At 31.2% G+C, this 63,757-nt stretch overlaps 1 protein-coding gene and 1 long non-coding RNA gene across 4 annotated transcripts; one reads left to right on the forward strand and one right to left on the reverse strand.

The window, feature by feature from the left end:
- Positions 1 to 27,586: 27,586 nt before the first annotated feature.
- Positions 27,587 to 54,733, reverse strand: LOC129295381 (uncharacterized). 2 transcript variants are annotated; one of them, XR_008589566.1, is made up of 4 exons: positions 54,550 to 54,733; positions 54,359 to 54,408; positions 52,086 to 52,140; positions 27,587 to 27,949 (listed from the first exon to the last, which is right to left on the reverse strand). It is a non-coding gene; the product is annotated as an uncharacterized LOC129295381 (long non-coding RNA). The 2 variants fall into 2 exon arrangements; XR_008589565.1 differs by lacking the exon at positions 27,587 to 27,949 and having other exon boundaries at positions 51,414 to 52,140.
- LOC129295379 (uncharacterized) lies at positions 38,475 to 46,238 on the forward strand. 2 transcript variants are annotated; one of them, XM_054933891.1, is made up of 3 exons: positions 38,475 to 39,484; positions 44,725 to 44,753; positions 45,946 to 46,238. In XM_054933891.1, the coding sequence occupies exons 1-3, from the start codon at positions 39,160 to 39,162 to the stop codon at positions 45,979 to 45,981; spliced, it is 390 nt and encodes a 129-aa protein (XP_054789866.1). In that variant the 5' UTR covers positions 38,475 to 39,159; the 3' UTR covers positions 45,982 to 46,238. The 2 variants fall into 2 exon arrangements, with proteins under 2 accessions (XP_054789866.1, XP_054789867.1); XM_054933892.1 differs by lacking the exon at positions 44,725 to 44,753.
- Positions 54,734 to 63,757: the final 9,024 nt, after the last annotated feature.

Here is a 63,757-nt window from a genome sequence, read left to right on the forward strand (position 1 = left end):
CAAAGTTAGTGGTCTGATTATTTTTGTACCCATTCATGTAACATTATAGGTATTTTTGCCCTTTTCATCATTTTAGGGTATTGGGTGCTGTGGCTAACTACTTTGTAGGTATTTTTGCCCCTTTACCATTTTATTTATATATATTCAATATATATATATATATATTTGTGTGTGTGTGTGTATGATATATAAAATTTAAAATAGAATATAATATATATATATATATATTTGAAATATGTATGTATGTATGTATGTATGTATGTTCGGGTGTATATATATAATATAATTTGTATATTTGATATATATTATATCATAGTTTTAAATTTAGTTTTATATGATAACATTAAATTTAATAATTAGCATGATATAAGAAGATATCATATCAATTTTATAATTTGAATTTATGAGATAAATTTAATTTTATTTCCACTAACTCAAGATATGATTTTCAAAATAATTATGATTATCTTTAAAATTTCAAAAGAAAGATAAAACCCTAATCTATATATAATATAACGAAGGGGTAACCAAAAATAGAGAGAGTCTTTTGATTGTAAAATTTTGAGAGCCACAAAAATTCTCTAGAAAACAAAAGGAATGTTTGATTGATGGACGAATGGACACTAGATATAGAGAGTGCTAGCACGTTGTTCATTTTAGAAAGGTGTTCATGCAAATACCAGTAGAGATAGTATATCTACATTGTTAGCTCTTAAGATCCAACTACTTGAAGACAACACGTGAGAAGTTCAAAATAAAAAGTAACTCTTCTATCCACTTTAACTTAAATGAATTTGATTAGTCTACAATCATGATTGAGAGTTAAATTTTTAATTCTTAATTATGCCTTCTAATCTATCAATGGTATCAGAGCTAGGTTGAATTGTTGTTTAAGTTGGGTTATGATTGATTACATTCTTGAATTTTCATGCGATGAATTTCTTTAGATGAACGTTGCCATGATATTTTTAAAATTTATATGTGTTTGACATGTGATGATTTTGAAAAATTCACACACTTGTTTTATATTCAAAATTTATATGAATATAAATAAGTTAATTGTGATGCATATTTTCGTCCATATGATGTGCGTTTGATATGTTATCTATTCAGTTGGATTCTCAATGTGATTGATGAATCTGAAAGGCTTGAGGCAGCAACTCATTTAAGGAGAATAAGCTTTTTTAAAGCTTTGGTGGGTGCTGCCCACTAATCAGCTAGCAAGACTGTCATGGCTAATTAATCTAAGCGCAACCTAATTCACAATGTAATAACCTATAAAGTTTTGTGGGAAAAAATGATATTAAATATATAATAAGGTGTATTAATTATAGTTATATTAATTTTGGGACTATTATGACAATATGAAGTGTTAGTAGAGCAGGAGTGTGTATGATACCCATTACTAAGATCCCAAGTTCAAATTTCTTGATGCTAAATAGGATTTTATTTTTGGTTTTAGCTCCTTCAAAATTACTAAATAGCCCTCTCTTCCATTTGATTATTATTCTCTTCTCTCCTTTCCAATACATGTGTACAAAGTTAAAGAGAGACCTAGAAATTTCATCTGAAAAGCTTCTAGGTTTAGCCGAAAGACACTGCCCATCATCTCCCTTTCCTCTGTTCTGTGCTCAATACTGATACAATAGAAGTGAAGGCTTATTACTGTTTTGATACGTTCAGGTCCTTCTTCATGCTCTCTGCTTTTGTTCGTTTTCTTTTTTGTGCTGCTGTTTTATCTTGCTGTGCACATATGGGTCATTGGCTGATGGAAGAAATCAGGTTGCTAGAGTGGGTATACTGGTCATGAATTTGAATCAGCGCTGAGTTCGTTTTTCTTCTCGTGAGTGATGCTTTGTTTTCCTTCTTTTTGGTTCAGAAAAAAATCTCGTCTTCTCTTCCTATTCGGTTGATAGCCTCTTGGTTTCTTCCTCCTTTATTTTGTTCGTTTGTGGTTGGGAAATAAAGGAAGAACTGATATGGTGTTGTGGAAGGATTAATTCATAGGTTGAGGCTAAAATATTGCTATATTCTTCTTCCCCTGTTCAGTTGTAGATTCAGTTTTCTTCCTCCTACTATGTGTGTGCATTGTCGGTTAACTAAGGTGAGAAATTTTACATTCTTTCAATTATTAGTGTATTGTGCATGTGAATGGATGGCATAATAGAGTTGGATGCTAAAAATTGTTCTTCTTTATGCTACTGTCATGACTGTATATGTGGTGTATGGAAAAAAATATATATATATATATATATATACTTGAATTAAGTTGAAATATATAATAAGAAAAGGGAGATGATGATAGCGTGGATTTAATTCTCAATTGGAAATAACTAGATATCTGTAGAAGCTGAAATTTGGAAGGAAGCCTTTGTAAATTAAAAGAAGATTTATTAAATTTTGTCTACTAATATCTTTATAGGACGTGTGGAGGAAGAGAATCCTGATAGAAATTAAAGAAAGAATATTTTGGAGATTTGAAATTGCAACAGGTAAGTGAATAGCATTCCTTATAATTATTTATTGAAAATCTTTTATTGAAATATTTTATTTTTATGAATTATGTTAGTTTTAGAAATTTTGAAATAACGATAAAGGATAGTTACATTATGATTTGTGCATTTTCTCAAGAAATATATTTCTAATATTTATGAAGGCACCTTTGCTTATTGAATTTCAAAATTTCTTGGTTACATGATTAGTGCAAGTTTGTACATTTGTTATAATATATCGATTTGACAAGTTTCATAAATTTGAAGCAATTCATGCGAGTTTGATCTTAAGAATGAAAATTTGACTTCAAAAATAATTATTTCTCTTGTATGTTTGAAACGGGATTTTTAAGAGAACTCTATCCAGAACACTGCTACTAACAGCAATTCCGTTAGCCCGTAGCGCTCTAGTTAAACACTAGCTAGTTTGTTTTGTGAGTTTTATTCTCACGTTTGGTATTCTTGGGCTTTGTACCCACATCTGATTTCGTGGCTTTAAGCTGCGTTTGGTTAGCATTACCTTCGTGGGCTGTGTGTCCACATTTGTTTCGTAGCTTCGACTGTGTTTGGTTACTTACCCTCGTGGACTGGTGTGTCCACGTTCGTTTTTGTGACATAAGCTGCGTTTGGTTATTTACCTCATGGACTGAGTGTCAACGTTTGTAACATGTTCTGTTGAGTTCTCAAAATTTTAAATGTTGATTAATATGTGTTTTCAAAATTTACCTGATTTTGACTAGTAATTTGTATCACTTTGAGTTATATGAGAGCAGATTGTTTTCTTTAAGTATGATAACATAAATTATTTTCAATTTACTCTTATTTTACAAATATTATTATGACTTACATGCTTATAAATTTTTGTGAAATTACTTTCAATTATTTGACACCATTTTTAGAGATTGTTAATTTAAATTTTAAGAATTTTAATATGGGAATGCTATTCACTGAAAAATAATTTTTGCCTCTAATTTGTTAGCTGACGTCGATCCCACCAATGACCTCAAAAGGGCAGAATAGCTACAGTGGGTAAAAGTTTTTGGATTGGTATTGTTTCTTTTAATGTAAGTATATAGCTCGTATGTCTTTTTGATTTAAAAGAAAAATTAGATGCTCCACATAGATTGTTGATGGACTTTGTTTTGGTTTATATATTGGTTGCTAGTTGGAAGGAGCTACGCTCCTGATTTATACAGTTATCTAAAAAAAGTTTTTTTTGTAGAAATTTTGGGAGATCCTAGTTATAAGGAAGGTTCTACCAAAATTTTTACAAAAACGTTGACACTTTCTTATGATAATGAGTTTAAAGAAGTTATTTTAATTTTCATATGATTTGATTAAAATTTATTTATTTTTAAATGGAATAAATATTTATTTGGAGGCTTATGGAAATGTGAAAGTGGTTCACACCCGTGCCAGTCACCCTCTATTTTTGAGGCATGACACGCAATTTATAGCTTTTCATTATATATGATTTGTTTTATTAATTATGGTTTCCTTGAATTGAAGTTATTTGGATATGGTGATAAATATGGCTCTAGTTTTATAAGGGTTGTAAATTTCAAATACGATCTACATGTCATGCCTCTCTCTATAAACTTTGAATATAAATTCTCTTTTATCTCAATCCCCTCATATGCTCAAACAAGGTTTCTTTATGTAACTTATTTTCTTAAAGAGGTGCTCTCATTGGCTTGGGAGGACATAAGCTAGGTGAGCTATATTGTGTCACTTTTAATTATGCTTTTAATTTAGATCATTATAGATGAGATACAATCATGCTTTATTTTACACGATAGCTAAATTGATCAATTAAATCCTCTAATCAAAATCTTAAGTCATAGTGCCATCAATTAATGAATACTTTTTAAAATCTAGATCACTAAAATGTAGGTTCTACTAAAGTGGATGCATTTGGGTTATCATAGTGAGACAAGCGTGAGTAATGGTGTTACTCACAAAGATTCATTATTGTTTGACTTAGTTGAGATTATTAAAATGGTTTTGGATCTCAAGGCATTAGATGAGACTGAATATGCTGGATTATATGATGATTAAATACCATAAAGATCTAAGAGTTATATGTGATGTAATTGATAAATGAGTTACCTATATAAATAACTTAATTTTAAGTGTCCAGCCAAAGTGGAATTAAATTTAAATGAAATATAGGTCTTAGCCCACTAATTAATTTTGAGGATTGTTAGTTTTAGTAGGAGATATGAATTAACTTTGTGTATTTTATTATTGTAGAATCATGTTGACTAGTAATACTGCTATACTGTCGTTGCGATTAGTCATTGAAAAGGATAAACTCAATAGGACAAACTTTCTTAATTGGTTAGAAAACTTGAGAATTATTCTCAAGTAGGAAAGAAAAGCATATGTCCTAGATAAACCCCTTCTCAAGGAGCCTATGAACAATGCTCCAAGAGCTTAAAGGAATGCTTACATGAAGCACACTAATGACTCAATCGATATAGGATGTCTAATACTAGCTACTATGGTTTCAAAACCTTAAAGAGATTTGGAATGCATGGAGGGTTATGAGATGATTTTACATCTTAAGAAAATGTTCCAGTAATAAGCAAGGCAAGAGAAGTATGAGACTATAAAGACCTTACATTCTTACAAGATGGTTGATGGTACATCAGTTAGCACTCATGTTTTAAAAATGAAGAACTACATTGATCACTTTGAGAGGCTCGAATTTCCCCTAAGCCAGCAGTTGGCTATGGATTTGATCTTGAACTTACTCTTGAAAAGTTATCACCACTTTGTTATGAACTAAAACATGAATGACATAAAGAAATCCATTTCTGAATTGCATGAGATGCTTAAAACTGCTAAACAAAACATTACAAAAAGCCTAGCATTGTTTTGATGGTCAAAAAGGAAAGAGTATGAAAAAGATAGCCAAATGCAAGGGTAAGGGAAAGGGGGCTCAAATGATAAAACCAAAGAGCTAAAGAAGACCAAAACCAAGCCTGTAGCCAAGAAGGCAAAACTTCTAAAGGAAAAATTTTGTTTCTTTTTCAATGAACCTGATCATTGAAAAAGGAACTGCAAACTTTACCTAGAAGATTTGACAAAGAATAAGGATAGCGAGGCTAATCCTTTAAGCATTTATGTTTTAGATATTCACCTTTCTACTTCTTCTGCATGGGTATTAGATACTGCATGTGGTTCTCACATTTGTACAAATATGCAGGGTCTTAAAGATAGTAGAAAGTTGATGAAGGGTGAAGTGGACCTATGAGTTGAAAATAGAGTAAGAGTTACTACTTTAGCTGTAGGCACTTATAAATTAGTTTTGCCTAATGAGCTTTTATTAATTTTAAACAATTGCTATTATGTGCTTGCTTTAAATAGTAACATTATTTCTCTTTCTTATTTGGATAAGGAAAGTTATACTTCCATTACTAGGAATGGTAATGTTTTATTTATCGAAATGACATTTTTTTTATGTTGACAATGATTTGCATTTTGGTTACTATCTTTTAAATCTGGAACATCCTAGAAATGAAAATATCTATAACGTAATTACTAAAAAGATCAATCGAATGATTTGAATCCAACCTACCTATGGCATCGTTATCTAGGCTATATAAATGAGAAACACATTTTTATGCTCTATCAAGATAGACTTCTCAACTCATTTGATTTTGAATTTTATGACACTTGTGGATCTTGTTTATTATGAAAGATGACAAAAGCACCTTTTATTAGGCATAGTGAGAGGGCTAATGATTTAGTGGGACTCATACATACAGATTTATGTAGACTACTAAGTATAACTGTCAGAAGGTGTTATCTATACTTCATTACTTTTACTTATGACTACAATATATATTGATATATCTACTTAATGAAATACAAATCTAAATCTTTTGAAATGTTCAAGATATTCCAAAATGAAGTATAAAACTAACTTAGCAAGACTATTAAAACTCTTCAATTTGATTGAGGAGGTCAATATTTAAGCCAATAATTTACTGAATATCTCAGGAGCTGTGGGATAGTTTCACAATTAACTCCTCCAAGAACACCTAATAGAATGGCATTTTTTGAGTGGAGAAATCGGATACTATTAGATAAGGTTTGATCCATGATGAGTTAAGTAGATCTTCCACCATCCTTTTAGGGCTATGCACTAGAAACAGCTACATTCACACTAAACCATATTCCATCTAAGGAAATTGAAAAGACATTGTATGAGATATGGATTAGGAAGAAACCTGCTTTATCTTTTCTCAAGATTTGAAGATGTGAGGTATTCGTTAAGAGACATGCCTTAAATAAGTTAACACCCAAATTCACAAAGTGTCTTTTTGTATTAGAGAAGTAGGCACTAATAGCATAAGAATATGAATGGGATTTAACCCATTATATTCTACTTCTAAGAAATCTTACCTACCATCATCACTAGGCAACAAGTGCTAAGAAAATAGAGAACAGAACTAAAGCACCAAAGGGGAATCTTATTAAAAAATGAAGACCGTGTATACATCCTTATATAAAGGTTCTCATGACTAGTTTACTAAGCCATGTGTACATGCAAGAGAGTACCAAAGTCAACTGATTATAAAATGACATAACAACTTACTAATGATAAAAAACTAATCACTACCAACTATACTTAATATACACTAATATTCCCCCTATTGAGAAGCATTAAAAATTGAGTCTGAAGAATTAATACATCATAAATGCAGTAACTTATAACTAGTAACCTCCTCTTGAGGAAAAACTATGAGTTTGTGATGATAGTAAGCAAACATAGTGTAGGATAAAAGTTTGGTAAGAATATTAGCCACTTGATGAGTTGCTGGTACATAAACCACTTGAACAACACTGGCTAAAACCTTTTCCTAAATGAAATGACATCTAGCTCTACATGCTTAGTTTTTGAATGAAGTACTGGATTAGCTCCAAGAGCTATAGTTCCAAAATTATCACACCAGATTATTGGGATACTGTTAAATGATATATTCATTTCTTACAGTAGAGACAAGAGCCAGAGAATTTTAGTTATGGAATCTGTTAGGCTTTGATATTCAACTTTAGTGGATGATCGAGACACCACTAGTTATTTTCTGGAAACCCAAGTTACTAGATTAGCTCCAAGAAAAACATAGTACCCACTAGTGGAGCGATGAGGTTTAAGTGAAAGAACTTAACCAATTTCTTCAGCATTTCTAGTAGTTTGAGACTTTTTCTTCTCGGTTGGACCTCCTCAATTCACAGCAGCATAAACTTGAACAAAGAAGCATGATACAGATGCAGAAGCAGACCATACGTACTTATCCCATTGAGATAGGGAAGAAGACGTTTGACACAAGACTACTATTTGTCAGTTGGAGCATGCATGAATTGACTAAGCTGATTGATAGTGAAAGCAATCTTTGGGCGTGTGTAACATAGATACTGGAGTGAACCAACAACACCTTTATACAGCTTAAGATCTTGAAATAAAGTACTATCATTCAGATGCAACTCAACATTAGTAACCATAAGCGTAGGACAAGTATAAGAATCAAGCAATGGCCAAGAGGTTGTGAACATATTTATGTTGGGTAAGAAGAATTCCATATCTAGTGTGATGAAACTCGATGCCAAGAAAAAATGAAACCTCACCTAAATCTTTAAGAGAAAATACATTGCCCATTGTAGAAATAAGCTAATTAACAGCATTATCATTAGAAGCGGTCAAAATTAAATCATCATATAACTGATAAGATAACAAACATCATTATTATGGATGTGAACAAACAAGCATGGGTTAGCTTTTGAAGCAGCAAAATCCAACATATAGACCATATAATGATTTTTAAGTTTGTACACAAGTAGTTGACCAGAGGGATCAATGTGAACAAAACCACGTGGTTGTTTCATAAAAAATATCTTTAGAGAGATCACCATTCAAAAAATGCATTAATGAAATTTACCTAGTGAAGCTTCCACCCATTTGTGACAACAAGAGTAGCAAGCACACAAACAATAGCTGCTTTCACAACTGGGCTAAAAGTATCATAATAATTAGACCCAACTTCTTGAGAATACCCTTTTGCCACCAAACGACCCTTATATCGAGCCACAAATCCATCTGCATGCATCTTAATTTTACACAGCCAATGGCACCCAATAACCTTTTTATCAGGTAGATGAGGGACTAATCCTAAGTATGAAATTTTTTAAGAGCATCATACTCCTTTTGAATTGCTTTCCTCTACTCAAGATGAGCAAGAGCTTCCTCAATAGTAGTAGATATAGATATGTCCTTAATAACAACAAAAATACAAGGTTTAAACATACTAGCTTTACCTCTAGTAAGCATGGGATGACGATTGAATAGGTGAGAGATAAGAGGAAGAGAATATTCATGAGTAGAATGATCACGTGTAAATATAGTACATGTAGGAGACTCAAGTAAAATATGATCATGTAGGAGAAGTAGACTGAGAGGATTATATAAATAATGGAATATTTGAGGATGAAAAAATCAAGGTAAAGAATAAAGGAAAAGACTGAACAGGTGTAAAGGATGAAAAAGACTCATCAGAACACAAGTATGGCGTGTAATATAAAGACGACCAGTAGTACGATCAAGACACTTGTACCCTCAATGTTGAGAACTATAGCCCAAAAAGACACATGAAGCAAATTGAAAGGATAACTTATTTTTATTATAAGGTCTGAGTAAAGGAAAACATTCACAACCAAAAACTCAAAGAATAGAATAATTTAGCTTTTGACCATATAATTTTTCATAAGGAGTTGCACATTTTAACATAGTAGTAGGCAAGTGATTCAATAAAAACACAACAACAATGAATGCATCACTCCAACAATATAGAGGTAAGGAAGCATGAGCAAGTAAAGTGAGCCCAATTTCAACTATCGACCTCTGTCTCCTCTCCCCTAGACCATTCTGTTTTGACGTGCAAGGACAGGTTAGACGATGTTGAATACCATAACTCTTCAAAAAAGGAGCAAAGACCAAGAATTCACCTCCATTATCACTTTGAACTTGTTGAATTTTAATAGAAAAATGATTTTCTACTAATAATTTGAACTCTTTAAACATAGCAAGGGCATCTAATTTTTTATGAATCATATAAATCCATATGAATCGACTAAAAGCATCAATAAAAGAGTTGTAATAGCAAGAGCCATTTGAGACAAGAGGAGTAGGGCCCCATATATCCATTGCAAAGAGTTCCAAAGGTTTTGAATACACAGTAACAGAATCAGAAAGGGGAAGCTTATTACTCATCCCCAAGTTACAGGACACAAGAAAACTCAGTAGGACAGGCAACAGACATATTATTAGAATGTAAAACACTCTTAACAGTATCTATGGAGGACGCCTAAGTTGACAGTGCCACAAGGACAAGGCATCAGTAGTTTGAGTGAGAAAAAAAGAAGCAGTAAGCAAGCATGAATGAGTTACCAGATATAATAAATAAGGAACATCTAATTTTTGCTCCGCAGAAAGCTTGTACATCCTATCTAGTTTAGGTCCATGCATGAGAATTTGGCCTGTCTGTAGTGACTTAACAAATACACCATGAGGAAAAAACTCAATGGAAACACCATTTTCCATAGTGTCTTGAGAAATAGATAATAAATTCTTTTACATTATTGGAACACATAAAACCTGATTTAAATGCAAATGAGACACAAGTGAAGTCAAATAAGTATTTCTAATAAAAGAAACAGATAGAGATGAACCACCTCCTACAATTACTTTGCCACTACCTTATGGAGGAGCAGTATGTTGGAAGAGTGCTGATGATTTAGCAATATGTTATGTGGCACCAAAATCTAGATACCAAGCATCATCATCAAATACTTCAAGTGAGGTAATGAAAGCTTGTGCAGATGATGAATTAAGCAAAGATTGCTCAACTAGAGTAAAAGAGGATGCAGAGGCACTTGAACTAGTCATAGGAGGGGTGGTAGCATTAAGAGGCACAGTACTTTATTGAACAGTAGATTAGTGAGGCATGAAAAAGGTAGAATAGTTATTCAACCAGCCATATATGTCAGCAGAAGTATGGTAAAGTATACCAGGTGTAATAAAATGAGCTTGTGATATAGGAGATGATGAAACAGAGGGCCTCAGAGTATAGTAAGGTGTACTACGTGCCATATAACGAGTTTGTGATATGGCAGATAGTGAAGTAAAAGGCCTTGGAGTATAAGAAACATCATACCTATATCAAAAATAGCATTTCTTAGCAGTATGACCAACCTTAGTACATATTTGACAGATTAGACAATCCGAACCACCATAATTACCACATCCTCGACCACTTTAAAAACAACGATAAAATCCTCCTGAACTAGATCCTTGTCCACTAAAATAGGGCAACTGAACAACAAAGACATATGATTCCTTAGGAAAATAGTCCTATGATTATAAAGGTACAACTGTATAGTAAGCATAAGCTGTAGTTGCATTATGAATGAAATTCTTCTATCGAGCCTCAGAATCCAACAACATCATAGAAATAGTATCAAGATCAAATTGAGGTTTTGAAGATTTAATAATAGCGATTACAGATTCATATTCAGCAATGAAACCGTTCAATATATAAGAAATATGACTGTGTTCAAGAACGGGCTCACCAAGAAGTACCAAGTGATTGCAAATTGATTTGATATTAGCTAGTTAATCTTGCATACTAAGTTCGCCCTTCTTTTGGTTTGTGAGCTGATTTTGATAGTACATAATCTTTAAATCTAATCTGCTCGAACATAATCGATTCAGTTTAGACTATATTTACGTTATGGATTCGAGATCGATAAGTTGTGTAATACAGTAGGTGTAACAGAGGCTAGTAACCATGAAGCTAGAGCTGAGTCAAGCTATTCACAAACATCAAACTCAAGATTTGGTACTTCACGATTGTGTTCATCTCTAGTTGTTTGTGATAGCACTCATATAGAACCTTTAAGGATGGAAATGAGTCGATGTTCTTTGACCATGAAAAACACCTATTGCTTCCAAATTAAATAGTTAGAATCATCAAGCTTCACTATAATTTTTTATTTGTGAAGCTACGAGATATTTGTCTAGGATCGATTGCCATTAGCGGAGGTGCTATTAAAGTTGATGACATTGTTGTGTTTAATTTATTGATCTAAGAATGAGCAGATAGACCAAACATCAATGCCTTGCTAGTTTTTGCATATAATCGGAGCTCTGTTATAGTGGTGTGGCTTTGATACCATGCCAAGAAAACATAGAAGAGAACTAAAGCACTAAAGGGGAATCTTATTCAAAAATGAAGACTGTGTATACATCCTTATATAGAGGTTCTCCTGACTAGTTTACTAAGACATGTGTACACGCAAGAGAGTAACAAACTCAACTGATTGTAAACTGATATAACAACTTACTAATGATAAAAGACTAATCACTACTAGCTATATTTAGTATACACTAATAACAAGGCTGTTGTAATGTTGTTCTACTGGTTGCTGCTGCTTTGCTAGTTATTGGAGGATTGTTGCTTTTTGTTGGATGTGTACTACTATAGAGAATCTTAGCAAGATTTTGAAGAAGGAAGTCTGTACTATTTTTATGTTGATTTAGATGTAGACCAGATTGGGGGGAAATATGAACTCGTATATATGATTTGGTTGTTTTTTTTAAACAGGCAAATTAACAATTTTTCTCCTATCTCTAATATTTTTAAGGCTAATTATTGTAGTTTTACCATTTCATGAACTAGGGCATATAAACCTAATGATAAGTCTCATGCATGATATGAAATTTAAAATTATTACCTATAAATGGTATAACTTGGTGTAAATTTTATATTTTATATATTTATTATAGTTAACTCTTCATATTGTAATATGCTTGAAATTTTTTTTAAAAAAAATGGGCTCAAATTGGAAAATATAAGCGAGCCCAATGTTTGACATTTAAATTATTAATGGCCCATTATCATTTGGTCATCTTTCTGCATGTTGCCTTCAAGTCACTAGTTCAGAGGGAGGAGGTTCTTTTTCATTTCATTCTTTATGTATACATGTAAACAAATACAAAGGAGGAAGGTGTTTTTTTTTTCCCCTCCTTTCCTTTCAATTTTTTAGGAGAGGGATGTGGCCAACCTTAGTCTTAACGTGGCTTCAAGATTAAATGTTACAATAGTTACTCCTTTTAGTGATTATCATATCAACATGTTAAAATATTGACGACAACAATTAAACTTTTTCTTATCAAGTGGGTTAGTTATATAGATTATACAATAACATTATACTCAATCATTAACCAAGTTTTTGAAAATATTATTATTTAAAAGGTCGTGTTTAACAATTTTTATAAGTGTTTTCTTTAGTTTTCTAGTATTGCTTTTTATATGGCTCATATTATTCATTTCATTCTTCTTACAGGTGCCTCATATGATATTATCTGTATATCTTTTGATCATTTTAAATGATTTTTTACTATTTTTCTCTCACAATGCAATTTTTTGTCAATGATTTTTTTTTAAATTATCAATTCAATTTTGAACTTTGATTCCCAACAACTCAATCCTTGTAATTTATTGATTGAAGGTTATTCCAAATAAAAAAAAGGATTGAGTTTTTTCAAATCAAAATTTAAGGATTAAATTAACAAATAAAAAATGTTGGGAATATAAAAAATTATATTTCTCCTTTACATAAATCAAGAAAGCCCGCTTAATTAATTATCATTTTAAATTTATCAAAAAATTTTATTATTATTATTATTATTATTATTATTATTGTTGTTGTTGTTATTATTATTGTTATTGTTGTTGTTGTTGTTGTTGTTGTTGTTGTTGTTGTTGTTGTTGTTGTTGTTGTTGTTGTTGTTGTTGTTGTTGTTGTTATTATTATTATTATTATTAGCATTTTAAATGTATCAAAAATTTATTATTGTTGTTGTTAAAGAAGTGATATATGAATCAAATCCACATTTGCGACTAGTGTTCCCACCTTGTTTTAGTATTACCTCCATTTTAAATATAAGGCATTTTACGAAATATTGGTCATCAAGTTGTTTCTAATGTTAGGCAAGTGATATGCTCTTAAATTCCGTAAAATATCTTACATATTGAAACATAAGACTTTTCAAAAAATGCCAACATGTAGTAGATTATAGTTACTTTGAAGGGAAATTACTAATTAATATGACATTTAGATTTAAAAGTTCTCCTATTCTGCAATATTAAAATTGATCCCCTGCAATAATATGCTTGGCCATATATATACAGAACAAACTTGACATCCAAGAAGTGAAAAAAAACATACACAAGCATAGGCAATTGCGGAGGGAGGGGGAGACCAGCAGGCTGTGGCCCTCCAAATTTTTTAAAATTTTTTTGTATTATATAGATATTACATACTTCCAACCCCCTGAAAATTTATGAAAAATTTATAGTATTTATTTTTTTTAATATTGGCTCCTCTTATTTTCAAATTCTAGCTCCACCCTGCATAGGAGATCAGTATATTCTCTTCGGTGAGTATGAGTTAGCAGACTTGATAATAAATTTTGCTTTAAATTTTTTTATTAAAATATAAAAAATAAGTATAAAACATGTAATTTATTTTGGAGAGAATGACAAATAAATCCCCTATTTATTACATTTTCTCTCTTTAATTTTTATATTAAATGAAGAGTTTTTCTGAACATTTATAATATTTTTTTTTAAAAATAATTATTAAAGTATATTTAAAGAATTTTACTGAATATATAATATTTTAATGAATTTAATTTTAACTAGAAGTGTTTTATAAACTTAGAAGGGGGGTGAAGCACTATCAGTCGAATCCGGATCTGGATTCTCTCAATGGCCAAATTCTTAGCTTCCCTCAGCAGTCGAATTTGGTATATTCAAATAGCCAAAATCTGATCAATACACACACATCACATTACTATTAAAAGTACATGTGAATAATTTATTTTTGAATAGTAAAAAAATATATTTTGAAATGTCATGTATAAGTAAAAATAAATCATGCTTAAGCCATATTTTGAATAAACAAGCTAGCCTATTTATAGAAATAAGCCTAATTATAAATTTAAGGATGGCTTTTTTGTCAGACAAACCAGACCAAAATTTAAACAAGACTGGTTGTATGTCTCTGCAAGCCTATTTACTTATTTTAATATAATTAAATAAAAAAACTATGCTTAAATTTATAATTAAACTTATTTATATAAATAGGTTAAGCATATTTACTCAAAATCTGGCTTAAACTTGACCTAGTAATTATACCAATACATGATATTTAAAATATATTGTTTATTATTTAAAAATAAATTGTTTACACGTATTTTCAATAGCAATATGATTTATGTATTGATCATATTTTAACCATTTGAATGGACCAGATTTGGCCGATGAGGGACGCTGAGAATTTCCCTGCTGAGAGGATCTGGTTCCCTCTCTGGAAGTGTTTTCTAAAACATAGAGCAATTTTACTCACGCACGCCAGGTTGGTACATGACAAACGATCGAAAGATGATAATCACAATGTCACATATATAGACGTTACACTCAGTCAATTATTCAGGATATTTTTTGCTTAATTAATTAACCAGTACTATTTAGTATTTACTGTCAGTAGACGAACTTGCTAAAGACATGTGGCAATGCCCAAGATTTTTTTATTACATGATCGACTTCCAACAAATGATAGAAAAAGTAAATGGAGTCGATGTTCTTCACTTTATGACAGGCGTACTTAACTTACATGATGAGGATCGGATCTCCTTCATGTGCTTCATGACTGTGTCAATATGCCAAAGATCTGTGGATTTGTGTTATGAAACGTAGTGCTGCATAGCTGGGTTCTTTAATTTAGCACTGGACTGCAAGATTGGATTTTCACTAATTTGACTCAGGAATTGTCCTATTAAATGGGACTTGTGTGGAAACTTTGGAGTATAAAAACTTTCCCAAGCCAACGGACCCAGGTTTTGTTATTTCTTTGATTGCCGACAATCATGTAGGACAATTAAAGTAACAGCCTCGTTATTACTAGTGGGTGGGTGGACCGAAGTGATTGTAAATGATAACTCGATAAGATTAAATAAATGTTGATGGAGCTGTTACACAAGATTCAGAATTTATTTGCAGCATGTGGAGGAGTGATGAGGGACAAGCTTGGTAAGTGGACAGCTCAGGATTTGATCAATTATAATGAAGCTGAAGAATGGGCTATTTCAAGAGGTATTGAAACAGACTGGACATTGGAATTTAGACATGCGACTCTTGAATCTAGCTGATTCCAAATCTACTTGAGATATTATTGATGATTTTGAGAGACAGGGGAAAAAACTGCCGCTTCAGGTCAGTTTTGACAAAGATTTGAAGCTTTCAAGAGGGAAATTCACAGTTAAAGTTCAAACATATATCCCAAGAGAGGTTAATTGTGCTGCTGATTGTCTTGCCATGGATTGCCTTAGTTCAAAAGGTGCCTTCCAATTTATAGATTGTGCCCCAAGACACATGAAGAACCTGCGTTGGATATATATAAAGTAGCAAGAACATAATAAGTTAATCAAAGTTAATATAAGTGATAAAGGTTCTCGTCACTTAAACAAATAGTTGAGGGTTCAAATTTTAACTATGATATATATAGCAATTTAATTAAAAAAAGATCTATGATTTGCTTTCAATATTCCAGGGGAGATAATTTTTGCTCTCGTTGAACTATTAAGAGAAGTATTGGTTAATCCTAAATTAGTTATTGGATGTCGTATCTCAGTTATCAATATCGTTGTATCATTTTCTTTGGATTACCGAACATGATGTTGAGTTAGCTTTATATGAACTTTGGGTTAGTTATCTTTTTTATTTATAGAGGAGAAACTACCAACGTGGAATTTAATAATTTAAAGTAATTAACATCATTTGTTTTTTTTTCTTTTAAACCAAAAATCTACAAAACATATGGCATCACTGCATAAGGTAGGATGCCATATATTACCCGTCAATTATGTATTTGATTATTAGCTGCATAAGGCAGTAATAATTAATTATTAGTACCGTCACATGTCGTATTTATCTATATTGTTACAAGTTATATAGTTATTTTGTCAGTAAAAGAATCAACGTGCTATAGTTATTAATATATAAACCCAATACACACACATATAATATTCATTTTTTATCATATTTCTGAAATATTTGTTTAATACTCAAAATTTTATATAATATTTATTTCTCATGTATTGATTTATTATATATATATATCTATATCTGTGTGTGCGTGCGCCAATAGCCATATTGTAAAATTTTAAAATTGGTTAAACAGTTATTTGGCATTTAAACTATAAGTTCAGGAGCATATAGGATCATAAATTTATTTTTTTGTATAATGTTCCCCTCAATTTTTAAAAATGATGCAATGTATTCTATATTATCACCTAAAATTAACTTTGACTATTAATTAATTAGAAAATGATAGAAAAATAATAAAAATGACCAAAAAAATTGCAGAAAATGACTTAAAAATCCTTTTTTGTAATTTTTGAAATTCTTTCTTATTATTTTCAAGTCAATTAACAGTTAAACTTAACTTTTGCTAACAATAGAAATTACATTGCATTGTTTTAAAAAATTAGGAGGAACATTATACAAAAAAAAAAGTTTAGGATCTCAGACACTTTGCTAGGGGCATTCGAGCAATATCTCATAATAATTCAAAATTTCACAATATGTCATCTCACTGAGAACAATACTAATCAAAATAAATTCACAATTAAAACATTCAATTCATAAGTTCAAATCAAGTAATAAAAATGCAAATGGCTTAACTATTTTAATAAACTTTTAAAAACCTAAATGATATAAGCCTAGTTAATCTAGGATTCCAAATGGATAGAATATATCCTCAATGGATATATTGTATCATTATTTAAATTGTAAACAAAATAAACTAATTTTCTTAAACTTAAATTCAAAATTAAAATAAGATAAATTAATTTTCTAAATTTAAAAAGAAGAAAATAACTAAACTAATTGGACTCATGAGCCTGAATGTCTTAGGTTAAGCTCAATGTACTAAGAGTGGTTTTTTGATCATTTAGAACTCCATTTGCTTTCAAGACTTCTTAATTATTTATAACATCTCTAATTAATTAATTTATGGTTTCTTTCACCTTCTTAACTTTGGATATAGCCATCGATCATCTAATGTCCTGTAACAGATCAAAATAACAAAATGTTGGATTTTAACTTGTCCCTTGATTTCTATCACACTCTAGATCTATAGTTTAGGAATCAAATTGCTATTTAGCTTTGAAAGAAATATTTCTTTATAAAATTATTCTATATGCTAAAAACAATTTAGGGCAGGAGGATATATATGGTGGCTGGAGGAAATGGCACATCTTCCAACACAATTGAGTTTGCCTTAACTCATATCATAAATCACCCAGAGGTGATGAAAAGGGTTCGAGAAGAATTGCTATTTAACCTTTTAAAATTTGTCCTCTTGTATCCTTTGTGTGTGTGTGTATAATGTTTGGGATTTGGAGCATTTTCACACACTCTTTCAGTACGTTTTTTCATACTCAATATCATTCGTCTGTTTTAGTTATTTATCTAGTTTAATGATGCAAGATTATTAATTATATAATGACATTAAAATAAATATATTATTCATTATCATCATTTAAATACTTTTAAAAATAAGATCATAATACTTCTTTATGGTAATTATTAAATAAATAATTTATTTATTTTAATGTCATAATGGGCAATCTTACACAATTAAACCAAATAAATAATTAAACGAATGGATGTGATTTAGCTTGGAGGGACATATTGGTGGAGTGTATGGAAAGGATCCAAATTCCTTGACTTATTGAAAGAAATGGAGAGATCTTTTCTAACTAAATTACATAAACAAAGATAATAATTTGAATTGCTAACCACTTATTTAAGTAACGGGAACATATACCAGTCACACCAAGTTTAATTGATAATTTTTCATATGTTTTAAAATATAAAAAAAATGATTCTTGTTCGATTAAAAAAATTAATCAAAAGTCTATTTACTTTCGTGTTATTCATGTTTAGCTAAAAAATTACTATTCCTATTATTCTATCTAATTTTTTAAAAAAATAAATTATCAAAATAACACAAATATTATATGTAATTGCACGTAAATATTATATGCCAGTAAATAATTATATTTAATGCAAAATAATTTTGCATAATTAAATCCAACGGGAAAAAGACACTAAATAATTTGTATTTACATCTGAAATGTATAAGCGATTTATCTAAATTATCGAAACAAGTTAACATTGAAGTTATTATACCTAATACATATGAGATGAGATGAAGAGTTTAGCGAATTAATTAATTAGTTGAACAAGTTGAATGGAAGGAAATTAAATGGAGTATTAATTTAGTGAAACAATGATCCTAACGGCTAGTGAAAAATAATCCCTCAGAAATGAAACGGCTTGTAATTTTTTTTTTTTTTTCAGAACGGTAAGAATTTAAAAATTTGAGAGAAAGATGACGTAGGGGAGCGGGGAAAGGAACTTGTGAAACAATAGCCCACTACTACGACTAGTATAAATTGCCGACTCATAGTTGAAACGGCTAGTAAAAATTGAAAGTTTTATAGGAAGGCGGAAGCAGCAGGTGTTTATAGCCGTTACATCCTCCATGGTTTCGATGAATCCTCAAGGGTCGTCCTCACTTGCATCCTTGCTGTTACGGGTGGTTTAATATTTGGTTGTGATCATGGTGTTTCCGGTAAATATCTCATCCCTTTTTGCTAATTTCTACTTCAATTTTACTTCACTTGGATGCTCGTTCCTTTTGTTCATCGATTTATTGAAATGAAACTAATATGAATTTCAAATCTCTGTTTTTAAGGCATCATCTGTTTGATGAAATGTCTGAATGAACAGTATTTCCCCAAAGTCTTTTCTTAATTTTTGCTTCATACACTCGTGTTGAAGATATGAGGTTATTTGAATTCTGGTGTGTCGCCGGAGGGATGAGATTTCTGATGTGGGGTCCTTTTGTTTTTTGTAGGTGGAGTTACGTCTGTGGATTCTTATGGAAGTGACATTAACGAGCGACAGGAACAGTAAAGGGGTATCTGATATTTGTTTCTTTACCATTTCGGTTTTCGAAGTTCAATCATTAAAGTTTCCTGTTTCTTCCGATGTTTCTAATCGTAGTTCCCGTTGATTGCTTGTCTCCCGTTTTTTTTTTTTTCTGTTGAATTTTTCTAAAAAGGACATTTGTTTGTTTTGTGGGAATCAACAAAAGTATGTCCGCTAAAGGACACGAAGAATGTCATGACCCTTAGTTCAATCCTACATGCTAGGAGACAGGTATTTCCTTTCCTATCCTTCCAATGTCCGATACATTTGCCCATAGAGAACTGCGCTATGTTTTTATAACCCAGTTATTTTAATTACATTACATGGTGGCCTTTGTGCTTTGATATGGTAAGATTGATTGTATCGTCAAGAAAAAGCTAATAATTATTCCAAGGAGAATTAGAACGAAGCATGTTATTCCAACTTTTTTTTCTGGCATTGAAGCAATTTATTTTTGGTTAATTGATATGCACAATTATTTTGGTTTATATTGAGAAAGGAATGCAGCAAATGAACAACCACACTTGTGGATGAAGTGGCACATGTTTAGAGAATAAACAAAATTTGTGTGTTTTGCTTAGCAAATATTATGCTTTTGCGAACACTTGGTGCAGCCAAGTAAGTTGATTAACTGCAAAGAAATTGTAGGTGAATTATGTGGTGCAAATTCATAAGGTAATTCCATGAAATTTGACCTTAAACTTTCTGAAAATGATTCACTAGATGTTTGTTTTATGTAGTTTTGATATGTGTGGATTATTTTTATGGTTCATGAATTGTGAAGTTTGATGCCAAATTTAGCTAGGTATTGGGTTGTTTTTGAAATATATTTTTAAAGAAATATTGTAGGCTGTTTTCATGCATATTCATTGATTGTTGATGCCAAAAAGCATGGTGGAAGGATGAAATTAATTGGGTTTGTGGTGGGGAGAAAGGAAAAAAAAATATATTAAATTTTATGTTTTGGTCCTGATTTTTGAATTTGTTAGTTCTTGGTGACAACCATAACTGAAATGACGAAATCTGTTGTTGCATTGATGCTGTTTTTTATGTCAAATTGATGTGGGTGTTGTATTAATTTCACGGTGGAAGTATGGTTTGCCATCAATGGGGGAGTATTAAAAAATATGGAACGAAACATGATGTTATTTTCTATACCTGTGTCCTCTATAATTGTTTGCAATAAGAGTAATTTTCTCTATTTTTCCTTAAAGTTTAAATAATTGTGTTCTTTTTTAAAGTTGGTGTAGACATGGTTTCTACTTGAAAATCTATCTTCATTTTTTCTATTGTTAGATCATTCCTTTGACAGGCTCTCTAGTCAAATTGACATTATTACTTGGGATAGAAAAAAGAAGGTAAGATTTTCTTCATATTGAGTTTCTTTTAGTAAAACCTTTACTCCTACTTTCATTCTTGCTCTTGCCCTCTATTTGTTGCCCTCTTTGATTGTTTGTCCTTCATGTTTAAATCATTGTGTTATCTATATCAAGTGACGTAGATATAGATTTTTTTCTTCTCGTTCTCTCCTTGTACTTTTGTTGCTGCTTAGGTGTAGATATTAAATGGTTTGTAATAAAAGCTTGACTTTTAGTCGTTTTCTTTGTGATACTAGAAAATAATACATTCATTTTTAGCTGTGGCCCTTATTTTTAAAAAGCAACCGTTTTTTTTCATGTTTTTTTAATACATTTGCATAAGGAAATGCTTATAGGCTTGAATGTAAACAACACACACGCCCCCTTTAAAGTGGGACAAAAAATATGGGCCAAAATATGTTTATTATTTTCTCTAGTTGTATGGTGAATTCTTTGATGCGAGACAAATAATATGGAGGATAAATGTGGAAGAGGGAGGATGAGAAGAACTTCTCTCCAACTTAAGGTTAGTTATTCAAAATTAACAAAACAAGTAATATTTTGTTTGTTATCATTTCTTTTTTGGTTAGATCTTCCTGTGATGGTCTCTCCAATCCAAGCCATCAATATTGCTTGCGATCGAAAAAAGAAGGTAAGCTTCTCTCCATATTAAGTTTTTTTTTTTAAATAAAAGCTTTACTCCTACTTTCCCCTTTTTGATAGTTTGTACTAAGAGTTATTTTCTCATTTTGTTTAGCCTTTATGTTTAAGTGAACATGTTTTCTATATTGGGTGATGTAGATATGGTTTCTTCTTCTCCTTGTTCTCTACTTTCACTTTTGTTGCCTCTTAGCAATAGAGGTTGAAAGGTTGGTTTGTAATAAAAGTTTGACCTTTGTCATTTTCTTTGTCATACTAGAAAATAGTCTGGCCATTTCTTTTGGCTGGCTATCGAACTCAATAAGAGAGATTTTGTTCTTGTCTAGCCATTTACATGTGAATTGACGGTGATTATAAATGTATTCTTTTAGAAGAAATTATTTTCAAAAATTGGCTCACTATTAGGTTGCCTCATCAAATTTATTTTTTAAGTTGGACACTTTTTTGTTATGGCTATTTCTAGATAGTGAATGTTACCATTTTTATTGCAATTGTTTATTTGAATTATTCTTTTATTTTCTCATAAGTTCTTGAAAAATTTTGGTGCCCTTAGAGAAAGAGAATTTGTAGTTGCCTTTCCCTTAAGGCTTTGTCATTACTTGTTTGTTATATAATAATCATTTTCATATTGTGTTTGGTATTTTTATACTATGATTTCTACTAGTTTGCTATGATTGTTGTGATGTTTGTGGTTGTCAGATTGTAATTGATCTTTCATTTGCTATAAGGTTCCATTTGAAAGTTTAGACGCGTTGGTTGGGATGGATTTGTGGTTGTATGAATTGATTGTGATTGTGACTTTTCTTAGTTTTATTTTTTTACATAACTTATTTTATGTTATAGTTTCTAATTTTATGTTATAGTTGTTACCAAATTAGAGTGCTTGCTTATTGTGATTACTCTTTTCTTTTTTAACATTTCACTCGAAAATCTTGGATGCCTTTATGGGGGATTGATTTCATGATTGCATTCCCTGTCAAGGTTTTACTAGTTGTCTTTTACTTGCTTGTAAACATTATGGTTTTCGTGTCCTATTTACTTTTATGGATTGTGATCGTTGCTTGATTGTTATTTTATTTTTTTTAATTGTGATTACTCTTTTGCTTGCTTTCTGCTTGAAAGTTCAGGTGCCATTACCAAGTTGCCTTCATTCTTAGATTTTACCTATTCATTGCATAACATTTGGTTTTGCTTCCTAATATGAGGATATGAATTTGGAAGCTGTTCAAATTGCAATATAGATTTGATTATTTTATATGCTTTACTTGTTGTAATTTCTGTTAGATGTTGTGGCTTCTATTTTTGGATTGTAATTGTTATCAGATTGGTGTGCTTGTTTATTGTGATTATATTACTCTCTTTTTTTATTGCATTTTGGCTTGAAATTCTTAGATGCCTTCATAGATGAGAAATTTTTTGGTTTCTTGTGCCTTCAAGGTTGTCTCGTTTGTCATTTAATTGTTTGTGTTTAATAATATGTTTTTCATATTGTGTTGTTTCTTGATTGTGAATGTTACTGGATTTTTGTATTTGTTTATTGTGATAACTCTTTTGCTTGCCTTCTTGTTGAAAGTTTTGGTGCAATCAACGAGGAGGGCTTTTGCAATTCCCCCTTCAAAATGGATTAGTTACAAAGTTTCCTACTTCTTGTTTCTTTTATTTTTGGTTGTTCGTTGTATAATATATTTATTTTGCTTTCACTTTCTAACAAATAATATGACCTTATTTCTCTAAGGATGATGATCTGATTAGGTCTAATTAGGTGATATGCCTGATTTGCTATTAAAAATAATTTCATCATGCATTATGAAAGTGCAAGTGTATAACATGTATTGTCTGGGCATGAGGAATATGAATTTTATCATGAGGTTAGGTTATGTTACCCTTAACAATTTGTGAAGAAAATTTGCATATTAAACTACACTAAAGCCTCTCTCAATAGAGACTGTACTAGCATAGCTCATTTTCAGGAAATCTATATAACATGCAGGCCCTTACTAGAGCACATATCTTGAGCATCTAGAGTATGTAAATCAACCTTTATTTCCATATTGTAATAGAAAATAGATTTTTTTTTCAAATAATTCTAGATCACAATAGAACTAAATGGCATGCTAATTTAATCTAGTATAATTTATTAACTTTCATCAACGTTGCTTATATGAATACTCATTTATAGGAGCAAGGTTTATTGGTAAAACCTTTGATGGCATGGAACATCACAAAGGTTTGGTATTGCATACGATTGATTTATTAATTGTTGTTATCTAGAAGTTATCCATAGAATTTTTTATGATTATATATTGCATATTTTTTAATTATTTCAACTATACTTTTCTTTGCATATTCAATGCTAGTTTGGAATAGTCACATTCTTGGATAATTTTGACTAAAGTTGTTGAAAGATTTGTAATGAAAGCTTTACCTTTAGATATTTGCCTTTATACTTAAAATATTACAAGAAAATAGTGCAACTATTTTTTAGCCCTAGTCCTTGTTTTGAAAAATCACACATCTTCTGCCTTATTTTATGGCTTTTTATATTTGCATTGGTAATGTTGCGGGGCTTGAATCAATGCATACCTTTGATGTGGGATTGAAAATATGGAACAAAAAATATTTTATTATTTTTTACATATGTGTGGTGAATTCTTTGATGCGGGACAAAAATGTGAAGGATAATAAAGGAAGGGGGAGGATGAGAAGAACCTTGAGGTGATTCAAAATCAACCCAAAAAAAAAAGTAAGCATCTATCCTTCTTCGATTTCTTTTTGTTGTTAGATATTTTCTTTGATTGGTTATCCAATTCAAATCACCAATATTGCTTGTGATAAAAAAAGAAGTTAAACATCTTTCCATATTGAGTTTCTTTTTCAAAAAAATATTTTCTCCTACTTGTCTTCCAATTTGCTCTTCCTCTTATCTTTATTTCCCCTACTTTGTGATAGCTTGCACTAAGTGTAATATTATATTCTTTGTCCACTATGTTTAGATAATTGTGTTCTTTGTAAGAGGTGTGACGTATATATGGTTTATTCTACTTCTTCCCTCCATATACTTTTGTATCTATTTAGTTGTAGCTATGTGTTTGGTTATTAAAAGTTGAGATGTACCTTATTGAGGAAGCACTAAAATTGATATATGAAATTTGTAAGTAGGATGACAAATGGATGAGCTTCTCTTCATTTTGCAGCAATTCAAAATAAGCAAAATTGATAAGCTATTGTCCACCTTACTTTTTTCTTTTAAAATCTTTCCATTAGCCATTTATCTAACTTAAGGGGAGGAGTTTTGTTGTTGGTCTTCCCCTCTGCCACCATGCAAATTGATGGTGATTATGAATGTATTCTTTAGTGAAAATTATTTTTTCAAAAATTGCTACTATGATTGTTTATTACTTGTTTGTTATGTAACAATCATTTTCAACATGTGTATGCTATTTTTGTGCTAAGATTTCTACTTGATTTTTATAATTGTTATGATGTTTGTGGTTGTTAGATTGTAATTGATCTTTTGTTTGCAATAAGGTTTTGTTTAAAAGTTTAGATGTTTTGATTGGGAAGGGATTTTGTGATTGTATGAATTGATTGTGATTGTGAATTTTCTTAATTTAAATAGGTTTTTTTTTCTTTTTCTATATTATGGTTGTTATCGAATTACAGTTCTTATTTATTGTTATTACTCTTTTCTTTTCTAACAATTCACTCAAAAATCTTAGAGGATTCATAGGGGATAGATTTTTTAGGTTATCTCCCCAATCAAGGTTTTATTCGTTATCTTTTACTTGTTTGTAAACATTATGGTTTTTGTGTCGCATTTTTTTTTTGGATTGTGATTGTTACTGGATTTTTTTTGTGTGATTACTCTTTTAATTGCTCTTTTAATTGAAAGTTCAGGTGCCATCCATAGTAAGGAATTCTTTTGGTTCCCCCTTAAAATTAATCAATTACCAAGTTACCATTATTCTTTAAGTTTAGTTATTTGTTGCATAATGTATTTGTTTTTATTTCCTGACAAACTAGTAGGACTTAAGTACTGAAAGGATGAGGATATTAAATTTGAAAGTTGTTGGAGATTTGAATAGATTTGGCTTGTTTATGTTCTTTCCTGCTGTGATTTCTATTAGATATTATGGCTTTTATTTCTAGATTGTGGTTACTCTTTTATTTTCTATTGCATTTAGGTTGAAATGCTTGGATGCTTTCCTGGATGAGAAATTTCTTGGTTTCCAATTTCTATTAAATTCTTGGTTACTCTTTGAGGTTGCAATCTCTGTCTTTTAATTGTTTGTGTTCAACAATATGTTTTTCTTGTTGTGTTTATTGTTTTTGGATTGTGCCTGTTACCGAATTCTTGTTACTAGATGCTTTTAATTTCCTTCCTCTTTTTGTTGCATTCTTGTCAAAAGTTTGGGTGCATTTAATGTGCAGGGTTTTTTGAGTTTTCTCCTTGAAATTGGATTAGTTAAAATTATTCTTGTTACCATATTTGTTTTTGCTTTCTAACAAATAGTAGGACCCTACTCCTCTAATTTGAAAGGTGGTAGAAATTTTAATAGGTTAATTAGGTTATGTGCCTGATTTGCTATACAAAATAATTTTACCATGTATGATGAAAGTGCATGTGTATAACATATATTGTTTATGCTTGAGTAATATGATTTTAACATGAAGTTAGGTTATACTACTCTTGACGATTTGTGAAGAAAATTTGCTTATTGAACTACAAAAGTCTCTCATAATAGAGAGACAACATGAGCAAAGCTCATTTTCAGGAAATGTATATATAACATGCAAGCCTTGGTAGAGCACACATCTTGAGCATCCATAGTTTATAAATCAACCTTTATTGTAAGTTTCTATCCACCTTTAATTTTCTTATTGTTAAATCTCAACTGACTGGCTTTCTAATTCAAATTGCCAATATTGCTTGCAATAAAAAAAAGAAGGTAAGCTTCTTTCTCCACATTTGAGTGTCTCTTTTAAAATATTTTATCCTTGTCTTTTATTTCCCCCTTCTGTGATAGTTTGCACTAAGAGCAATTTTATCTTCTTTTTTTTGTCCACCCTATTTACATAATTGCGTTCTTTGTGCTAAGTGATGTAGATATAATTTCTTCTACTCTTTTTGTAAAGTCCTAACTCAAATCAGACTTTATTGTTCTAAATCACACAATCAACAAATCAAAATCATAGTAATAGCCCCTTTATTTGTTTTTAAATCTTGGGATCCTGACTTCTTAAAATATATATTCAAATAAAAAGACTAGCGGAAGCGCAAATGTAGTCAAACAACTTAAAAAGACACAACTTCTCAACCCTAAAAAAGGACCATACACCGCAGCATGTGGTAACCAATGAGCTTTGTTTCTATTTGTGTCATGCTCTATGATAGGCACATCATATGCCGTGGTGTATATGACAGTAATTTCTACTGTCATATGATAGCTCAGAAGACAAACTTTCATCTTGTGTGATTTCTATATTTGACGTTCGATTGTAGTGATTCAAGCATCCACACAAAGCTTAAAACATATACTAGCTAATAAAATAAGTTTGAACTTGATTTGACATTCCAATTTAAAATTAGACACCTGAGTGTAAAAAGTTATTTTTCTTTCAAAAACATGCACCCTAATGCTCAATTCTCATTCCTTATCCCATTAGACTACTTCGGGCCTTGAATCAAATTTAAAAAGACTACATACACATGATTGACACCTCATACCATAAATATCACATCAATTGTCCATTTTGGCCTCTTAAGGATGCATTACACAATTATAAACGTATATGAGGAATACACATATACAACACACACATATATAACAAGACTTGTTTCACTTTTAACCACTTTGACTCTCACATATAGGCTTTACCTCACTATATGATTGAGAATCACATCATACTCGACTCTTCAAAATAGAAATCTGCCTCACCATTTATGTCAAGTTCTCATATACCAACACAATTTACAATCAATACATAATCATCACATCAATTCAAATTCAACATATACACAAGTGTAACAAGTTACACAATATTATATACTTGCTTATTTAGCATTTAAGCCTACCCACATACTCTCTCATTAGAGCACCCTTGGCAAGATGTAACATCATATACATATATAAGAAAGATTCACAAGACAATACATATACACATTCACTTACGTATCCTATTTGGCAACTTAAATTCTATAAACAACTTTTTACATTCATTCATAATATATGGTAGTCATACCATTATCAAATGAAGCTACTCTTTCCTTGCTTCCTTTCTTGACATTCTCGCGCTCTCTTCTTTTCACCTGTGTTCAAAAATAACGAAATGAGATATACGTCCCAATAACTTAATAACCCCAATTACCGGTTAGTAAGCAAAATTATAAACAAATGATAAAGTAGCATGTGTATCAGTAAAAGCAATATTATATGCATGTACAGGAATTCATTCTTATTAATCTCGTTATGCTTATGCAATAAATTTCTAGTTTCACCTAGCAAGTAATCTCTACACTTCAACTAGACTTCCAGTCAGAAGGAACAAGGCCCACTATACCATTGCTCACACTAGGTAATGCTATTCATGTATAGGTGATCTCCTAGAGCCTTCATCGCAAAGTTAAACCCTATATTTTGGATTATTAAGACTTTCTATCTTGAGCTTAAATCCTCAAAGCTTAACTATTCAATCTCATATTAGTCATAAAACCTTAGTTCTATATTCGATAGCCCGTTTTAACTCTTTCTTTTAAATTACAACACCTTAAAACTAAGGTTTCTCAATTGATGAAATTCAATAAAAATGGGGTAGAAATGAAGTTTGAGATTACGTGAGTATCACCCAGTAAGTTACTAATCGAAGCAAACTCCCAATAGCCAGATAAGGCTTGCCCTACCAGAGATGGACTCATCTTCCCCTCCAAATACGTTTCCAATAATTCTTCTTTTAATTTGACAAATTGATCATATTAGCTATAAGTGATCCTTGGGCAATGCACTGTGGTACACTTAGCTTTCACTGCAACACTTGGCACAGTAAGTCCAATCTCACTTGTGCTTGCATATTATGCCTCAGATTGTTGTTCTACCCTTCTATCCTATCAATACAACATCCAAACATTACCAAACATCAACTCAACATTCAAATCATAATCAATCCACTAATTACTAATTTATTCCTGATTAGCAAATTGTTCCTGGAATTAAAATTCAGGATGTTAGACTTTTGCTCCTTCTACTTTTGTATCTATAACCATGATATGTTTGGGTTGGGAAAGATGACATGATCTCTTATTAAGGTACTGAAAGTGATATATGAAATTTGAAATCTCTCTATTTTGCAGCGAATTAAAATAAGCAAAATAGGTAAGCTTTTTTTTTTTCTTGCAAGATCTTTCCATTATTTGGCTATCTAACTCAGGGGGAGGGATTTGCTGTTAGTATTCCCCTCTAATTCCAAGTGAATTGATGGTAATCATGAATGCATGTTTTAGTTGAAATTATTTTTCCAAAAAATGGCTCGTTACTAGGTTGCCTTTCTCTTCAAGTAAGACATTTTTGTTTTCATGTTAGCATGGCTATTTTTAGATTGTGAATGTTACCAATTCTTATTGTGATTATTTATTTGGATTGTTCTTTTGTTTGCTATCTTTTATACTGAGATTTGATTGCTATGATTGTCGTGATGTTTGTGGTTGATTGAATGTAATTAATCTTTCATTGGTTATTAGGGAGGGATTTTGTAGTTGTATGAATTGATTGTGATCGGTACTTTTCTTAGTTTTAAATTATTTTTTTTACATAACTTATTTGATTCCATTGTGTGGTTTTTATTTCTATATTATGGTTTTACTAGAATAGAGTGCTTATTTATTGTGATTACTCAAAAATCTTGGATGCTTTCATGGGAGATGGATTAGGTGGTTGTATTCCTTATCAAGGTTTTATTTGTTGTCTTTTTTACTTGTTTGTAAACATAATTACTTTCATGTCATGTTTTCTTTTTCTTTTTTTTTTTGGATTGTGATTTTTACTAGATTTTTACTCTTTTGTTTGCTTTTTCAGTTGAAAGTTCAGGTGTCATTAGCAGTGAGGGATTTTTTGGTTCCCCCCTTAACCAAGTTGCCTTCATTATTTGATTATAGTTTTTTGTTGCATAACATATTTGTTTTTTGCTTCCATAAACAAGTAAGATGTAATTACTCTAAGGATGAAGGCATGAAATTCAGAAATTGTTAGTTTATGTGCTTACTTGCTGTTATTGCTATTAAATGTTATGGCTTTTATTTCTAGATTACGATTTTTATTAGATTGTTGTGCATGTTTATTGTGATTATTTTTTTAAACTTTTTATTGCATTTAGATTGAAATGCTTGGATGCCTTCATGGATTCTAAATTTTTTGGTTTCATGTGCCTTTGAAACTGTATTCTTTATCTTTTAATTGTTTATGTTTAACAATATGTTTCTTACGTTGTATTTTTTTTTATTTGTGGATTGTGATTTATACTAGACTCTTGTCTCATTTTATTGTGATAACTCTTTTTCTTGCTTTCTTCTTGAAAGTTTGGGTGCGATTAACGAGAAGGATTTTGTGATTTCCCTTCTTAAGATAGATTAGCTGCCAAGTCACCTTCCTCTTCATTCTTTTGTTTTTAGTTGCTTGTTGCATAGCATTTTTTTTCCAATAAATGACTGTATTCCTCTATTAGTTATGATTAGATGATGTGCCTGATTTGTTATCGAAAATAATTTGGTCTTGCATGATGAAAGTGCATGTTCATAACATGTAATGTTTGTGCTTGAGGATTATGATTTTAACACGAGATTAGATTATGCTACCCTTAACAGTTTGTGGAGAAAATCCACATATTAAAATACACTAGAGTTTCTCATAATGGAAACTACAAGAGCATATAGCTCATAATTCAAATAAGGTTATGCTACCCTTAACAACTTTGATTTCCATATTGTAGGAGAAAATAGACATTTTTTTACATAATTCTAGATAATAAACTACTATCCATCTTGATTTTTTATTGTAAAATCTTTTTTTGACAAGCTATAACATTAAATTCTATGGTATTCCTAGTGATAAAAAAAGTTCAACTTCTCTCTTCATCTTGAGTTTTATTTTATATTAATCTTCACTTCTACTTGCTTATTACTATTAAGACACCACAACTGGTAAATGAAATTTGGAAGTTTGATAAGGTTTTCTAAGAACTCTCCTTTTTTTTTTTTTGGCTCATGTCTACTCTCCCTTTCTTTCTATTTTATTTGTTCTTATTTTTCTTTTTCATTTTTCTTATAAATTTATAAGATTTAAAGTAGGATGAAATTTTGTAAGTTTATTTTGCCATATTTCATTTATCTTTATTTCCTAATGTAGCATTTGGATGAGGCTTGTTTAATTGATTTTCATTTATGACCTCGAAATTATTTAACTTGAGATGCTTAGAAAAAGGGGCGTTAACTTTGTTGGTATCTTCCCTTGTAACGTTGTGTGAATTTAAGGTGATAGTGAATGTATTCTTGTTTTAGTAGAAGCTATTTTTTCAAAAATAACTGGTTACTAGGTTATCTCCCTCTTTAGAGTTATTTTTAAATTTGTACACCTTCATTTTCATGTTGTTGTGACTATTTCTAGATTGTGAATGTCAATAAATCTTTGCAATTCTTTATTTAATAATAATTTTTTAATTATGATTATATTATTACTTGCTTGTTATTTAACATCATCATTTTCATTTTGTATTTGGTGTTTTTAGGTTAAAATTGTTACTAGATTTCTATGTTTGGTAGTTGTAATTTTTATGGTTGCCAAATTTATAGCATATCTTTTGTTTGCTAAGTTCTCTTTGAAATATTGGATGTTGATATTTTCTTCTCCTTCTCTCATTGTACTTTTTGATGCTTAGCTGTAGAGGTTGAAAGGTTTGTAATAAAGGACCTTTAGTCATTTGTTTGTGATACTAGAAAATAGTCTATCCCATGTGTTACATATGGCCCTTATTTTGAAAAAACACACATCTCTTGCTTAATGACTAGTTTTTCATGTTGAGTTTATTGCTTAACAAATAGATTGTAGTGCTTGCTTGACATCACTTTTTTGCTTACTTTATATTTGAAAGTTTAGGTGTCAACAAAAGGGAGGGATTTTGTGATTTCTCCTTAAAATGGACTAGTTGTCTTCCTCTTCAATCTTTTGTTTGAGTTGTTTGTTACATAACAAATTTACCTTTGCTTATTAATGAAAAGGTAGGACCTTATTCCTCAAAAGGATGATAATAAATTTGGAGGTTGTTATAGGTTATGTGTCTGATTTGGTTTGGTTTTTATTTCTAGTAGATTGTGGTTGTTACCAGAATGTTGTGATTATATTTTATTTTCTATATTTGGCTTGAAAAACTTGGGTGCCTACAAGGGGAGGGATTTTATGGACAATTATAGTTGTTTTCTTTGTCTTTTAATTATTTGTATTTAGCAATTTTTTTCATGGTTAGTTTGTTGTTTATGTATTGTAATTATTATCGAATTCATGTTGTGCTTGGGATAAGTACTCACAACAAGGTCTATTCCCATGTTTCTGTACATACTGCCTATGTTCTTTTATTCGTAGTCCTCCTCTACTTAGTCCATCCTGTCATTCTATTAAGCACTATCATCCTTCTAATTTCTCTTTACTAGTTGACATTCCATCTTTTGTTTTGGCACCTTTTTTCAAATCCTAAGAGATTTCAAAGGGTACAAATGTTCCTTTTAACAATGCAAATTTCAATAAGATTATTGAATTCTCGTATTCTTATATGTCTCTTTCAACTATATGTTTTGTCTGGATTTAGAGCATTGCACCTCCTATGTGTGCCAGAAGAGTTCTGTCTTTAATAGGATGTTAATAATTATTGATTGTGAGTTTCCATGCCTAAGAGTGACTATGCTATCAAGAATTTTAGAGATTGGAAGTGTATTATAGGTTTGACCTCTGAGTTTTGAGTATTCTAATGTTTTGAGCACTCCTTAAGCACATGTTTCTCTAGAGAGCACCTTCATCACATCTCATTATGGTGAGTCAATTGTTTTGCCTTCCAAAATAATTTAAACTCTCACCTTTACTTCATCATTTTACTCTTTTCCCTTCACTCCTTTTGCTTTCCTTTCCTTCACCAAGCCCTACATGCTCAACAACTTGCCTTTACCCATCAACCTAGGAGGTTCATTAATTATTTTCCCATGCTATGTATTAATGTTCCAGAGTACCCTTTCCTTTTATCTTGGCTAGGTGAGTGTTACTTTAGCTTATAGGTCTAGTTGGTAGAGCAAGTTGGGTCTTTGCATCATTTCTAAGGGGGATCCCGTGCTTTTGGAAATACTTTTATGGTTAAATGTGTGAGTAAATCCTATTTTGTGTTTCCCTTTAGCACCTTTATCATCACAATCTGAGATGTTTTCCTCTTTATTAGTCTCCTAATCATCCTTTTGTCCTTAGGGACATAAAATATAATGATTTTCCTCCATTCCATTTTGTTGCAAATCATCAATTTCCTACACTTTATTCCCTCATCATCAATACTTACCATCTTGGTTCTATACTTACCTTTAAGCAATTTAGTACTTACCTTGATGGAGTGTTAGTACTTGAAAAGCCTATCGATAAGGCTTCCTGAGTTATACGGAAGTTAGGCCTCCTGAGTCATTCTTCATGATTTGAAGTAATTGAGGGAAAATATTATCTCTTTCATTTGCTTGTTTAGTTTTTTGTGGGTTTTGTGAAACTATAATTTGTATTTTATAAAAATGGTTATGTCTTTGTGTTTTAGTATTCAATGTAAAGTATGTTTGCTTTTATGAAACAAAAGATGATTTGAAATTATGATTATTGAAAATGTTATATGATGATTAGTATTCAATGTGAGTTTATGAATGGTGAATTTAACTTATGAAATTAAGCTGATTAGCTTAATGGTGCTAATGTTGCCTACTTCTTCACTTAGTAGGAGAGGTTATGGGATTAAACCCTAAGGGTGTATGTGTTACACTTGGGGGTAAACTCTGAAAAGAGGGAGGGCAAACAAGTATCTTCCAATCATATCGATATTTAAGTGATTGTTTGCTAATAAAAAGGATACAAAAAATTTGAGATGACATACAGATGAGAGAATTTCTAATGGAAATCTTTGACATCCAGTTGATTTGGAACAATGTAAGAAAATTGGTACGTTATTTCCCAAGTTTAGTAAAGATTCGAGGAACCTTAAGCTTGGCCTTAGTATGGATGATATGAATTCTTACGACGGCTTTAGCAACATAAACAGTTTATAGCCTATTCCATTAGTGATTTACAACTTATCTCCAATGTTGTCCATGTAATGCAAGTATACCATATTGTTTGTGATCATTTTAGGAATGAAACAACCAAGGAATGACATTGACAAGTAGGAGAGTAGGTCTCCGGGGCATTTGACTTCTTCTGTGAGCTCGTCATTATTACCTTTTCCTCCATTATCTTTTACAATCTAGTTTTAAGGGTAACATCAGCCACTACCCTTAATTTCAAAATATATTTTTTAGCCCCTTAACTCAAACATCGATAGAATCATTAACTAAAAAAATTAAAATTAAACTTCTAAATATTGACATGTTAAATTTAATTTTTTTTAAATAACAATGATTGGCACAAAAAGATCATCTTTGGAGACCAAGTGTTAGGATCAAAGACTAAAAAAATATTTTATAAAATTTAAAAATAAAACCAAAGCCTTACATAAAATTACAAGATATCTAATATGCACTCTTGCCTTATTATATTTAAAAGTTAAAAATTTTTTACTGTAACATCCCAAAAATTATCCTCTTGATTAATTAAGCTAATAAAGGGTGAATTTATAAATTTAAATACAAATGAATTTGAAAATAGTTAGAGATGGCCATTGAGTTTGCTTTTAGCTTTTGGATTGGGTTTGAAGTGAATTAGGTCTCTTGGACTCAAATTGTAAAAAAAAAAAATTGAATTTTTAGCCCACTGTGCGTTATACTGCAACATAAAAATTTATGCTATAGCGTAATTTTCAAAACCAATTTTCTTTAAAAACACAAACATTCAAAACAAAGAGAAATGGACCAAAAATAGAGGGAAGAGTGATAGAGAGTTTTTTCTCTACTAGGGCATCAATTTTTAGGCATTTTGGAGATGATTAGAACTTGATTTCATTGAAGTATGCCTTCCTTATCCCTTCTTCTCCTTACAAGTTTTGAAAGTAAGATTTAAGGTTAGGAGATGATGATTTCTGAACTTAGAGTTATGGGTCCGAACCCATTCATCTGAGTAAGACTAGTAGAGTTGTTTGAGTGATCTAAGCCTACATATAATGGTCTTATGCATCCATGAGAGTGGACTCTCAATTATGAACAAATTTGTACATTTAAATGCCATTAGTGATAAAAGTTAGGATTGTTGGAAGCCACTATTAGCAGTAGATAGGTTTAATAAAGTTAGTTAAAGCTAATATGAGTTAATAAATCTAATGTGGTGATTAAACTCATGAGTTGAGAGTGGTTGAAATTTGAGAGTTGAAAGTGAGTAAGTTATGACATTAATATTATTTTGGGTTGTTAAATGATATATTAGTAATTATGTAAGTTGTTGAAAGCTAAATAAAGGAGTTAAGAAACACATTAGATGTGAGGTTAATCTTATAGTTGAGAAATTTGATTATTAAATTATGAAATTAGATATTAGAAATAGTGATTTTATTGATTATAGTGATAGGTTGTTAATGTACTTGTAGACTAACCTCACAAAGCATCGGTGAGTTTGAATTTAGCTCAAAAAGCAAGTTGTGATTAAGGGGTATCCTTTGACCTATTAAAGGTTTTGAAGTGATCGGGGAAAAATCTTGTTTGTATAGTTGTATGTTAATTATTTATTAGTTGAACTAATTTATTTGAAAGTTTATTTGGGTGGTCAAGAACCCATGGATGTAATGTTAGCAACATGATGAAATTATGTATGTGAGATTGTATTGAATTGTTGAGAATATTACATTTATACTCATGTGATTATTGATAAATGAAGCATGTAATTGTAAAATCGATGAACATGTGATATTTGATACGTGGAGTATGATGAATTTGATCGTGGTATGTAGATTATGTAACATCCTGATTTTTATATAATAAAGAAATTGTGGAATTTAGGTTTTGAGGAAAAAAATGATAATAATAGGAATTTATATTATTTGAGGTTATTTAGAAATGATATTATGGTTAGGTATTTAATTATAAATTTAAAAATTTAAATTTAAAATCACATAAGCAATATTTAGTTAAGATATAATACATAAAAATTTTTTTATTGTGTGTTAAAAAAAAAAAGAGAAGGTAGAAGGAACAAAAAAAAGGGAGGATGGAAGGTTGTTGTTTCTAAGTCCCACATTGGTTAGATGAGGAAAGAAAAGAGGTGCCTTCATGTTTAGGAAGCATAAGAGGTTAAGATGCAATTTAGAGAAAATTGTAACTTTTGGCCCAAAGGTTTGAATAATTAAATTCAAACCTATAATTTTTTTAATATAATTTTGGGACCACAATCCCATTTTTATATTATTTTTCTCTCTTCCTCTCACGTTGCTCGGCGTTTTTCTCGCAAGGGGGAATTATTTTTTTTTTCTTCAGGTATGTTCTAGCTTTCCTGTTTAGATTAGCATTAAAAATTTATTTAATTACAAAATTAATTTTATAGTTATTTTCTAAATAATATTAGCTTTCTAGTGATATGATTATTTTGTAGGATAGAGTAAATATTCTGATTAGGATTTTTCTATAGGATAGTTAATCTGATGATATGATGGAGTAAAAATATAGGTTAAAACTCTTAGGGATATAATAAATATTATAGAATATTTTTTTGAGGTTGAAACTCATGATTAAGAATTTTTGAGTTAAAATCTAGATCTATATGGTTGAATTTATGTGGAATCTGAGACGTAGGGATAAACCTATGATTATTAAATATTTATTTAAGTATGAATAGGTATTTTTGAGGTTATAGAAAGGTGATTTGAGGCTTCAGGATAATTCTAAAATTTTTAATTTATTTTTGGATGAATTTTTAGAATATAGAAGGATGAAATTGTGATACTAGAAGTGAATTGAGGATAAAAAAAAATAGTTCATTAGGGTACGAGAATTTTAGAAAAGAATTTGGGAAGTTAAATGAGGCATAAATCTTAAATTAGTGTTAATATGGACTATAGATCTAAGACTTTCTAACTCTTTAAATTAGAGTTATTTATTTTAATGTAAAATTAATATATAGTATTGTGAAATAATTATGTAGATTATATTGACAAAGATAGTGGTGAAAAAGGAGTTGTGAAGGGGAACTTGTTATTCAAGACACAAGGTAACCATTATTAATGTGTTGTGATGGGTGTGTTTGTGAATGGTTATGTGTTGTTTTGTTGTTTGGAAAAATTATGAATTATTGAAAATAAATACTGTTATATACTTCTGTGAAATCATTGCCAAGTGGGTTAAAAATTTATTTTTGTTTATCATGATGAGATATTATTGTTCGGATATATTTCTGTTTGGATATTTGAATGATGCATGACTTGTCAGGGTATTTTAATGTATGGTGTTAATGGAAATTTCTGTTCGGTTAATTATTACCACGTGGTAAGCCCTCATTGGACCCAATGAGTGGCGTGTCGCTTGGTCCAACTCACCTTTGGCTGGGTGATTTGGCGTCCGAGCATGGCGAAAGGAGGATATAAGGTGCAGTCATGCAAATTAAATACTTGTTCGGTTTGTTTGAAAGTATTGTTCGGTTAAATGTTTTGTGTGCCCACTTAGCAATCGCATGATTAGTTACATCCGCATGCATCATTACATATTAATTTTTGGTTACTGGGACTTTTAAGTCTCATTCCCGTGATTAATATTTTTACAGGAGCGAGTCCGGCCGAGAAAGCACCAGAGGTGTAACTATGGTGTATGAGACACCATCTTTTACGTTGCCTCTTATTTTAGATTATACAATGTATCTTGTGCCAACTTAGGACATATCTTCTTTGTGAAGCATGTAAACTCTAATCCTTTTTATTAAAAGTATTTATATGACCAAGAGGATTATGTCCGTCCCTCTTGATTTATGATCTGATTTGAATATCATGACATGAGGATCCTGTCTGTCCCTCATGGTTCTAATTGCTTTTTTTGAGATATTTTAAGACCTGTGATATATTGTCTTGGATGTATCATAGTAGAAAATTTCTACCATGATAAGGGTATGATAAGGGTTCAATAAAAAAAAATAATTTCTTGAATTAATAATTTGCAAAAAATCGGTTTGTAAATTTGAGGGTGTTACATATTGGTATCAAAGCATCATGTTTCAAGCCTCTATTTTAGTAACACTTATTTAAACTTTTGTTTGAAATATTATTTTGTGAATTTAATATGTATTTATTATGTGTGGTGCATTGCATATAGTCGGTTGGCAATATACATTGTTATGGTGCTTCTCATTGTATGGCCATTATATAGCTAGGCCAATTTTATTATTTATATCTTGTATCCTTTAGGAGGGAGAAAATGCCTGTTACTCGTGGTAACTCAGGATTCCAACATGAGCACCTACCACCGCCACTGCCAAATGAGGAGCCTGACTTGGCGGAATTGAGAATGCTTGTAAAAACATTAACAGACAAGGTTCAAGGATACGAACAAGAGTTGACAGAGCTAAAGAGGCAAAAGGTAACTGAAAATGGAGATAGGGCTCATGTTGAGAGTCATGTGGGGGAAGGCAGTTCCTCACATCCTGCCACTCCGAGAGATCATGAGTTTAGAAGGGAGGAAATTAGGCAGGAGGAACAGAGAGCCCCACCGACCATTACTGATGTGTGGGAAACTGTTAGGAAGTTTAACCCTCCTACGTTTGATGGTAACCTTAAACCATCCGTGGTAGAGGAATGGGTGAAGAGACTCGAATCCATCTTTCGAGTAGTCACATGCACCAGCAATCAAAAAGTACAAGTAGCATTAGTGCTCCTAGTGAAAGGAGCAAGAGATTGGTGGGAGACAGCAGGGTCCAGGGATGATTCTACACTCACCTGGGAGGAATTCAAGGAAAAATTATTCAGGCATTACTTTCCATCAGAGTTAAGGTCTGAGAAGGAAGCGGAATTCCATGCCTTTAAGCAAGGAAACCTCGATGAAGACACATTCATTGCTAAGTTTCAGGAGTTATCTAGATACTCCACGTACCTGCAGTATAGGGATGATTCTGAATGGAAGGCTAAGTGCTTATTGGAGAAGGCTAGACCAGAAATGAGGGAACAATTGGCTCATCTAGATATCCGAGATTATGATGAAATGTGCATAAAACTACAAGTAGTAGCTCGCAGTAAGAAGGAGGTCGAGAGAGAGAAGAGGGGTTATTCATATAGTAGACCCCCAACCTACCCTCGACCCACCGGAGGCATTATGAAGAAAAACCATCAGGGTTCGAGTAGCTCATGAAACCAAGAAAGGCAAAAGGATCTATTTCAAAGGGCCAAGGACAGAGGAGCTATCATAGTAGTTATCACGGGTCACAGAGGAGCCCAACAATATCTACCCCTACCCCGAGTACAGCAAACTCTCAGCAGTGCACTAAATACGGGCGTCGTCATTTCGGACAGTGCTGGGTCTGTTACATTTGTGGGAAACTCGGTCATATTGCAAAGTTTTGTGGGGACAACCAGGGCTCAAATATGAAGAACCCTTCCCAATATCCTACTATCTCTGGCCGTGTATTTGCTCTTACTCAGGACACCATGAACTCCCCGGATGCCATTAGAGGTAACATCAAAATCCTTCATCATGATATTGTTACACTATTTGATTCGGGTGCTACACACTCTTTTATTTTTGAAACTTGTGTAAAGAACCTTGATTTGCCTGTGTGTATTTTACCTTTTGATATGAATGTGTCTACTCCTACGGGAGAATCTGTGAGGACTACTAAGGCATGCCTTAACCTAGTGGTCAAGTTTAAAAATAGGAAAACAACTATGGACTTAATTATCCTACCACTGAGAGGTATGGATGTAATTGTGAGAATGAATTGGATGGCTACAAATGGTGTTATTCTAGATTGTAGAGAGAGGAGTGTGTCTTTATCTTCTTTGTCGGTGACCCCAGTCGAGACTCAAGATCATGTTTTCTTGTCGGCGGCGCAAGTTGATAGATGTATAAAGAAGGGTTGCCAGGCCTACATGGTTTTCTTCTCTATCCAAGCTGAGATTGATGAAGGCGTGAAGAATATCCCAATTGTCAAAGAATTTGCGGATGTATTTCAGACGAAGTCTCCGGTTTACCCCCAAAGCATGAGGTAGAGTTCTTAATTGAATTGGTACCCGGTACAGGGCTAATTTCTAAGGCTCCTTATCGGATGTCCCCTTCAGAGTTAGCGGAACTGAAAAAGCAAATTGAAGAGCTACTTGAGAAGGGTTTTATCAGACCGAGTGTTTCACCTTGGGGATCTCCAGTCCTTTTTGTAAAGAAGAAGGACGGAAGCCTCCGATTGTACATTGATTATAGACAATTGAACAAAGTAATCATCAAGAACAAATATCCACTTCCGAGAATCGATGATTTGCTGGATCAGCTTGTGGGATCCGCAGTTTTCTCAAAGATTGACTTAAGGTCAGGGTACCACCAATTGAGAGTGAGAGCAGAGGATATACCTAAGACAGCATTTCGGACGAGATATGGGCATTATGAATTCATGGTGATGCCGTTTGGACTTACGAATGCTCCTGCAGTATTCATGGATTACATGAATAGGATCTTTCGACCCTATTTAGATAAGTTTGTACTAGTGTTTATTATGACATTCTTATTTATTCAAAGGATGAGGAGGCTCATGGTGAGCATTTAAGAATCGTCTTGCAAGTTTTAGGGAATATAAGCTTTATGCCAAATTAAACAAGTGTGAATTTTGGCTCCAAGAGTAAAGTTTTTGGGCCATGTTGTGTCCAGAGACGGAGTTGCGGTGGATCCTAGCAAGATTGATGCAGTGATGAAGTAGGAACAGCTAAAATCTGTTACAGAGATACAAAGCTTTCTAGGTTTAGCAGGTTATTATCGTCGCTTTATTAAGGGATTTTCGCAAATTGCGATGCCCTTAACTAAGCTGACTAAGAAGGATGCCCCATTTATTTAGACTGACAAATGTGAAGCTGCTTTCTAAGAATTGAAAAAGAGGTTAACCACTACTCCAGTGTTGACTATTCCTGACCCTGTGGTGCCGTACACTCTGTACACTGATGCTTCTTTAAAGAGTTTAGGATGTGTTTTGATGCAAAATGACCGAGTGGTTGCCTATTCCTCCAGACAGTTGAGACCACACGAGGAAAATTACCTTACTCATGATTTGGAGTTAGCTGCAATTGTGTTTGCTCTGAAGATATGGAGACACTACTTGTATGGATTTAAGTTTCAAATCTTCAGTGACCATAAGAGCCTGAAGTATTTATTTGATCAAAAAGAGCTTAATATGAGGCAGCGACGATGGATGGAATTTCTGAAGGATTATGACTTTGAATTACATTACCATCCGGGTAAGGCTAACGTGGTAGCTGACGCCTTAAGTAGAAAGACTATTCATGCTGCACATTTGATGGTTCATGAATATCATTTATGGAACAGTTTTCATGATGTTCCAGTAGATGTGATTGAACATCAAATGGCCGCACTCCAGGTAGCAGACTTTGAGAGTAAATTCTGGGAAGATCTCAAAGTCTCACAATAGAGTGATGACTACTTAAGGAATATAAGGAAGGAGATAGTGGTAGGTAAGGCCCCAAATTTTACCATCTCTGAGGATACAGTGATGAGGTATAAAGGTAGAGTTTGTGTACCTAATGATCCAAGATTGAGGAATATCCTTTTAGAAGAAGCTCATAGGAGCAAATATACAATTCATCCCAGTATAACTAAAATGTACCATGATTTGAAGCGAGGTTGGTGGTGGCCAGGAATGAAGAAAGATGTAACTGAATTTGTTTCTAGATGTTTAACGTGTCAGAAGATAAAGATAGAACATCAGAAGCCAGCTGGAACACTGCAACCGTTAGATATTCCAAAGTGGAAATGGGATGATATTTCCATGGATTTCATCACTGGACTGCCAAGAATACCCTCGAGTAAGGATGCTATTTGGGTGATAGTAGACCGACTCACCAAATCGACTCACTTTTTGGTGATCAAGTTTACCTCTACATTAGAAAAATTTGCTAAGATATACATTAAGGAGATAGTTAGACTTCATGGTATACCCTCTAGAATTGTGTCAGATCGTGACCCAAGGTTCACTTCAAACTTTTGGGGTGCGCTATAGAAGGTTATGGGTACCAGACTAAGTTTTAGCACCGCATACCACCCCCAAACAGATGGACAAATAGAGAAGACGATCCAGACTTTGGAGGACATGTTGAGAGCTTGTGCCATTGAACTACCAGGTAGTTGGGATAATCATTTGCCATTAGCTAAATTTGCTTATAATAATAGCTATCATTTTAGTATTGAGATGGCGCCTTATGAGGCCTTGTATGGAAGGAAGTGTAGATCGCCTTTGTGTTGGACAGAATTAAGTGAAAGGAGTATCATTGGTCCAGAAATTATAGAGCAGACCACCCAGAAGATTGCAATGATTAAGCAAAAATTGCTAACAGCTCAGAGCCGACAGAAGAGCTATGCCGATAAAAGAAGACGGCCGTTAGAGTTTGAAGTAGGAGATCATGTATTTTTAAAGGTTTCTCCGGTGACAGGCGTTGGTAGATCCATTAAGGCAAAAAAGTTGACACCTAGATTTATGGGCCCGTATGAGATCTTGGAGCAAATTGGATCTACTGCATATAGAGTTGCATTGCCTCCACAGATTGCAGGTATCCATAATGTGTTCCACGTATCACAATTGAAGAAGTACAACCCGGATCCCTCCCATGTTATTGAACTTAAAAAAGTAGAATTGAGAGAGAATTTGACCTCTAGATCCGAACCAGAGCGAATTGAGGACTTTAAGGACAAACAACTGTGCAATAAGACCATCCGACTCGTGAAGGTGATTTGGAAGGGTGGAGCCCTAGGTGATGCTACTTGGGAAACCGAGGAGAGTATGAGGCGAGATTATCCACATTTATTTGCTTAGGTACATAGTTTCTAAGCTTACCAGCATTAAATTTTGAGGACAAAATTTCTAAAAGGAGGGGAGAATTGTAACATCCTGATTTTTATATAATAAAGAAATTGTGGAATTTAGGTTTTGAGGAAAAAAATGATAATAATAGGAATTTATATTATTTGAGGCTATTTAGAAATGATATTATGGTTAGGTATTTAATTATAAATTTAAAAATTTAAATTTAAAATCACATAAGCAATATTTAGTTAAGATATAATACATAAAAAATTTTTTATTGTGTGTTAAAAAAAAGAGAAGGTAGAAGGAATAAAAAAAAGGGAGGGTGGAAGGTTGTTGTTTCTAAGTCGCACATTGGTTAGATGAGGAAAGAAAAGAGGTGCCTTCATATATAAAAAGGAGGGGGTGTGTGCATTAGGAAGCATAAAAAGCTAAGATGCAATTTAGAGAAAATTGTAACTTTTGGCCCAAAGGTTTGAATAATTAAATTCAAACCTATAATTTTTTTTAATATAATTTTGGGACCACAATCCCATTTTTATATTATTTTTCTCTCTTCCTCTCACGTTGCTCGGCGTTTTTCTCGCAAGGGGGAATTATTTTTTTTTTCTTCAGGTATGTTCTAGCTTTCCTGTTTAGATTAGCATTTAAAAATTTATTTAATTACAAAATTAATTTTATAGTTATTTTTTAAATAATATTAGCTTTCTAGTGATATGATTATTTTGTAGGATAGAGTAAATATTCTGATTAGGATTTTTCTATAGGATAGTTAATCTGATGATATGATGGAGTAAAAATATAGGTTAAAACTCTTAGGGATATAATAAATATTATAAAATATTTTTTTGAGGTTGAAACTCATGTTTAAGAATTTTTGAGTTAAAATCTAGATCTATATGGTTGAATTTATGTGGAATCTGAGACGTAGGGATAAACCTATGATTATTAAATATTTATTTAAGTATGAATAGGTATTTTTGAGGTTATAGAAAGGTGATTTGAGGCTTCAGGATAATTCTAAAATTTTTAATTTATTTTTGGATGAATTTTTAGAATATAGAAGGATGAAATTGTGATACTAGAAGTGAATTGAGGATAAAAAAAAATAGTTCATTAGGGTACGAGAATTTTAGAAAAGAATTTGGGAAGTTAAATGAGACATAAATCTTAAATTAGTGTTAATATGGACTATAGATCTAAGACTTTCTAACCCTTTAAATTAGAGTTATTTATTTTAATGTAAAATTAATATATAGTATTGTGAAATAATTATGTAGATTATATTGACAAAGATAGTGGTGAAAAAGGAGTTGTGAAGGGGAACTTGTTATTCAAGACACAAAGTAACCATTATTAATGTGTTGTGATGGGCGTGTTTATGAATGGTTATGTGTTATTTTGTTGTTTGGAAAAATTATGAATTATTAAAAATAAATACTGTTATATACTTCTGTGAAATCATTGCCAAGTGGGTTAAAAATTTATTTTTTGTTTATCATGATGAGATATTATTGTTCGGATATATTTCTGTTTGGATATTTGAATGATGCATGACTTGTCAGGGTATTTTAATGTATGGTGTTAATGGGAATTTCTGTTCGGTTAATTATTACCACGTGGTAAGCCCTCATTGAACCCAATGAGTGGCGTGTCGCTTGGTCCAACTCACCTTTGGCCGGGTGATTTGGCGTCCGAGCATGGCGAAAGGAGGATATAAGGTGCAGTCATGCAAATTAAATACTTGTTCGGTTTGTTTGAAAGTACTGTTCGGTTAAATGTTTTGTGTGCCCATTTAACAATCGCATGATTAGTTACATCCGCATGCATCATTACATATTAATTTCTGGTTACTGGGACTTTTAAGTCTCATTCCCCGTAGTTAATATTTTTACAGGAGCGAGTCCGGCCGAGAAAGCACCAGAGGTGTAACTATGGTGCATGAGACACCATCTTTTACGTTGCCTCTTATTTTAGATTATACAATGTATCTTGTGCCAACTTAGGACATATCTTCTTTGTGAAGCATGTAAACTCTAATCCTTTTTATTAAAAGTATTTATATGACCAAGAGGATTATGTCCGTCCCTCTTGATTTATGATCTGATTTGAATATCATGACATGAGGATCCTGTCTGTCCCTCATGGTTCTAATTGCTTTTTTTGAGATATTTTAAGACCTGTGATATATTGTCTTGGGTGTATCATGGTAGAAATTTTTCTACCATGATAAGGGTATGATAAGGGTTCAATGAAAAAAAATAATTTCTTGAATTAATAATTTACAAAAAATCGGTTTGTAAATTTGAGGGTGTTACAGATTATAATGGAGAAAGAGAATTATGTGAGCATGATATTGTGTGATTATTGTTGTTTGAATGTTGTACATCTTGTTATTTGTGTATGGCATGATCAATATAGTGAGAGTTTGCTTATAGAGAGGAGTAGATTGGTAAACTCACATAGTAATAGCGGCTTATCATTGGAATCAGAAGCTTGTCTTAGTACTAACCATTCGAATCGGGAGGTGCCTATTGTCTCATAGTTGATTCAGAACTATCCCACTTCTTCTTTGAAAGACTCAAACATAACTAGTCTATACTAATTCATAAAGAGGCTAAATTAGGGGTATAACACTACATGGCTATTAGTATTAGAGGAAACCACATAATACAAGTGAGTGAGTTAACTATGGTTCGGTAGCTCCTCATGAATGGAAGGCTTGGTTAGTCTAAGTTTTGGATGTAGCCTTTGAATAGCCATTCGTTTTATGTTAAAGGTATTAGGAGGGTATAAGATTGGTATTGACCATGCATTCTACTTCCAGCCACATGGTTATTATTATTATGGTTTGATGTGTTTTTATTAGCGGTGCATGGTTGTTACTATTGTGACTTAAGATATGCATTTTTAAAATAAATGTGATGATATGCACTAATGCCCAGTCATATGGTTATTAGTTTTATGACTGATGCTATAATTATAAAATATGTATGTGGTGCTTGTGAAGTTATTTAATTGTCATTTACATCTATAATTAATTAACATACAATTGATAGGCTAGATTGACCTTGGTTACTAAGTGATTGTACTCACTCCTCTATTTAACATTTTACAGGCGCTAGTTCTACTCAAGACAAGGGAAAGCATATGAGGTTTAGGAATTAAATTTCCTACTGTAATGCCTCAATTACTCTTGGTTAATATGTAATTGCCTTGATATTTTCAACTAAGATGTTTATATTTTATTGTACTTGCACCATTAAATATTAAGTATTAAAATGTGCATTTTGGGTCCTAGTATGTGTGATATCTTTTTAGTTGAGATATTTGTACAAGGCCAAAATACTTGTACAAGTAAGAAGTTAGTATATTTGTGAATGATGGTGATTTAGATGTATAATTATATATTTTGGCTCCCTTTTATGTCTTTATGATCAAAAGGTTGAGCGATAAAAATGTAATATAGGTATTATTGGAATGTTGTGATGTATTGCACAAGTTCGATATAGTCCATTAAGTGTGGTCTAAGAGTTGATGTGGGCTTTTAGCAGTTAGATTGAGTTTTGGACACTTTAGTTATGTTTTGAAAGCATAAAAGAGTAAATTTTCTTTTTAATGTCCAACTTTTGATTGAGAAATGATTTGAATGTGAAACTAGTGCATTAGCTAGACTTAGAAAAAGCTTTCTATAGACACCTAAATCACCTCAATTGGACGTTGAACGAAGACTTGGTACACATTGGAAGTTCGGTCAGGAAATCTACCTCATGGCTTCTTTAGTTTATGCTACAATGTTTTTTTGCCAGAATCTTGTTTTTGCTCTTTTAACCCCAATTTGATGTTATTTTACCTTATATGATGTCCTTGCTTCTTTATACATGTTTTGCTCTAATTTTATTTTTTTAAAATGATTTTATATGATTTCGAGCATTATAAGTTTTGAAAACTTGTGATTCCATTTATAAAAATTTTACAAACTTGACAATTTATTTGGGTTATTCTTGTGATTATCTTGATTTTGGAGATTAATTGTGAATTAGTAAGAAAGACTTTATATTTACTATCATAAAGCTACAAATTACAAATATACATACATAATATGTGTAAATATTTATGTGTGTGTGTGTGTAGGAGAATTATATATAGGCCCTCAAAATGAAGTAATTTATTGTTAAGGCCTAATACATTTTGAAAATACACAACAACTCAAGGTCCTTTAATATAATAAAATTTCAAGTATCAATTACTATAATGCCCTTGCTATTTGTTTTAAAAGTGTCCTTGTCACTAGTTTCCATAGCTCCAGCAGGAGGCTGCCACTACTGATGGCTAAATTACCATTATTGGCCACCAAAGCTCTATTGCACAATGATCAAACATTGGCCAAATGTGCTAAGGGGTTAAGGGATTAATTGAACCCTTGACCCCTCAATTTTTCAAAGTAAAAGAAACCATTAAGCCAGCAAGGACTTTGGTACATAAAGTGAATATATATATATATATATATAACTTTAACTTTCAAGCATTTTCATCTATTATTGCATATTCTAGATATTTTATTTATATCTGAATAATAATTTATAAACATTTGAATATGACTTGTTAATTAACCAAAAAAGTTATTATTTTTTAAAGCCCAACTTATTCTATTTTTAAAAACTTGGTTTTTTTCAATATTGACAAGTTATGAATTGCTAAACAAAAAATATATATGTTATAAATTTATTTGTCAAGCATTTTCATGGGCTTTTGATAATCATGGAGATTTTGTTGTTAACATCCAAACAATTACATGTAACTATTATACCATGATTTGTTAATACATAAAGTGTTAATTTTAAAGGCAAAACTTGTTTGATTTTTTACAAATCATTTCCTAAATATATCTATTATAAATTTGTTCTATGAAAGCCCATAAAACCCTTGAGTTTTAAAAAAAAGTGAAAACTTTTTTTATATATGAACAAGCCATATTTGAATATTTATAGGTGATTGTTCAGATATTAATAACAAGATGTCTATGATCAACAAAAACCCATGAAAATGCATGGGAAATAAATTTATAACATATATATTTTTATTTAGCATAATATTAATAACTTGTCAACATTGAACGAAATTGTAAATAAAAATAGAATAAGTTGGATTTTAAAAAATAGATAACTTTTTTATGTATGAATAAGTTATTTACAAATATTTATAAATGATCATTTGGACATAATAACAATAATATTTCTTGAATTTTCAAAAGCAAATGAAAATGTTTGAAAGTCAAAGTTATAATATAAATATATATATATATACATAATTTACATGTTAAAGTGTTTGTTGGCTTAATGGTTTTCTTTATTTTGAGAAACTAAGGGGTCAAGGGTTCAAATCCACTCTTAACCAGTTCACCTTTGTTTGACCATGATACTAGAGCTTTAAGGGTTGGTGGCAGTGTTCCTATCACCAATAATGGCAACTTCCTAACAACAACAAAGCTCTGGTGGCTAGCATAATGGCTCCAACTATCAATGATTAGGATACTTTTTTTTAAAAAAAAAAAAGATTAGGGTATCTTGGTAATCAATACCTAAAATTTTATTACTTTGAAGGATCTTAAGCCTGCAATGTATTTTTAGATTGCATTGGGACCTAACAATTAATAAGTTCATTTTGATGGTCCTTAGTGAAATTCTCCCTTATATTTATTAGGTTATCATAACATAATTACACACCACAAAGTCAATAATTATGTTTTGTTAATGAACCTTGTAGTATTTAACCAAGTTGTAAAGTACTTGGGTGTAATTTTTCTTATTTATATTGTAAAGCAAATTTAATATTGCTTCCCACCTCCAAAGTTCAATTAAAGTGATACTTAAGATCTACTCATTTGATCTTATTTATAAGTTACTTTTAATATATTTTATTAAAATCAAGAAAAACCTTAAAACTCATTAGCCCTTTCTGAAGATTTAATATGTTTTCAAATTTATCTCTATTAAATATACATACGTTAATAATATTTTTTCTCTCTCCAACATTTAATAGAGAGCAAAAAGGAAAATTAATGATAAAAATTTAATGACATGACTTATAAATATGATTAAAAAAAAATTTTCACTATCTATCCTACAAATAGGACTAGAGAGAATAATTGAATGGGAAAAGAAAAATACATACAATGATAAGTTCCTTAACTCAGGTGATAGTGAAAGGCACCTTGAAAATTAAAATCTTGTCTATCCTTCAATTTACAACAAGAACCCTAAGGTATCCTTACTCTCTTCATTTTCGCCTCTATTCTTCTCATTCTTTTTCAATTGCTATGTAACATCCTAAATTTCATGTAGGGATCTCATTATGAAAGTTGTGAATAATTGGGGGAATTCAACTTGAGGAATTATTTTAAAAGAGGAAATATGGGTGCCTAAGGATTTAATTAAGGAAATGTATTGATCTAAGGATTTAATTGAATAATCATGTATTTTGAGGAGTTGATAGAGGATTTAGGTTTATGGATGTTAATCAATTATTTAGGCTTTTAATTATGATTTAAGTTGTGTGTAAGATCATCTTCTATAGGGTTTATTTGTGGTTCACAATAGGTATTGGATTGACTTGGGTACAAATTATTGAGCTTAAGTGAGCTTTTTCAACATCATGGCATATGCCACAGCATGTGCATGTATGCCATGGCATACAACACATTTTCAATACTTATTGTTTTAGCTCAAAAATTAGACAAAAAGGAGGAGACTTGAGTGAGGTTAGGTGCAAAAATTCATTGCTTTGCTTGGGTTTAGTTAAGAGCCATTATTTTGCATGGACTTGAGCATAAAAAAACCCTAAGGTAATCATCCTAACCTCTTCTCTACTTCCTCTCTTTATTTTTAATTTAGATATCCTCATAGGTGTTGTTAGGATTTTGTTTTTGGTGCTAACCAGCCCTTGGGTTCAAATTTTATGGTGTTTTGAGGATAAATAAGTGTAATTGAAGTTGTTTTAATGTGTTTGAGGCAATGGGATACATCAATCTAAAAACCCTACACTAAGAGGATGATGTTTTATGATAATTTGAGTGTTTAGAAGTTAAATTTGTGATTGAGAGGTATATTAAAGTTGAAGAGGACTAATATGATGATTTAATTGTATGGGAAGCATTTGGGTTAATTAGGTTAATTAATATAGCCCTAGGATTACAGTGTGATTATTATGTAGACACTTTGATTAGCTATATTAGCATTGTATTAACAATAATTAGTGTCACAATATTTGTAGATCATGATATATTGATACCATTGGAGGTAATAGTCCACTTGTTCAAGGAGCTCTATTAGCAAGGACCAAAGGTTATCATTTTTAATGTGTGATGGGGGGATGTGTGTGTGATTGATTATGTGTGACTTTATTATGCTAGATAAATTATGTTATGTGTGGGAAAAAATATATTCTTGTGTGGAAAATTAATTGTCAAATAGAGTGAATCGTACATGAGCACTATATTTCGTATAACTATTGTGCAAAAGCACGTTTTTTTTTTGGAAATGTTTTGTGAGGAAATGATTAAAATACACATGATTTGTTAGGTTTGCATTGAAATATGTGATGTTAGGAATTTTGTCCAAAGATTACAACCACATGGTAAGCCCTCATTGGATCGAATGAATGGTTAGTAGCTTAAACTAATTCCTGTTTGGCCAGGTGACTTGGTTCTAAGCAAGGTGCATGGAAGGATATAAGGTACAGTTTTGCAAATTATTTTTGTCCAGTTTGTTTGGATGACAAATGTTTGGAAAATAATCTTGTATGTGATACAGGCAATCGAATGATAGCTCATGATAACTCAAAATCCCACAATGTATTATCTTAAAAAGAACAACACAAATTGAAATAATCTCATAATTAAAAGAAAATTCAATTTATAAAATTCTATCAAGTCTTTTTAAAAAAAATACAAAAAGTTTAATTGTTTAAATAGATTTTTGAAAGCCTAAATGATGTAATTGATCATATCCTAATCAATCTAGGATTCCAAATGGATAGATCATATCCTAATAGATATATTATATCCTTATTTGAATTTAAAACAAGATAAAATAATTTCCTAAATTGAAAATAATATATGCACTAGGATTAGACCACTAGTAGTGACTAATAAGACAGCTAACTTCGATAGGGATCGGACAACCAATACTGATCGAAACTAGAATGCCTGTGCCGTCTGAGACCGAATAACTATCTTCAATAAGGACCAAACTGCCAGCATTAGTCGGGTTTAGGAATTTCAAATTTCAATTCACTTTTAGTCACAATGCTAATATGGCGCCACAATTACCATTGAATGCCAATCTACTACTATCGCATGGTGTTAGTCTACTACCACTACTTAGTGCTAATGTAATGCCCCAAAAATTAAGGTGTAACCAACATGAAATATATGTGTAAAACCCATATTCCTTAAGCCTTGGACATATGTAGGTTTATTAATGCAAAACTATAGGCATATTTTTTTTATAAAATATATTATCTTTAATTGATTTCATATAAACAAAACAATAAATTTCTTATAAAATTTTTTTAATAGAACCTTCATGTAAATAAAATTTCCTAAAATGTACGACAGAGAAAAACAACAATAAAATAAAAGGATCTCTAGATGTACAATCTTAAAAGAAAGAAGAGAGTCCTACCTATAGTACATGTGGAGTACCTAAGAACAAACCATGAAATTATTATAGGTTCAAATTTACATCAAACAAACATTTGAAATAATTCTTCCATTCCATTTCAGTGATAAAATGCCTCAATTAACATCTTGAGGCACAAGTTCAGCTTATATAATCTGAGACCAAAAATATTATTTCTAATGAGTAACGTTCCAAATTTTAAACTAAAAGAAGTAAAAGAAAGAAATATGAATAAAATAAGCATGAATTTAACAAAATAATCATTTAAAATAGGAAGAGTGCATAACTGAAACAAATAATTACATTTAACACTTGGTCTAAAAATATATTCATATGATGAGAATACTACTATCAAATTCTACTCTCCAACTATCAGGCTCATATCAAATAGTTAGGAAATATATAAGATACCTTCATGAAAACTAGCTTGTTTAATAGGATTAATTTAAAAACAATACTTTAAAAATATATTTTTTGGCATGACTTTATTAAAATGAATAACAAGCTGGACACAGTGTCTATGAGGGTAAGTAACCAGTCAAGCATGGCTAGAAACCACAAAGAGTAAAATGCTCACAGATATCCTTCCCTCCTTTCAACGTGCATTGGCCTGCGTACGAGTCTAGTACCTCCTACAAACACCCTACTAGTTAAGTGTACCATGGCATGTTAAAGGCCAACGGAACTGTCATTAGCAACTAGCATTTTGATTCAATCCCATACTTTAAATCAAGTATGCATAAGTCATAATAATAAATCATTCCTTAAACTATAAAATCAAACATTGTCAATTCATCAAATAATGGTAGTCACCCAATTGTAAAATAAGTCTAACTCTTCTTATAAAACTTTGTACAATAGACATATTTTAATTCATGACAGTTGATAACAAAATTTAAAATATAATTATACAAATAGTTATGAATGTACTTAAACATTATTGTGAAAAAAATAAACTTATTAATAAGTCATTTGGGATGTTATTCACCTATTTGAAATATTCTCAAATAGATAAATTACTCTTAATTAACCACTTTTGTAATATTGACTGCACTTGAATTCCTTAATGGTCAAAGGGACATTATTGTTATTTCCTTTTAACACTTTATAAACCCAAAATTTCCAATCCAAACAAAATTAGAGAGATAGAAAGAAAATATCCTCGTCAATCTTTCACAAATAAAATGCCATGTTAATTTTAATAAATAAATATGCAACATACATACATATAAACAATATTTGAGGTTTTTTTATGTTATATAGAAAATAAACAAATTCTACCATATCTTATTTAACATTACTAATCATCTTTATCCCATTCAATTAGCTTCATTTATCAAACCTTTAATCAAACCATTATCTCTAAATATTATGATGGTAACCGAATAGCTACAAAAATGAATAAGATTAAATGTGTAGACATTCATAAGTCTATCTTTAAACAAGTTAAAATGTCACATCAAAAATAAATCAATTTTTCCCTTCTTCCTCTTTTCCTTTCTTTTTTTTCTATTATAGAATTTGTAAGACCATATATATGACTCTTTATTCACATGCTTCACTCCTTGTAATTAGGGGTGTTCCTTGTCCTGTTTTGAAAAAAGATCAAGACTGAATTTTTGTCTCATGTCTCGTCTCATCCCAAAAGTCATACTATCCCATTAGAAATCGGGACGTCCCGCCGTCCCAATAAATCAGACAATATTAAAAAAAGATCTGGATAATAATATTCATTAAAATTTTAAATCACATAATTTATTAAGTTTAAAATTAAAATAATACAAGTACATAAATCATAATGATTTAGAGTCAATTATTAAATTACATTAATCATAACTACACATTATGATAGCAATTATAAGTAATTTCTAGACAATAAAAGCAGCAATAATAGGCAAACCAAACACAACATCAAATCATTGTTCTTCTACTTTAGTTGAGATGTGCTAAGCTAATTATTTTTTCGAAAATAAAACAAAAAATATGATATAAATAAAAGTTATTAAATAGATAAATATAAGAATAAATGTATTAATATAATTAATATATTATAAAGAAAGATATCATCATGTTTACTTTATGTCATTAAAATTATCAATATGAAAAATTTTAGTTTTATATAAGAATTGCAATTATTGAAATTATAATTGATAGAATTAATATAAATATAAATTATATTAATATAATTAATATATTTAATGTATAATTTTAAAATAAAAATAATATATATATATATTATTTGGGATGGGACAGGATGTCTCGATAGTAATCTCGCGTCTCATTCCATCCCAAATTCTTTTTTTGTTCCATCTTGTAAAGTCTCCTTCTAATTGTCTTTAAGCCAGGATGAAACCCCTCCTGATATAATTAGAACAATATCAGGCTAATCAAATCGAGTATAAGCTGAACATTCCTATTTGTAATCATGGACAATAGCCACGCTTCACGCGCTTTTCTTTACCTAGGCAGCACTAAAGATTAAAGAACCCTTAAAAGACAATATTCAAGGTATGACAAACTAGAAAACAGAACCACCATTGAATAGAGTTTGACAGTTAAAGTTTTAAAATTCTATTATACAAAAATAAAAAAAATAGAAGTTAGATCCATGAAAGAAAAATTCAAATGCAAGTTCTTGAAATCATCGCATATCATTTGTTGAACGATATCAGTTTTTCAACTCAAATAAAAACCAAGTTCACATTCAAATTTCAATTTGACCGAACCCCTTCTAATTCACAATCACGTATCAGCTGGAACAAAGAGGAAAAATCACAAATTTGTAACAACCCAATCAACACATTCACAGGTCCAATGCAAGAAAGGAAAAAGGATGAAGTTTAAACTCACCAAGGAGTAAAGGAGAAGGGGAAAACAGGTTATGAAGCTCTTCCTCACTCCTGAAGACAGTACCAGCACGAAGTAAATAGAGGAAGAAGAACGGTAGTGATGCAAACAACAACGATAAGGAAGAAGAATAAGCAACGCAGGATTGAGGAAGAAGGCCTTGACGATGCGAAACAGGGAAGGAGCATACAGACCTCAATACCCAAAACTTCAATCTGCAGTGTCGTCAAGCTGAGTTGCTCTGCACACAATCACCGGCAATGAACAAGAAGACGGAGAACAATGAAAGAAGTGAACAAAGGGACAAGAGTAATGGCGTGGTAAGGGAGGGTGGAGGAGGAGAATCCTCGAAGCTCTCTATCTCCCTAGGTCAGAGGATCAATCGAAATATTGGGGAAGGAGGAAATAAAAGAAATCTAATATATAAATAAATAAATAAATAAATATATAATATATATATATATATTTAAAGGGTATTTTAATAAAATCCAAGGAATTAAGCAAAATAAAATCCCTCCCTACACTAGGAAGATTCAAACTTGAGACCTAATAGATGGGCACCAAGAAAATCTCCACTAAACCATAATACATCTTGTTAAATCTATCCCTAAAATCAATAAAATATAATTAGTTATCTTATTATTTACTCCAACTTAATGAATATTTTATGGGTCATTACAGCTAGTTCATTGCATCCAAATGATGTCAGTCGGCCGCCACCATGGCTATCTGAGATCCTTCTTTGATTACTATCTTCAATCCATTCGCCTTCGTTGATTGATGCCAAACACCGCTGTTAATAAAAAATGGTTTGTGTTGTCCTATTAGTCCAATTTGCAGCCCTCAAATTGCTATCATAGTCCAATGCTAATACATACGCGTTGTTTGAGATTGAATTGTTGATGTGAACTAGAATTGAACTACCATTGCTAATCTATGATCCGAGTTTGAACAGCTAGAGTCAATCAAGAACAAGCAAACACCCTTAATCAAAATTGAAACATTGATGTCATATGAGTTATCTTTAAATCCAAACAAATAATTTTCATATTATATTTTAAAATTTTTTATATTATTCAAACAAAGAGTTTATAATTTATCAATTTTAAATATAAAATTTAAAATTTAAATTTTTAACCTAAATTCACTTATCTAAACGCAACTAAAATGAATTCACTCTTTGTAATGTATAATGCTTGAAAAGCTTTTTTTTTTGGGAAAAAAATGGGCTTAACTTGAACAATATATGTGAGCCCAATGTTTGGCATTTGTATTAATTGTATTATTGACGGGCATGGCCCATTACCATTAGGTCAACTTTATGTTGCCTTCAAGTCATAGGTTTAAATTGGTGGGAGGAAATTCCTTTACATTTCATTCTTGATGGACGCATATAAACAGATACAAAGAAAGAGGAAGGTGCTTTTAGTTGATGGTGGTGGTGGTGGTCATCATCATCATTATAATTATCATCGTTAACTTGTTTCTAATGGTAGGCAAGTGATCTGACATATTGAAACATAAAACTTTTGGATTTAAAATTAAGTTCTATTTTGCGATATTAATATTGATCACCTGTAATAATATGCAGACACGAACATGATATCCAAGAAATGAAAAAGACACAAGCGGAGGAGATCGGTACATTCGATCTCTTCGGTGTGAATGAGTTAGCAGAGCTGATACTGAAGTTTGCATTCCAAAACTTTTATTAAAATATTAAAAATAAGTACAAAACATGTAATTTAATTTCGGAAGAATGCAAATAAATCCTATTGAAAGGGAAATGAGAAATAATTACAACGAAATGCGGTAATTACTCTAAAGTCGTTACAGATATATATGTCATAATTTTTATTTTTATTTTTTTGTAAAATTATTTTTATGACCATAAGTAAAATAACAGAAAGCATAGTTATTAATATATAATAAACTAATGCTGTCAAAAATAAAGGTAAAGTTTTTAATGTAGAAAGCGTTGGTGTTAGTTTAGTTATGTAATAACAACTAAATTTCCTATATTAACAACTTCCAGCATAGTGATTAATAACTTCAGTTTAAGTATTTAAAACATAGTTGTTCATAATTTTTAGTCATGCAATAAAAATTATGCTTACTAATTAACAACTTTGGTTTATATTTTAATAACATTTTTTCTATTATTTTGTTGAGGGTCATAAATATAATTTTGCAAAGAAATCTATGACATATAAGTTTATATGGATTTCAGACTAATTATCCTATTTCATGATACTATATTTTATCACTTTCCTATTCTAATAATAAGATTTGTTTTGTCATTTTCCCTTTATTTTATTATGGTCATGCCTTTATATCTGTAAACAATAATTTAAGGTTAAAGTATACATTTAGTTTTTTAATTTAACACAATATTTTATTTTAGTCTCTTAACTTTATAAAGTGTATTTTTAGTCCTTTAACCTTAATATTGTTAGTTTTATCCCAACAAATTTTCACATTGAACTTTTAAATATTGACAAAATATTCTAAAATTTTGACATTAAATTTAATTTTTTTAAATAATAATAATTGACACAAAAAATAATCATTTGAAACTAACGATGTTAAGGTTAAAAGACTAAAAAGATATTTTGCAAAATTAAAGGAATAAACTGAAGCATTATTTAAATTTAAAGGACTAAAAGTATATTTTAGCTATAATCTAAATATCTTTAATGTTTCTAGAAAAGAATAGTAATATAATATACGTATTACCTCCATCCTAGTTTTTATAAAATAATTTTAGGAGTAATTTGATTTACCAAAATATAAGAAAATTTTATAAAAATAAAATTTCATTAAATATACTTTTTCAATGTTACTTAACCCTCATAATTATATCCTCTTTCTCTCTTTAATTTTTATATTAAATGAAGGATATTTTTAAAAATGTATATTTTTATTTAAAAAAAAGTAAAATTAAAGAACATATTTAATAAATTTTACTGACACTTCATACATGCAATTTTATCCAGAAGTATTTTATAATTGATCTGGAGGGAGTGCTGTCTTATTGGATACGACAACGCGATAATGCTTCCCGTTCCATAAAAAACAATAAAACATATAGCAATATTACTCACGCGCGCCAACGTGTGGTACATAACAAACGAGAGACGATAAGCACAATGCCACATATACAGACGTTACGCTCAGAAAATTATTTAGGATATTCTTTTCTTAATTAATTAACCGGCACTATTTAGTATACGATCAGATGATGAACTTGTTAACAAAGACGTGGCTATGCTCAAGATTTCTGTCTTTGGAACATTTCTTGATCCAGGTTATTCATTGTCATTTGTTTTCTTCCAAGATATAGCCGTCTTAGTCGATATTTTTATTGTTGCTTTTAGAAAATTGTTATATCGTGGCTATATTTTATAAATACGTATTTTTATTGTTTGCTTTAAGAAAATTATTATCTTACGCATGTTTGAAAAAACTACCCCAATTTAGATATCCGATAGCTAAGTTTATTAAAGGGGAAAAAAAAAGCTATATGTCTGTGCGCGTGTATATAATGCTCTATAAATTTTCACAACCCTCTATCACATTATTCCTTTACGCTACTTACTAACAAAGTCTTGAGTGGAGCCGTATGATTTGTGGAAATGATTTTGTAGGAAATGAAAATAGAGATGGAGATGAATATAGATATGGATATGGATTTAAAATTTGTTTGGTATATTTATAAAACTGAGAGATCCTTTTTATCTAATTTCACCAAATCAAAAATTTAAAATTTTCAATTCTATTTCCATGTTTGTTTCCACCCCTCAATTCCCTTATATCAAACGTGTCATAAGATAACAGTAAGATAACTTTAAAGTGGAGATAATATGAGGATCAAATATTCGAAGTCCTTGCTAGGTGATCACACAGTTTCTAATTCAAAGCCATCTTAAAACCTTTCTGAAGGCAGCACAAAAAAAGAAAGAAAGGGAAATCAATTTTCAAAAGAAACAAATTACAATAAAGTCACACACAACAAAAAAATTGTTAAAAGGATTTTGGAAAATAAAAATGTAGCCCATGACTTGGTTGTGTGGCACATTGAGAAAATGTCATAGGTGTCCGGGCCATGTATTACTCCCATTCATAAGAATAGTACGTTCGTATAAAGTTGAAATATAATGCAAAATTAATATATAGCCTTAATTTTATTTTCGTTATCCTTGTCAATCCAAATGTAATTAAGAAAATATAAAATGCATGAAAAATAATTGACACAGTTGTTATAGTGGTTTTTACATTTTCCTATGGAGTTACCTTAATTTACTTCTAGGTTGCAATGTACGTACGTGTGCGTATGTAAGTACATATTCTCTCCGTTTCTTTAATATATATATATATATATATATATAACTATCATCTATTTTTTTTTATTTATACCAGAACTATAAATTTCAAGAAACATTTATCTTATTTTTTATAGATTATACCTCATAAATTCAATGTTCATTTTCACTAAACAATTTTGTTTCGTAAATTGCAGGGATAATATAATTCAAAATTTTTAATTTCAAACATAATTATTATATTTAATAAACTTTTTTAAACTATTTGAATTGATTATTTTTTTCCTATATTTGAAAGTGGAGGGAGCACGTATGTACATATGTATGTATATAGCTCCTTTGTTCAATATTATAAATCATTTTTTTCTAAATTATCATGTTTAAAAATATGAGGCACTTGAGTCTTTTAACGTGTAATTAATGAAATTTTTTGACTAAATTAGGAAGTATAATTAATAATATTTTTTAATTGGGACATCCTGTTAAATAAAGAGAAAACATTATGAAAAAGTCGAGTTTATAATTTTAAAGACGATTACTAACTAATTCATTGAAAATTCAATTCATTTCCTGGTTTGATCTCAATGAACTTCATGATCCGGAGTACAAAGGACCGGAGTTTACGAAGAAGAGAGGGGAGGTGGAAGTGAGGTTGGATAGATTCATTTGCAATGAGCAGTGGGCAAATGTTTTTCCTGATGCAGATGTGACACATCTCCCTTGCTACAAGTCTGACCACTGCACCATTCTTCTGCATCTTGATGGGGGAGAAGCGGCAGAATCGACTACTTCGTTTTATCACATCTTGGGTACTTCACGACCAGTTTGATAAATTTGTATCACGTGAATGGAACGGGGAAGAAGATTGGTGTTCAAATATTACTGATTTTACAACTGCTTGCTTGCAATGGAATAAAAATTCCTTCGGTCATGTTGAAGCTCGGAAAAAAACAGCTCATGCGATGCTGGATGGTGTTTCTCGGAAGCTAGCTTTCGGTAGAGACAACGGTGCACTTAACGATCTCTAGCGGAGTTTATGGAAGGAACTGGAGGATGTTCTTCTGCAAGAATCTCTCCTTTGGGCCCCAAAGCTAGACTAGAGTGGAATTGGCACGGGGATATGAACGCCAAATTGTTTCACTTCTGTGCAAACAAGCGCTGGAAAATAAGATTGAGACCATTAGTGATGAAGATGGTACGTGGCTCTATAATCCGGGTGAGATTAAAAATTGACGCTCTAATTTGTTTAAAAAGTTATTTCTGGAAGAAGTGGAGAGGAGGGAAGCTCTTGATTGCCTTGTAAAATTCCCTCTTGTTGATGAAGTGTGGATTCGTGTTTGTGATCGTATGGTAGAAGAGATTGAAATGAAGTAGGCCTTGTTCAGTATGGGACCTTTATAAAGGCTCCTGACCCTGATAGTTTTAATGCTCTATTCTTTGAAAACCCATGGATTACTATGAGAGATTATGTCGTGAAGTTCATCCAAGGGGTTTTTTGTGATCCACAGAGAATAAGGGAAGTCAATAAAACATTACTTGTTCTTATTCTGAAGAAGGACCCCCAGACTTTTAAGGATCTTTGACCTATTAGCCTCTATAATGTTATTTACAAAATAATAACAAAGGTGGTGGCAAATATGCTGAAAGGTTTCCTCCCTAAAGTTATCTCTCCAAATCAATGTAGCTTTGTGCTAGGGCACCTTAATTTTAATAATGTTATTGTTGCATAAGAATGATTCACTCTATGAGAACCATGAAGGAAAAGACCAATTATATGGCTATTAAAATGGACCTTGAGAAGGCGTATGACAAAGATAACTGGGGATTCCTTGTCAATTTCCTTCAAGAACTGAAATTACCTAATCATTTTTTTGACATTATTTTAGCTTGCATTTCTATAGCTAGGATATAGTTACAATGGAATGAGAAGTTAGCAGAGGAGTTTAGTACTTCTAGAGGAGTTTGACAAGCAGATCCTATCTCTCCTTACCTCTTTGTTATCTTCTTGGAAAAACTTGCTCATCTCATTCAGGCACACACAAAGGAAGGGCTTTGGTGTCCAATTAGACTTACTAAGATAGGTCTACCTATTTCTCATTTCTTCTTTGCCAATGATATTATTCTTTTTATTGAAGCTTCATTACGGTAAGTGAAAGTGATAGAGATTGTCTCTTGATGTTTTGTGATAGTTTGAGGTTGAAGGTTAATATTGTAAAAATAGAATTTATTTTTCTAAAATGTCAACCTCATTACTCACTTTGAGATTGGTTCTTTGTGGGATATATCCAAATTGAGGATCTTTAAAATAACTTGGTATGCCACTTCTTCATAAAAAGGTAACCAAGGATACTTTTTGAGAGGTACTGGAGAAGGGGAAACTAAAGCTGAATAAATAGAAGGTGAATATGCTATCCTTTATCAGTCGGAGTACTCTTATGTCATCTGTTATGAGTTTCATTCCCAGTTATGTGATGCAGATTAGCCTACTACTTGTGAGTGCTTGTGATACTTTAGATAAATGTAATAGAAGTTTTATTTAGGGTAACATAGGGGAGTAGAGGAAAATTACTTTAAAGCTTAGGAGGAGGTTTATAAGCTGAAGTGTAGTAGGGGGCTTAGCTTACATCAAGCTTAGCTCTAAATAAGTCTTTGATTATGAAGTTAGGGTGAAATCTAGTGAAGTGGAGAGATGACTTTTGGGTGAAAGTTGTTAGAAATAAGTACAAATGCGATCAGGATTTGATCCCTAAAATTGACCCCAAGAAGGTCAGATCTAATATTTGGTTCGAAATTAAAGATACTTGGGACTAGGTTAAGAATGGAATTGAAGTCATGTAGGGTAGGAATGATGTTAGGTAGAGTTGGAGAAGGATGGCTTGTTTTTAGTTAAATCTCCTTACAAATACCTTCATGCTAGGGAATCATGATGATCCTCTTTGGTTGAAAATATGGAAGGTTCACATTCCATACCACTGTCATTCCATACCATAATTTCGTTTGTTATGTACCACACGTTGGCGCGCGTGAGTAATATTGCTATATCTTTTATTGTTTTTTTATGGAACGGGAAGCATTATCGTGTTGTCGTATCCAATACAGCACTCCCTCCACATCAATTTATAAAATACTTCTAAATAAAATTGCATGTATGAAGTGTCAGTAAAATTTATTAAATATATTTTATAATTTTATTTTTTAAATAAAAATATACATTTTTAAAAATATCTTTCATTTAATATAAACATTGAAGAGAGAAAGAGGATATAATTATGAGGGTTGAGTAACATTGAAAAAGTATATTTAATGAAATTTTATTTTTATAAAATTTTCTTATATTTTGGTAAATCAAATTACTCTCTAAAATTATCTTATAAACTAGGATGGAGGTAGTACGTATATTATATAACTATTCTTTTCTAGAAACATTAAAGATATTTAGATTATAGCTAAAATATACTTTTAGTCATTTAAATTTATATAATGCTTCAGTTTATTTCTTTAATTTTGCAAACTATCTTTTTAATCTTTTAACCTTAACATCGTTAGTTTCAAATGATTATTTTTTGTGTCAATTATTATTATTTAAAAAAATTAAATTTAATGTCAAAATTTTAGAATATTTTGTCAATATTTAAAAGTTGTTAACCTCTAGAAGTTCATGTTATTTCATCACATTTTCCTTAGATTCTAGTCCATTTTGGTTTAATTGTGTATGTTTTTATTGCCCAATTTAGAAAAATGTGTATTATGTTTTAGGGCTTGTGTTCTTGGCTTTAATTTAATTTTTTGGCCTAATTTCATGTTATTTTGATTAGAAGCATTTCTGGAGTTTTGTGGATATTTTGGAAGGCTTTTAGGATGAAGAAATCAAGAGCAAAATGAATGATTTTTGTTAACTGTAAAAACAGTGCAAAACTGCCAAAGTCGTCTCAAAGTCGTGACTTTCGTTCACGACTTTCGTCGCTGTCAAAAAACGATGCGTTTCATTTATCAGAAATTAGTTGGCTAGGACACATATAAGCTGAGAGCTCGACCCAGAAGGATTCTTCAGACTTTTAGACACTTTTGAGCTTGGTTGTGCTAGGGTTTGGGCATTGGAAGAGTTGGGATCAAGAGATTGAAGCTTTGAAGACATTTGGAGCTCATTTTCTTTGGTTTTTCTATTCCTCTTCCCTTTCCTCTCTTGTAATTTGAAATGGGTCCACTTATTTTGTATATTGTAGCTTGTGGATGATTATGAGTAGCTAAACCCTTTGTTCTAGGATTATTTGGAACCCTTGTATGGATTAACACACATATTTCTCCTCTCTTTTTGTGATTAATGATATATATGTGTTATTTTACTCTTTCTTTAATGCTTCTACTTGATTGGCCACCATTTAGATGTTGGGTTCACTTAATTGATGCTTGAGAGGGCTAGGTTGAGTGTAGAACTTGGGTAAAATTGTGTAAGAACCTTATATTTGCATGTTGAATGGATGGTTTTGCTAGTAAGATAGAGATATATTTGCTAGCCTTGCATAGCCACATTAGGGTTGGTGTTTAAAATTGAGTTTTATTAATGTAACAAGAGATTGGACAATTAATTTAACTAAACACTTGTTCATGACTTGAGAGAGCTTGTCCAAGTATTTTTAGAACCCTAGGTTAGCACTTATTTTCATTAAAAGCATTTATGAGAGGAGGTAATTTTGGTGTTATGAAATGCAAGGGGGACAATTAATCCTAGGTCTCAATTTGTGTTGGAAGTTTGTGAATCACTCACTTTCTTAATTTTCTCGTGTTAGTTTCATTTGCAAAACCATTTCACCTAACTATGTGTAGCTCAACTTGATCAATTTGCTTAGTCTTTTGCTTGATTATAGTTTTCTAAACAAATCCTCGAGGGAACGATACTCTACTCATTTTATATTACTTGCTACGACCCGTGCACTTGCGGTGAGCAACAAGTTTTTGTGGGCGCCGTTGCCGGGGATTTGCTTTTGAAAATATTGTGGTCAACCTTAGACTAGTTGATTTAGATTTCGCTTGAGCTTTATAGATATTAGTTTTTCGATTTTTTATTTTGTCTTTGTTTAGT

The sequence above is a fragment of the Prosopis cineraria genome, unplaced genomic scaffold (assembly GCF_029017545.1).
Source record: "Prosopis cineraria cultivar Desert tree isolate PC_DT_omini unplaced genomic scaffold, ASM2901754v1 PC101, whole genome shotgun sequence".
Classification (NCBI taxonomy): domain Eukaryota; kingdom Viridiplantae; phylum Streptophyta; class Magnoliopsida; order Fabales; family Fabaceae; genus Prosopis; species Prosopis cineraria.

Coding starts and splice junctions, on each gene's coding strand:
- LOC129295379 (XM_054933891.1), top strand. CDS start 39,160: ATGAAACCAAGAAAGGCAAAAGGATCTATTTCAAAGGGCCAAGGACAG. Junction 39,485..44,724: donor CTCCCCGGATGCCATTAGAG/GTAACATCAAAA, acceptor ATATTTTTACAG/GAGCGAGTCCGGCCGAGAAA. Junction 44,754..45,945: donor CGGCCGAGAAAGCACCAGAG/GTGTAACTATGG, acceptor AACATTTTACAG/GCGCTAGTTCTACTCAAGAC.